This window comes from Dipteris shenzhenensis, chromosome 10 (genome assembly GCF_047967505.1).
Source record: "Dipteris shenzhenensis isolate YYH24624 ecotype China chromosome 10, Dip_SZ_1.0, whole genome shotgun sequence".
In the NCBI taxonomy this organism is placed as follows: domain Eukaryota; kingdom Viridiplantae; phylum Streptophyta; class Polypodiopsida; order Gleicheniales; family Dipteridaceae; genus Dipteris; species Dipteris shenzhenensis.
The window spans coordinates 26,451,089-26,523,177 of record NC_141605.1 but is presented as its reverse complement, the minus strand read 5'-3'; the positions used below and the strand labels follow the sequence as shown (position 1 = coordinate 26,523,177).

Sequence of the window (72,089 nt, the reverse complement as noted above, 5' to 3'; positions counted from 1 at the left end):
CTAATCCTGGGGGGAGATTTGCAAAATGGTTGTCAGAGCTTCAAGAGTTCTCTTTCTCTTTTGTCACTGAAAATACCACTAGGTCCACTATGGCAGATTTGCTCACAGGGCGGGAGGATCTAGGAGAAGAAAAGAAATGTAAGGAGAACATTAAAGATGAAAGGGATACACCACCAACAGCTTTTGTTTTGTATTTTGATGGGGCTTTTAGTCCTTCATGCCAACAAGGAGCCGGGGGGATAGTCTTGATGAATCCTGAAGGTCAAGAGGTATGGGCAAGAGGACAAGAGCTTCCAGGTATCACAACTAACAATGCAACTGAGTATAATGCTTTGATTCTTGGTTTGGAGGGTTGTCTTCAAAGTCAAGTTAAAGAATTGAAAGTAGGATGAGATTCTCAGCTTATTATAAAGCAAATGCAATGACATTACCAGACAAGAAGTCCTCATCTAAAGGAGCTTAATCAAAAGGCCATGGCACTATGTAGTCAGTTTGATTTTTGCAAGTTTGTTCATATAAACAGAAAAGAAAATCAAAGGGCAGATGAGTTAGCTACTCAAGCCATTGTAGTACAAGACCGGGGGGTGGTTTCTTGGGTAGACACTGGATGGCCAGAACTGCAAGATGTTTAGCAATATGTGGAAGAAGGCATGTTTCCTTGAGGGTTAACTCCACAACAGAAGCAAAGATTGGTTACTTTTGGCCATGCCTCCATAAGGATGTATGTGAATGTCACGAATGGAACCTATCAGCTTGAGGATATTGATGGCATGGTGATACCCGGATGCACCAATGAGTATCGCCTTAAATTCTTCTATGCTCGACCACCTTGAGGGCCAGCAGACCCTCTCTGTACTAGAGAGGATCTGCTGGGGGGGGAAAGATGTGACATGAAGTTGGGGGTAATAAACTTTCACGCACCTCTTCACTTCCTGCAGCATTCGAACTGACTGCCAAATATACTTATCATTGAGAATGAGACATTAGAAAGAAGCTTTTATGCCAAGATACCACACCATACTATCCTCCCTTAGATGAGAATGAAGATGGTAACATCCCAAGTGATGTTGTAGTCAAGCATAGGGAGAAGGAAAGGATCAACAGAGGCCATAATCTCAGCGAGCCGCCGGTCTCCACCAAAGAGAAGAGCAATACGTTATTGAAAGAAGATCTTGCGGCTCAACATGACATGAACTGATATATATCGAGGAGTTTGAAGGGGCTGATTAGGTCGGATGGGTAGATTCCGAGGAAACATTGCACCTCCTTCATAGACACCTTTATACTTAGCTCAAAACACTCTACAAACTGTCATTAGACACAGAAGCCTATAACTTTTAGTAGAGACATGATATCAAATATTCAAGTATACAAAGAGATGCGCCTTAAGATGGGCTTCGCGCTGATATAAGTTTCATTGAAAACAGACAGACGGTTGAAGAGATATGGACAGTTTACTGGAAGGGGGTAAAAACTGTCATGAAAACAGACTATCAAACACAGAGACTCATAACTTTTTGCAACAATATTTGATTCAAGATCTGATTATATAGAAACATGCGCCTTGAAGAGAGCTTCGCGCTGATATAAATTTTATTACAATCGGACTATCGAGCTGAAAGTTATGAGCAAAATACTAATAGGGGGTCAAACTGTCATGAAAACTACCCTCCACCCAGGCTAATTTCGCCTGAGCAGGATGCTCCCTTAAGACTCCACCTTCATCAACGATCCACCCCTCATAGATTTCGCCTAGAAGAGGGGAAGAAGTTTGTATAGTGGCTTGGGAAACAAATGGACCATGTGTGCACAGTGAGTAGCCGAATAGAAAGAACTTTTAAGGCTTTGAAAGAAAGAAAAGGGAAGAGACACTCAAGAGAGAGAGAACCTGAAGTGACCTTCATTACAAATAGAGTGAGAATCCACCTCAACACTATAAACACAAGGGAGAAGAAGAGGTTTCATACATACAAGAGGGAGCGGAAGCTCCAAGACTACTCATAGAGAGAGAATAAACTAGAGAGAGAAGGACTCAAGAGTCTACATAAGAGAATATCTGCAAGAGGGAGAGAAGGCTCATAGAAGAGGCTTGAGGAGACTAGAGCTACAGCAACATGAGGCCTAATGGTGGAAGAGATTGATGAACAAGGGAGAGGAGGGCTCCTTTTATAGAGATTTTGTTATCCTCCTTCACCCATTTACAATTGCTGCCTGTAGATTCCTTTCCCCATCAATCACATAAGCATGTATGTCACCATCCATGTCCTTTTTGGCTACTCTTGCCATATGTCCCATCAAAAGATGCTCAAGACTCTTAAAATATTGAGAAAGTCAAGAGTCTCTCCACATGGAGCCCATAGGGACCCTCTCTTTTCCACATGTCCACGTCCTCCTTATTCCACATAGGAGTTCTAAAAGGATTCCTCTTGACTTCACGTTCCTCCACATGCCTTCCACACTCTTGGCATGTGGCCTCTCTTATATTATTGGAACACATGGACATGAGCCTACCTCTTTATATGACTCACTCTTTCTATCTTCTAAAAAACTCATAATATCCCATACACAAATAACTCTCACCCCATACCAAGGTATTTATAATTCATACCTATGGTATTTACAATGAGCCATTCCACTCATCCTCTCAATCCCATACAATATCATAGAAAATAAAAATAAGTGAGAGCCGCTAGGCTATCACTTGATACTCCAACCCTTATCAAACATAGAGAAAAACAATATCAATGCCAAGTTAAAAATATCAATTTTTGGCGTCACAATACACTCATGCTGATTGGGCTGGTAGTATTTCTGATAGATGATCTACTAGTGGATATGTGTTCTCTTTTGGGAGTGCTGCACTCATTTGGAGCAGCAAGAAACAGCCTACAGTTGCCTTGTCGAGCAAGAGGCTTAGTACAGGGGTGCAGCAATGGCTGCATGTGAGGTAGCTTGGTTGCGTAAGCTACTTTATGATATGCATCAGTCTACAGATGGGCCAGTTGTCATTTATTGTGAGAACATGAGCAGTATACACTTGGCAAATAACCCAGTCTATCATGCTAGAACAAAGCACATTGAGGTGCATTATCACTATATGCGGGAGAAGGTTCTAGTAGGTTTTATTGATCTAGTTTATGTCAGCACAGAGGATCAGGTAACTGACATATTCACGAAGGCATTGGGTGCAGAGAAGCTGCGCAAGTTCAAAGACCTACTTGGTGTACATGAATTGGAATTGAGCTCGAGGGGGAGTGTTGAGATATCGAGCCCCACTTGTGATATGCCAGGGTGACCGTTGTGCATTTATGTCACCGACTTGTTAACTGCAGATGCGGTTGGTACACCGCCCATGAATAATAGCTGGATGATAGCTATCTTTATGTATTCTAGTTAGTGGCTCAGTTAGTATGCCACCTAGGTTAGTTGAGTTTGGTTTGAGACCCACGTATAGGTTCATCTATTCCTTTTGTACTAAGAGAGAGTTCTTTTGGCTTTCACAACTAAGAAGAGGAAAACTGTTTTCATCCTCCACCTTTGTGTGTATTCCCCCATTGTGTATGTGAAAAAGCTGCAAGTGAGACTCCTTACTTCTCTCTCACTCTCTTCACATGCTACAAGCTGTTCCTACAAAACTGTAATCGAAAAATCTCAAGTGCACATGGTTGCAGGCTTCTTTCCAGCATCTGGAAGCTTGTTTGAGAATTTCCCAAACTTTGGATACTAGTTGGGCACCTGATGGACAATTCAAAGCATTGTAGCAAGCTTGGATGAGTTATAAATGGTAGTTTTAAGCACAAACTAGCAGGCCAAAAATTTCTTCAAGCAATTTTTTGACAGTGCGGTACAGTAAAAGTGTTCTTTTTCAACATTGAAAGCTCAAAATTGAGCTCTATTAGGCTCTAAAATTTGTTTTCTATATATTCTAGCCCTCCACGGAGCTAGAAGTTCATTTGGGAACAAGCCATAGTCACTGCATTGCCATCTACAGTGGCTGGAATTTTGCAGGAAGCCTTGTTTTGTCATTTTGGAAGGTCACCTATAGCGTGTGGAAGCACCACAAATCTTGGATGTGAATACTACATCATTGGCTATCATATTTGGGAGCTAATGCAACTTTTGGAGCAACAAATGCAATTTTTTGACTTGTGCAAGCACTTTTGGGGCACTAAGTTGGATGCTTGGTAAGTGGCAAATGCATATATTTGATGCCTAAATGAATGCTCATATGTAGTGAGGCCAAGTACATGCAGTAAATGCATTTTAGGAGCACTTACAAGGCATTTTTTTATTCTCTGATATGCAATTACAGAAAGTGGTTTATGCTCTTGATGTAACAGTCAATGCATGGTTTATGCTCTATAAGTCACTTTCAGAAGATAATATTTCTCAAACTGTTAGGATTCACAGCATCTGAGTTGAACAGAGAAGTTGTAGACTATTTCCAGTAGAGAGTTGTGGTCTACAGCTTGTGACAACAGTACAAAGTGAGCAAGTGGCTATTTTCAACAGAAAATTTTGAAAAATCAGTAAGGATTTTGGACCTACTATAAACTAAGAAGTTGTAGAGTTTCCTAAAGCTACATTTCTTATGTTTATACTTTTTGCATCGGAGCTACCGTGCGAAAGCTATTGGCTGGTTTTGGGATGCCCTGAGGTCACTTATAGCAGAACATGTATTTGTGACAGTGACAGTGTGGCTGTTGTCATTGCAGTCGATATTTTTTGGGCTTGAGTTTGGTCCATTGGTGCAGTGTATCTTGGTTGTTCTGTCATTCATTCTGATGGCTTCGGCATCAGAGAATGCATTGTTTAACATTGAGAAGTTGGATGGCACACAAACTTCTCCTATTGGAAGAAGCAAATCTACAATGTTCTAGTGCAGAAGAAGCAAGTAAAGCCTATAAAACGCAAAGGCATAAAGCTAGAGGATTGGGAAGATGATGAAGAGTGGGAGGAATTGAATGAGCTTGCACGCTCCACGATCATGCTCACACTTTCAAAATCGGTGTATTTCAATGTGAAAAATACTGCAGGTGGTGCCTATGGTGTGTGGACAAAGTTGCATGATCTTTATGAGAAGCAGAGTGTTGCTTGTCAAGTGTATTAGCTGAAGAAACTCATAGATCTTCGCATGGAAGAAGGGACTTCAATGTCTAGCCATTTAAATGAGTTTAACACAATTTTCAGTCAACTTTCAGCTCAAAAAATTGCCTTTGATGACTCAGTTAAGGCAATGTTCTTATTGGTCACCCTTCCTGAAAGTTGGGACACTTTTAGGACTGCCATAAGCAATTCAGCCCATGCAGGAGGCCTGACAAGCAGTGATGTTGAGAGTAGCCTTCTCACTGAGGAGGTAAATAGAAAGAACAATGCTGGAACTAAAAGTTCAAGTGCTCTCAATGAGGGAGGTCATATTCTAGGGGGAAATACCACGACAGAAATACAAGCAAGTCTAGAAGCAAATCTAGAGGGAAATCCCATGCCAAAAAGGATTTTGAATGCTTCTATTGTGGGAAGAAAGGCCATTTCCAAAAGGATTGCTACAAATGGAAGAACGATAAAGGCAAAGGCAAAGCTAATGTGGAGCCCAAGAAGGAAGAGAAATCCATGGTTAATATAGAGGAAGTGAATGCCATAAGTAACAATAGTGATGAGGGTGACATTCTTTATGCCTCTATGTTTGAGCATGCTTTTCTTGTGACTAGTGATGATGCATTGTCATAGAATTGGATACTAGACTCAGGAGCATCTTTCCATGTCACTCCACATAGGGAGTGGTTTACCATTTATGATGCAGGAAGGAAAGGAACCATGAGACTTGGAAATGATTATCCATGTGACATTGTTGGAGTGGGAGATATCCACGTATCTCTTCCTAATGGTTCTACATTTGTACTCAAGAATGTTAGGCATGTTCCAAATCTGAAAAAGAGCTTGATAAGTATGGGACAGCTTGATGATGATGGCTATCATGTGTTTTTGGCAACAATACATGGAAAATTAGCAAAGGGTCACTTGTGATTGCTAGAGGTTCTAAGCATGGAAAGTTGTACTCAATGCATGTGTCAGGCATAAGAGATAATGCAATCAATGTGACCGAGCAGCCATCCGTCTCTTTGTGGCATCGTCGGTTGGGACACACGAGCGTGACAAGAATGAAGATACTTTCTGGTTTGCAGTATGTTCCCATGTTTAATTTTTCAGATTTTAGCATGTGTGAGCATTGCATGTATGGGAAGCAAACACGGTCTTCACATAAAAAATATTTGGGCAAGAAGAGGCTTGAACCATTGGAGTTGATTCACAGTGATGTGTGTGGACCTATGCCTACTATCTCATTGGGTGTTGCTTCTTACTTTGCTACTTTCATTGATGATGCTACACAGAAAGTGTGGGTCTATCCTCTTTGGAAGAAGAGTGATGTCTTGATGCATTTCAAACGTTCTTAGCATTTGCTAAAAATCAGTTGGGCAAGAAGCTCAAATGCTTGCGCACTGATAATGGAGGAGAGTATACCTCTCATGCATTTAAGAATTTTTGTGAGCTACGTGGCATCAAGTAGGAGTTGACTACTCCTGAGAATCCTTCTCAGAATGGGGTTGCTGAGAAGATGAATAGAACTATTCAAGAAAGGAATATAAGCATGCTTTCTAATGCCGGTCTATCTCATGGATTTTGGGCTGAGTCTATCAAGACAGCAGTACATTTTATCAATAGATCACCTAGCAAGGCACTAGATGGGAAAGTGCCAGAAGAGGTTTGGTCAGGCAAGCCACCATCTTATGGGCATCTTCGTGTAGTTGGCTGTGAAGCTTATGTTCATATCCCTAAGGAAAAATGCAGCAAGCTTGATCCAAAGTCAAGGAAATGCATTTTTCTTGGATATGGTGATTCAGGCGAGATGGGATACCGATTGTGGGATCCAGAGGCCAGGAAGATAGTACACGCAGCCATGATATTATCTTTAATGAGGACAAGATGCACAAGAAGCCAGAAAAGACTATTGAGATACGCAGAGTGGTGTTTCAAGAGGATGGACAACCATCATATGAGAGGATGCACAACCTATTCCACATGATGCAGGGCATGGATAGCCCATAGATCGTGAGGTGGGAGAGCCACATTTAGGTGGACAACCTTAGGTTATGCAGGAAAATTAGTTGGGACAGCAAGATGCTCATGGTGAGCAAGTGTTGAGACATTCCTCTAGAGTCTCACGACCTCCACAGACATATGCTTCATCTCTAGATTATGTCATGTTGACAGATTCTGGTGAGCCTTCATGCTTTGAGGATGCTATCCAGGAATGTCAAGCATAAGTGGGAGAAGGCTATGCATTCAGAGATGGATTCTTTGATGAAGAATGCCACTTGGGATTTGGTTTATTTGCCCAAAGGAAAGCATGCATTGCCATGCAAATGGTTTTACAAGCTGAAGATGTCTCTAGCAGATGCATTGCCTAGGTATTAGGCAAGGTTGGTAGCCAAGGGTTTTAAGCAAGAGAAGGGTATTGACTTTCATGAGATCTTTTCCCCAGTGGTGAAGATGACTACCCTTCGTATAGTGCTTGCATTGGTTCCCAGAGAGGACATGGAGCTTGTCCAAATGGATGTAAAAATAGCTTTTCTACATAGAGATCTTCATGAGAACATCTATATGCAGCAACCAGAGGGGTTTGTTGTGCAGGGCAAAGAACGGATGGTATGCAAGCTTCATAAAAGTCTTTATGGGCTGAAGTAGGCTCCTAGGGAGTGGTACCATAAGTTTGATGCATTTATACGATCCCAAGGGTACACACGGAGTGAGACAGATCATTGCCTCTACACGAAGAAGGCATCAGATGGCAGCCTTCTTATTTTGATTTTATATGTTGATGACATGCTTATTGCTGGGAAATCTACTTTGGATGTGGATGCCTTGAAGAAAAGGTTGCATGAGACCTTTGACATGAAGGATTTGGGTGATGCCAATCACATACTTGGCATGAGGATTGTTTGGGATAGGAACAAGAAACTCCTTCATTTGTCACAGAAAGAGTACACTATCAAGGTACTTGAGCATTTCAATATGGAGAGGGGGAAGTCCATAAGTACTCTGTTGCCTCCATATGTGAAACTCAACCAAGCGGACAACCCTAAGTCAGATGAGGAGTGGGCTGAAATGGCAAAGATACCTTATGCATCCGCAGTAGGAAGCTTGATGTGTGCCATGGTTGCTACACGTCTAGATATTGCTTTTGCAGTGGAAGCTGTTAGCAGGTATATGGCAAATCCTGGCAAGAAACATTGGGAGGCAGTGAAAGGTATCATGAGATACTTAAATGGTACAAAGAACATGTGCATTTTCTTTGGGAGGAAGGACACATCTGTTATTGGATATGCAGATGTTGATTTTGCAGGGAATGTAGACACCAGGAGGTCTACTACAGGATATGTTTTCTCATTTACTAGAGGTGCAGTTTCATGGGTCTCTCATTTGCAGCCATGTACGGCTTTGTCTACCACTAAGGCAAAGTATGTTGTAGCCACTGAGGCATGCAAGGAAGCTATATGGCTTACTCGTCTAGTGGGAGACTTGAGCATTGCAAGAGAGGTTTCAATTTTGCACTATGATAGTTAGAGTGCCATCCAATTGGCACGGAATCCTGTCTTCCATGCAAAGACAAAGCATATCAATGTGAAGTATCACTTCATCAGAGAGGTGATTGAGGACAAGCGCATCCAGCTTGTCAAGGTTCACATAGATGAGAACCCTATCGATCTTCTTACAAAGAGCCTTTCCTCATAGTGGTTTGCACATTTCAGAGTATTGATGGGTGTCAGATGACATTAGGATGCCCATCTTCTCCCTTAAAGGCGCATTGGCCTTTAAATGGGAGGTTGTCGGGGTAAAGGCCAATGGCCTAGTATATACCCCTTTGTACCATACATATATAATAAGAGCTTTACCTTGGTCTGGGTGAGTTAGCACCCACAATTTGGGTGTTCTCCCTTTCTTTGTTGCTCTCCGATAAGACCTCCTCTCCATCAATAAGGGCTATCTATGGTTTCATTTCTCACAAGTGTGTCCATTGGCAAGCTAGGATTTGATGTCTCCCAAAGCACAACTAAGGGTCTATTGCATGTTAATAAACTACTAAATACAAGTAGACTTAGATCCAACATGCAATATTTCCTTCAATTCCAAGTAACTTCTTCCACAAGCCACCCTTGCTTCATCCACAAGAAAATTCACTCACAAGATACCCTTGAAGCTTTAGCTTTAAGCCCCTTGCTTGGCCACTACTCCATCCACCCTGATGATGCCCAAGTACAAAACTCCATAGATTCCCCTCTTCCTTGCTTTATGGATGCCACTTCCTCACACTTTTCCTTGAAGTGCCACAACCCCATATGCTCTCCAAAACCTCTTCTTCATGGGTAGCCCATCTTTCACCATGTGAACTGCATATGCAACTCCTTTTGGATCTTCGCAAGTGCTTGGACGTGGACAAAATCCTCTCCTTCAATTTTACTCCTCTTTCTTGGGTGTTTCTCCTTCCATTACATGCATTGGGCATCTAGGATGTGTGAGTTTAGCTCTTGGAGATCTCTTGCACAAACATATCTTCTAGAGGTATGATTATTTCTTGAATTTTTCTTTGTCAATGTTTGGAAATAGAATTTAGAGGTTAGTTCAATTTTGCAATACCCTTGTTATGGGAATTGTTTCCTTGGGTTTCACTTACCTTGGAATGCAAGAACGTGATTATGATGAAGGAGAAGCTTTTGATCAAGATCATGTTTAGATCTTTATCATTCTTATGAAGAATGATGGAAACATGGCCCAAGTCCATGTGATGGGTATCTTGGATGGTTTGTATAGAGCTCAAATGTGGACGAATATCTCCTCCTTGATCTTGCCCCTACTTTTATGGGGTATTACATCCTTCTTCATCTCTTGGATGTAGGGGAAGAGTGATCATTGCTCTTGCACAAGCTCTTCCCCATGTTCTATGGGTTTTGTTGTGTTTGTCATGCAATTTGAGGCCTCATAGCTAGCATGGGTCTAGATGAAGTTGCTAATATGGCTAGGGATTATGAGAAATCCTAACCCTAGCTAGTAATAATATCACAAAACATATGATGATTGCTAGCTACCACTTATGAAGATATCAGACATGTTAGAAATGACAGGAAGATTGTCTTTAAGTTCAAGAAGAGGGGATTCTCAAGATCTCGAGTGGAGATCAAGAAGATTAGCAAAAGGACTTGTGACTACACTTTTTTATAAGTCTATTAAGAGCAACAAATCCCTTCCTATGTCATAAAAGGAACTATTAGCCCCCAATTGCTTAAGGAGGAAGAAAAAGTTATCTGTTTTGCCAGAAGAATAGTGCGTACATGCACGTGCACACACATGCACAAACACATGCACACATGAAGAATAGTGCATGCCCACATGCACATGCACACACACACACATACACCAGAGATGATTTTTTCAATTCAGTTTTGTTAAGAAGCTAAAATTTTATATTGCTATTGAAATTTCATATATCCTAATAAAAATAAATGTTTGAAACATTCACCAAGATTTGAAACTTTTATGCAAAATATTGAAAGATTCGCCAATATCTGTAGTTTAATTCAAAATTCAAACGAAAATATACTACATTCCATCTATATTGTGGAATTAAAAAAAGAGCTTGATAAACTTTTGCCAAGTTTTAATATTAATATATAAGCATAGCTTCGATAAAAACATCCATGACACACACACACACAAAAGTGTGCGTGCACACACACACACACACACACACACACACATAATAATTTTGATTAGTAAATGTATCCCTCACATAGACACTTATTTCTTTACACGCACATTCACACACACGCACACACACATGTATACTTCCCCAACTATGAATTATTCTTTTATGTACCTCCCTTGAAATCTCCCTTTTATGCTCTCTTTTTAGCCACCCAACACACCAAGCCCATTAATCATTTCATACCTCCTCTAATCCTTCTCAACCCATGTACTCATTCTCTCCTTACTCCATTTGTGTTAATTCACATCCTTTGAATAATTCTTCAACACGGATAATCCCTAGTCATTTTGTGATCCATCTTATTTTTTCCTAACTTTTATATCTATTTTGTAGAAGTGGTTTAGGCATTTACTATTGGCATCATGTTTTCATTTTGACACTTGTCATATAGATCCACTTTTATTAACTTATTATCAGTAGGTGGGGAGTAAGTTCCACATGGTGGGCTTACTCCCCACCATGTGGTCTTACCCTCTAGGTTGGGGTTTGGCCACACACACACACAACACACACTTTCTACATTCTTACACACACACACACACAATTTCATTACAAAAAATTTGGACTCAAAAAGGGCCCTGTAAGGGAGCCCTTGGGCTGGTGACATGGAAGAATAAGGTGAATAAAACCCAATAGAATATTGGCTGGTGGAGGGCAATAGAATATTGGAAGTGGCCTGACTTTTCTATTTCTTTATTCAATGGCCCAAACAATGAGGTGGAGCACCCACTTACTACTGCAACTCTCCCATCATGATTTTTAACTATAACCAAACTGAGAAACCTAGTTTCTCAACCAAACTTGTACCATTTGACCTGAAACCAAATCCTCCCATTCAACTACTACACTCCTTTCATTCTCTCTCATTCCTCTTGCTTCCCCCTCATTTCTAAGCACCATTTTGAATTTTTCTTTGCTCCATTCCTCTTTTCAAATTTCATGCTGGCTCTTGAGCAGGAAGCTTCTTTCTCTATTCTCCTCTCATGGGATGGACTCTCACGCTAAAATCTCATCACTTCTCTTCTCTACCTACATTTCCCTCTTATTTCACTCTCATTCTTTCAAAACGTTCAAGATTTTTGAATGAGATTCAACCTACCTTCTTCTTTCTTTATTTTGGGCACTTCTCCTTCAAATCTCGCCACTTGCTCTCTCATCTGAGATTCTCCCACGATCTAAAATCATTTCATTCAGGAAGAAAAGGCAATCAATGTTCTAAGTGAGCCATGAATGATGCAAGGTGTTTGAAGCTTAGAAGGAGCTATTGGATGAGATTCTTTGAGAAAGGATCAAAGAAGATTGACTTTCAGGCATTCTAGTTGTTGTTGATGCTTGAGAATCAATCTTTCTTTTGCCCATCTCTCAATACTAGTTACTTTCCCTGCTGCAATCTCTAAGGGTGCATGATTTCAAACCATTTGTGAAGGTTTGGGATCCATCCAGATAGCTTGTATGGAGGTTCGGGTGAGATAATGTTTGGAACATTGCAACACAGTGATTATGATGAGATTTGTTTGTTAATGATGTAACTTTGAAGAGACAATTAGTTTGTAGTTCATTTTGTGTAGTGTTGTTGTTTTGTTTTATTTCATGGTTTGAAAACATTTTGTTTTGTAAGAAATTCCATGAGAAATGAGTCTTTTTCACTCGTACTATCAATAGTTTTCTATTGAATATTGCGTGAAATAGATTTCGAGATGTTTGGGAGGATATAATTTGTTTTGAAGCAAGAACCATCAACTTCATCAATCTTGGAACACATTTGGGACCACTGAGAGTGATAAGTTTGGTCACATTTTTCTTTCAAAGAACCTTGCTCCAAGAATCAGATACTATTCATTCATGTAGTTTTAGAATGTTTTTAGTTTTCAACTCAAATCAGGGTCTATCTGAGTAACTTGCATGGAGATTTAGGTGAGAAAACCTTTAGAACAATGCAAGACAATGAAAATATGAGATTTTATGACACAACTTTGAAGAAGCAGTTAATTTGTAGTTTGTTTTGGTAATTTTGTTGTTTTCTTTTAATACATGATTTAAAGAGGACGAAAGATTTTTTTGTTTTAAAAGATACACTCTTACTATTGAGGGTTTTTACAAATGATGGTTTGAAATATATTTGGAGTTTCTTTGGAAGCATATAATTAGTATTGGAGAAAAATCCATCAATTTCAACATCTGGTATTAAAGAGGGACCGTTGAGGAAGACAAGTTTGATCACATTTTTTCTTCAAAGATCCCTATGAGGTATTGTTCATTCACATAGTTTAACAGTGTTTGATGATAAGTAAATGTTTCTTTGAATTTGTAGATTTCAATCGTTAGATTTTGCATGCAATTGGGGTTTTCATTTTTGCTTGGTTTGATACTTTTTTGAAACATGTCATGTTTGTATATTATTTATTGATGTCAATGTTATATTATATTAGGTGGAAAGTGCATGAAATCATGCAAGCCACTTGGAATTTAAAAAATGTGGATATCCATTTTCAAATAGATGCAGAGAATGCACCATTTTTAAAGAGGTATGAATCCTCCTTAGCAAGTGAAAGTGATTTAGTAGATCTTCGAAATCAAGGAAAAGCACATATAGATTTGTGGTTAGAAGGGAAAATATATCCAATAGATCCAAAAACTTGTCAGACTCCTCACTTCCATGGATTAACCAGCTTAATAAAGTTCCTATGTAAGGGTGAGAATGGTTTGTTAGGATATTGTCAAAGGTTGATTGGTCATGGAGGAAGTAGCCTTCACAACCAATATCAATGTTTGCCTAATGAAAGAGACAAAAGGATCGCAATGTTGGAGGCTTGGAATCAACATTTGGTATCATCTATGCAAGCTACAAGTGTTCAAATGTCTGCATATGATGGCATAGAGAAGAAAAATCAAGAATTACAAGTAAAGGTTCAAACATGAGATGCTCAATTGGGAGAGAGCACTGTAAATGCAATTCACTTCCAGATGCAAAACACAGCTCTGAAGGATGAGATCAAGAAGTTAGAAAGGGCGGGGTGTTGAGAGACCACACTTAGCATTATGTGATTACATGTGCATAGCACTAACACATATAGAGTGCTATAAAGGAAAGGGTTAGATGCCCTAATCCTAACCCTAAATGGGTTAGTATATATTCTACATTTTCAGCTAAATCTAGTGTATAGTTAGTCATTTGTGGTGTGCTCTCTAGCTATGTCCTCTCTCCTCATCTCCACTCTTTTCCTCTCCCCTCTTCATATTTTGTCATGGTAAAGAGCAGGGGGGGTTGTTTAGAGGCCATAAAGTTTGAGGAGGGTAATGGAGTTATGGAAGTATTAACACGAAGGTGTAATAGAGCACATAGTTAGTGAGACGGATGTAAAGGTGTGATAAGACAATAGGGTAGCAAGGTGCAGGAGTGTGGACGGTGGGGACAACAGTCTGAGACGAGCATGATGGGTAGTCGTAAGACAAAATATGACTAGGGCCTTCCGCTGAGGCATTGCGATTCTAGCCAAACCCACCTCCAAACTCAGAGACAGAGAGTGATAGCCTTCCCCCCTCTCCCCCCAATGATCCCCATCAAAGGGAGAAACTGCCAATCCGGAAGCCAGATAGGGAGCAAGAGGGATAGAGGAAGGCACAAGCGGAGGGACAGAGGAAGGCACGAGAAGATCCTTTTGTAGAGATGGATGACTCAGAGAGCACAGAGGAGGAGCATGAGGAAGAGGAACAACGAAGGACAGAGTAGAGGATCAAGGAGAGAATAGACAATCAGGGTCCACGCCAACGGGGTAGAGGTGCCCGAGCTCTAAGTGCAAGTCAAGGAGGCCCTCAACATCTAGGAAGAGGCCCTCCACATCAAGGGCAAAGAGGCCCTCCTCCAGTGAGGCAATACAGATTCAAGCGGGGGATGGTGGCACTTCAGGAGATCAAAAACTTTTAGAAGTAGACCAAAGCTACTCAATGAAAAGTACCTCCTTGAATACATGCAGGCTCCATCTTCCTTTCGTATGCATCCCACATTTGATGCGGTGTCCCGTTGCTACCGGTGGGATGCCAATCATCATGATCCAGATAATGCAAATGCTCCTCGCAATTGGCCGTTAATAAATAGAAACTCTAAAATCAAATGGACAAGCCAAGAAACAAACACTCATCAGAGCCTTGGACAGACATCTGTCAATTATGCAAAGCAGTTATGATAAAACACTCAAGGAAACTGCAAGATACAGTGAAGCCTTAGCAGTCCTGAAGGTGTCCCTCACCATTGATGACCATTTGCCCAACCTCACCTTCAATCCAAATCAACAGATAGATGCTCAAACAACAAGTCGCCTCTTTCAAAGGGCCATATCTCTTCAAGGGCGTTATGTGTGTTTGTTTGAAGAAATGGTTGACACTAGCTTCTTAAAAACTGAGCAAGCAATCTATAGTGTTCATAAATTACAAGGAAAAGATCGACAAGAATCTCGCTCCATCTATCACCACTGCCATATTTACCATACTCATTGGGTAAAGACAACTGCATCACAACATCATCTCCAGACCCAACCATAACCCAAGGATGGGTAATCAAATCGGTCCAGGGGAGTTGTTAACCCTGTGGCAACAAGGGCTAGAAGTGTAGTCTAGGACAACAACTATGAGAGCATTGTGTGTATAGAGTAGCGACAAAGCTCCGCTTGTAATATCTTGAGCCTGAAAGATAGTATTATAAATCTTAAAGGATGAGGATAGCCAAAATCCTCTCTAGAAAAGATCCAATCATACTTGCAAAATCAGGATCTAGAGAGAGAAAGACTAAAAGCCTACACTTTCAGAGGTCCCTCCACTTTATGTAGAGACCCAAAAGGTCCCCCCACTTTGTGTAGAGACCCAAAAAGTCCCCCCACTTTGTGTAGAGACCCAAAAGGTCCTCCCCAAAAGTGGAGGGACTCCTGTCCAAAAGGTCTCCTACAAAAGAGGTCCCACCACAGAGGTACCTACGGATTGTGTAGAGACCAACATGTATAAATATCTCTAATGGAATGAATCTCCGACTCTTTGGGGTTCAGTGTTCAAGCTCACTATTGTGTTCATGAGATTGATCTCCATTGCATCCATGCTCTCTTACACTATCGGGTTCTAGCATGCCCTTACCCTTGCACTCTCTACCCTTGAGCTCCCTCCTCCTCCTCCTTCCTCCCTCTTCCTCCCTCCTCCTCCTCCTCCTCGCTCATCCTTCTCCTCCATCTCCTCCTCCTCCCTCCTCCTCCTCCTCCCTCCTCCTCCCATCTCCTTCTCCTTCCTTCTCTTTCCTCCTTTTTCCTCTTCCTCCCTTCTCCTCCTCTTCCCTCCTCCTCCCTCCTCCTCCTCCTCCTTCCTCCCTCCCTTCTCCTCCCGCCTCCTCCTCCTCCCTTCTCCTCCTCCTCCCTCCTCCTCCTCTCCCTCCTCTCTTCCTCCTCCTCAACCTTTACCCCTCGAATCCGCGAAGGAGACTAGCTCTCCACTCCTCAACCTTGGACTCCTTCTAAACCCTGCAACCCCCTCTGAACCCTAGAACTCCTAGTTAACTCTCTCAACCCTGTCCCCCTTTCTAACCCTGAAATCCCCTTCTAAACCCTTGAACTTTCGTGGAGGCGAGAGCCTCCATCAATCGTTATAATCAAGCCCTCTTTCTCATTCATGCGCGCATGAGATTTACTTTCCATGCTTTAGCCTACACCTCTCACCGGAACACGACTTGAGGACCTATGCTACACTTGTGAACACCTATGCTACAACAAGCAACGATAGGACTATAGGTGACCAACACCCTCAGAACCTGCATTTGGGTAAAACAGAGACAACAGTGATAGCATTCTCTAACCTTGCAGTGTTCCATTTCCACCCCCGCTCTTTCCTTTGCATCCTCGCACTCTCCCTTCTCTCTTAGATCTGGTCTTCACCCATTAGCTCCAAACCTCATCCTACTTCCACAATCATTTGAGAGTGCTCTCAACAGAAGCAAGAAGGGAAGAAGGAGAGAGAGAAACAGAGAGCCACACAAGTTTGGTGGGTGCAGAACCACCCTAATCTTCTTTTTCATTCATTTATATGTGTGTTTGAGTATTGTACATAACCGGGGTTAAGGCACAGTGACCTTTAACCCCCACAACCTCCCACTTAAAGGACAATGTGCCTTTAAGAGAGAACAACTAGTGAGCATACTATCCAATGCCCATCAATACATGACAATACTCAAACCGCTGACTAGGTAGACTCTTCATCAGCATATCTGCAGGGTTATCATATGTATGAAACTTGACAAGCTCTATGCGCTTGTCCTCAAGTACCTCCCTGATGAAATGGTACCTGACCTCAATGTGTTTGGTCTTTGCATGAAAGACCGGATTCCGTGCTAGCTGAATAGCACTCATGGAATCACTATGCAATGTCGGTACACCTATATGAATCCCCAAATCTCCCACTAGCCGATCAAGCCATATAGCCTCCTTGCAACCCTCTGTGGCTGCAACATATTCAGCCTCTGTGGTAGACAAAGCAACGCACTTCTGTGCACGAGACATCCACAACACTGCACCACCTGCAAAGGTGAACACATAACCAGAAGTGGATCTCCTACTATCCACATGCCTTGCATAGTCTGAATCTGTGTACCCAAGTACACGCATGTCTCCTTTACCAAAGCAAATGCACATCTCCTTGGTACCCTTCATGTACCTCATGATGCACTTAACTGCCTCCCAATGCCTCTTTCCTGGATTAGCCATATACCGGCTAACAACTCCCACTGCAAATGCAATGTCTGGTCTAGTAGCTATCATAGCATACATAAGATTCCCAACTGCTGATGCATAAGGAACCTTGGCCATCATGGCCTCTTCCTCATCTGATTTGGGACTATCTGTATGACTCAGTTTCACACATAGAGGCAATGGAGTACTCACTGCCTTCCCCCCCTCCATATTGAAACGTTGCAATACTTTTGTAACATACTCTTTTTGTGAAAGCCAAAGGAGTTTCCTACTCCGATCACGCGTGATGCGCATACCAAGAATATGAACTGCAAATCCCAAATCCTTCATATCAAAGGCCTCATGCAACTTGGCCTTTAATGCATCTAGCTCATAAGTATTCTTGCTAGCCAATAGCATATCATCCACATATAGTGCCAAGATTATCAGGCTATTATCCTTAGCCCTTTTAGTATAGAGGCAGTGATCAATTTCACTCCTTCTAAAACCCTGGGACCGAATGAAAGCATCAAACTTCTGATACCATTCTCTAGGTGCTTGCTTAAGACCATAGAGACTCTTTTTCAGCTTGCAAACTAAATGCTCTTTGCCCTTTTCTTGAAAGCCTTCCGGCTACACCATGTAAATTTCCTCATGCAAATCCCCATGCAAGAAAGCTGTCTTGACATCCATTTGCATAAGCTCCATATCCTCTACTGCCACTAGTCCAAGCATGCATCTAAGTGTGGTCATCTTCACAACCGGAGAGAATATCTCATCAAAGTCCACACCCTTCTCTTGCTTGAACCCTTTAGCAACCAAACGGGCCTTGTACCTAGGCACATCATCACCTGTGACCTTCATCTTGTAGACCCATTTACATGGCAATGCTTTCTTTCCATGTGGCGAAGAAACCAAGTCCCAAGTCTTATTCTTCATAAGTGAACTCATCTCTGATTGCATAGCATACTCCCACTTGCGTTGATCCTCACGCATCATAGCCTCTCTATAGGAAGAAGGCTCCCCGCAATCAGTAAGCATCACATAGTCTACCCCTGGAACAAACCTATCAGGCGGTCTAGACACTCTAGATGATTTTCTCAAGGGCATTTCAGCTTGCTGTCCCACTTGCATATCAGCCACATTTGGCTCATCATTTCCACCAATAGATGATCCATCATCTACCCTTGATTGTATACCTGTGGGAGTACTTGGTGGTACCATTTCTTGCACATTTGGTGCATGGACAGCTTGCTGTCTATCAACATAGGCAGGTGGATTCACATCTTGGAAAGTGATTCTCCTCATTTCCACATCCCTCATGGGTGCCTTATGCATTTTTTTCTCATTGAAGGCCACATCATGGCTGCGTATGATCTTCTTTGCTTCTGGATCCCAGAGACGATAGCCCATCTCTCCACTTTCACCATAACCTAGAAAGATGCATTTCCTAGACTTAGGATCTAGCTTCTTTCGAAGCTCTTTTGGCACATGTGCTTATGCCTCACACCCAAATATACGCAAATGAGAGTAAGAGGGCTTCTTGCCACTCCATGCCTCTTCAGGAATACCACCATCCAAACTCTTGCTAGGTGATCTATTGATCACATGCACTGCAGTCTTCATTGCCTCAGCCCAAAAACCACCAGAAAGACTTGCATTGGAAAGCATGCATTGCAACCTTTCTTGAATGGTACGGTTCATCTTTTTTGCAACTGGATTTTGCTCTGGAGTACGAGGGGATATGAGCTCCCTCTTAATCCCACATGTATCACAGAAATGCTGAAAGTCATGAGAGAGATACTCTCCACCATTGTCAGTCCGTAGGCATTTAAGCATTCTACCTGACTGATTCTCAACCAAGGCCAGCCATTTCTTAAATATCTGGAACACATCACTCTTCCGAGCTATAGCATAAGCCCACACTTTCCTAGTTGCATCATCAATGAATGTCACATAGTATTCAGCCCCGCCTAATAACCGTATAGGCATGGGACCACATACATCTGAATGCACCAAATCAAGCATTTCAAACTCTTTCTTTCCCCTTCTTTTATGGGCTGATTTAGTCTGCTTCCCATAGAGACAGTGCTCACAAAATTCAAAATCAGAGAAACTCAAATGCGGTACATAACCCAAACGGCATAAGCAATTCATTCCATTCTAGCTCATGTGCCCCAACCTGCAATGCCACAAAGAAGTGCTTGGCTGCTCGGTTATTGCAACAACATGATCAAATACCCCTGATACATGTAAGGGATACAAAGTCCCACACTTGGCACCCCTAGCCAAAAGCATAGAGCCCTTTTGAATTTTCCAACTCTGAAAGCCAAAAGTGGTGTGAAAACCAGCATCATCTAGCTGACCCATTGAAATAAGACTCTTGGTCAGCTTAGGCACATGTCTCACATGTTTCAAAACAAATGCAGACCCATTTGCAAAAGAAAACTTTATGTCACCTGCTCCCACTATGTCACATGCATAGTCATTTCCAAGATGCACACAACCTGTCTTTCCACTATCATAAGTGCAGAACCACTATGGGGAGTAACATGGAATGAAGCACCAGAATCCAAAATCCAATCCTGGGAATATGCATCATCTGAAGTGGTAAGCAACTCTGCAGATAAAGTAGACATGAAGAGAACATCATTGTCACTATCATGTGTGACTGCATTGATCTCCTCGATCTTCACTTTTCCTTTGTCCTCCCTTGGACTCTCTTCCTTTTGATTTGCACCCCAATTTGCATTCTACTGTATTAGTCTTCTACATTTCCTTGTTGTAAGAAACATATTCCCATGTTCATTACAAAATGACTGTGACTAGAATTTCCTTTCCTCTTCCGCAGAAATTCCCTCAATTTTTGCTGGATTGATTGCCTTGGTCGTAATGCTTCTTGTGGCAATCTCTTTCATAGTGTCTAACTTATGACAGTAGCATAGCTGCACTGGATGTTTGACACATTGGTGGATGCATTCCCTTGTACCTAGAATCTTCCTCGGTTCGAATGATTTCCTCTTTGCTGATGAAAAAAGCATAACAGAGAGACGAAATCGAATACACAGAGATTTATAACTCTGAAAATCCTCCACCAAATCATGCAAGAACTGATAGGTAGGGGTTTTTGGACGTCCGGAACGCAATGGGACAGACGGTTTTGGAAACCGTGGTCTCAATCACTGGGTCCAACACACGGACTGAAAAACGTTTTTGGAAACAGAGCTGTTTGTAAACTCCACCGGAGTGCGAATGATGAGCAACATAGAAGTTTTAGGACCTCTTGAGTCCACCGGAACTGATAGATCTGCAAATGGTTGCTCCAAACTTGAGTTCCAACACTCGGGCAAAAAACGCAGGAACTGACACAGTGACTCAGAAATCCAATGAAATGATCCCAGATTCAGGAATGAAGGTGTTTCCAGTCTCCTGAAGTAATGTGGACACCAAAAGCAAGTAATAGTTGCCTCTACAAGTCAATACGGAGTCTCTGTCATCGAACGGAACAGGGAAAAGCTCAAAAAACGACTTTTTCTTTGAAAACTCTTAACAGGCTCTCAAAACCACTTCGCAAAGCCAAAGTGACTTTTCCAAAGGTTTCTCCAAGGTCTCTGCACACTCGGATGCAAGTAAAGTCACCCACAAAGCTTCCCACAGTGCTTCTCCTTCCTCCCACAAAGTTGTTGAGCTTCCAAGCATTCATGCATGCTCAGCTAGATCACCCGGGCTCTGATACCAGTTGAGAGTGCTCTCAACGGAAGCAAGAAGGGAAGAAGGAGAGAGAGAAACAGAGAGCCACACAAGTTTGGTGGGTGCAGAACCACCCTAATCTTCTTTTTCATTCATTTATATGTGTGTTTGAGTATTGTACATAACCGGGGTTAAGGCACAGTGACCTTTAACCCCCACATCATTCTCTCCCACTCCTAATCTAATATCTAAACTTCTAGATTAGGATAATATATCAATCATTCTCTCCCATTCCTTATCTAATCCATTCTTTAAACTTCTAGATTAAAACTATTAATACTTATCCCCTTGATATGTGAAGGGGATTAGAGCTCTCTTTTGTTAACTCTAACCTCTTTTTTGAATCCTCTAACCTTTTCCTAAACTATATCCTTCTCAATTCTTATCTCCTTGATCCATGAAGAAGACTAGCTCTCCCCTTTCTCAATCATGTCTCCTTTCTAAACCTTGCAATCATTTTTTGAACCATACAACCCATCCCACCCTTCAAAATCTTGATGGAGGTGAAAAATGTCCATCAATCTCCATGAACAATAGTTCTTCTTCACCTAACCTAATGCAAGATTTGTTTACAGTCTAGTTGATTCCTTGGTAGCTGGCTGTTTGAAAGAGAGAACTGGATTTATGTGAGTTTCTTTATTGCTATTATAGTGTTGGCCTAGGGCTTGGCCCATTGTATGGCCCCTTTTTTATAAATTTTCTTTCCTTAATATAAGTCGGCATCTTTTTTTTAAAATTAACAGAGTCTCTAACACTTCTTCATCATTTTAGATGGCAAGGCACTTTAGACATGACTAGAAGTTCTATGCAATAAAGCTATCAATGGAGGAGATAATTTGGCAAAGGGTATGGTAACTAGATACTACGGCTAGTGTCAGGATATTCACCCAACATAGCTAATCATAGGCCCTTCTTTCATTGGATACTTTGGTTAAGGGAGCATCCCTCAATCAAGAAGATTCAATGGGACCCAAGGGAGTGATTCTAGCCACCTTCCAGCATAGACAATGACCTTGGAAGTTTCTCCAAGCATGCTAGTCTACAGATGTAATCTTTTTTATAAGAAGAGCCGCAATTGTACGGTGGACCTTTTTTGGTATCTGACCATGGACCTTGACATGCTAGTCTATGACTCCAATGTGCTAAGTATAGAGATGGTATGCCTCCTTGAGCTCCGATGACAACTATGTGTAAACTTGAAACTTGCGCCTCCCGTCCCCCCCCCCCCCCCCCACCCCAACTTCTATTAATGGATTCTACTTTTCTTCTTTTCTATTGATAGCCCCTTTGCAAAATCTATCATGAAAAAAGGTGAATTCACTGAAGTGTAATGATACATTTCTAGTGGGTTTTGTAGGGGGAGGGGAGTCTTTTTGAAGGCCCTTATCTAAATGGACTTGTGGGTATAGGTGTGTTAGCATGAGGAATTATGAGAGTTGCATGAACATAAAAGGAATGGTATTGCCTAGAGGTCGACCTTGATAAGTACTTAAATTCATAATTATTAGCCATTGACTTTGGATAGCTTTATAATGGGGAGCCGCATGAAGATTCAAATTTGCTTATTGGATCATATTAAGAGAACATGTGGCCAAGTGTCAATATTGTTTTGAGTGCTACAAAGAGAGGAGTTGGGTTTTAGGGTCGAAAAAGGTGTCTTTATGAATGACCTTTAAAATAGCTATGGTGACCGAGTTATCCTTCCGAGGAATGAAACATCAAATCTAGATGTTTAAAGGGAGAATCCGATTACTTTAACTGTTGATGCGATAGCAAGGGCACTCAAAGAACATGAGCATTACGATCTTAGGATGGGTGTAGCTGAATTACCGAATTGGATGGGGCTCTACCCTTGTTCTAACTCTTGCAACCCTTGTCAACTAGCGTATCCACCCATAAGTAACCCTTGTTCCAACTCTGGCAGCACTTGTCAACTAGCGCATCCAGCTTGAGTTCTTTTAAAAAATTCATTGAGTTAAAAGTATTTTTGTCTTGTGAAGAAACCTGCCGTCTTGTAAAAGCTTGCCAACCATTTGAAACAAGTTTCAATTGTCATACGATCTTTTTTTTTGCAAAGAATTGCCATACGATCTTAAACCACAGCTATTCTTTGCCTTCCAATCTCAGACTTACCACTCAGCCATTGAACGTTCGAAACAATCGCTTTTCCACCCAGTTAATGAAACAATCCGCTAACAGTGTGCTCACAGGCTACCGATCAATGAACCACTTATGAATGGGTTGTTGTTGTTGCACTTTAAGCTACGTTGGTTGTAGCTGCGCTATGCATTAGTAGAAGCAAATCAACGCTACTAGATGTGTTGTTGTGTGCTAGCAACTTACGCCTTAAATTACAAGATGTGTTGTTGCTTGCTAGCATTTACGCCTTAAATTGCATGTGATAAGTTTGATCGCCTTGGTTGATGTGTTAGTTTGCTTGCTAGCATGTCTACCCGACACATTAGCACGACAATGAGCAACACCAGGATGATGAGCATCGACCTTCCCAACAATCGCATCTTGCAACCGAATCTAATACCAAAAGTAACGCTGAAATAATCAATATTTGATGAAACAACCCAAACAAACAAGGTGGCAAAACCACTATGGCCTTGCCATTAATGAAGCTTTTAATGAAAGCAAGAGAAGATGAGGCATTTCCGCCGCTCGCCATTTTGATTTGAGGGAAATGTCTCCCATGGGCATTTCATTTCCCTCCCATGGGCGATTACCAAAAGTGAAGGTCCTGGGACCAGCACTCATTGCGACAACAAGCTCTACTTCCAGCCGCCAACCCAGAAAAACGGGATTCCAGGCCTTCTTCCAGCACTGATCGCGACTTGATGGAATGGAAAATCTGAGGCTGGCAACCTGCGCTTCAGGATGCGACTTCCAAGAGGGAAGAGAGTACGATCTGACGGTGGCTGGAATTTATTCCCAGCCGCCCCAGGACCTTGACGACTGAGCTAACTTAACATTTTAAAGTCATTTAAAACACTAATAATCTCCTTTGTAAAAGACCAACCATCCCCCAGCAAACTTCTTCTAGACCTTGGGCTTACCCTCACCTCTAAATTTGGCATGTTGCCATCATAGATGCCACGCTTGTACAACGTGTTGGCTTTGTGAGCCAATTACCTTGCACCCTTCATCAAGAACTTACAACACAAGCTTCTACCATTAGTTCAATCCTCATAGGTGTAATAAAACTCGCCTAAGACTAGAACCAAACCATTCCATGGTCCATGAAGAAACAATGATTATAATCATTTTCGTAAATAAAAATTTTATCTATTTTTAATTTAATAATAATAACAATAACTTAATATAATACTAATTTTTAAGCTTTTAAAAAAAATAATGATAAATAACAATAAAAGGAGGTGGGAAAAAACCAAATTTAAGCATGTACTTAAGATGCCCTCCAAAAATACAACAAAACTAAAAAGGAAATGGGATTTGAAGCACCCCAATCATTCTATAGTCAAAGATCCTAAACATAACCAAAGCCAAAATTCTAAGGATATATGACTACAAGGATGGACTAGAGTTTCCTTAATACTTTCTTATATTATAGCCCTTTTGGAGAAGTAATAGGATCAAATTACTGAATGAGAGATAAAGGCACTCGTACTTACACAGACATGAGAAGAGCACAAGAACCTAAAGAATTGGGAAGTAATCAGTCCATGTTTATCCATATCATAGATATTTCAGTCAATAGGAGGCATTCATATGATACTCAACACAACATACTCAAGTTATTGTTTATCATAGATATCAAATTCTAAAACCCATAGAAGATTCAGTAACGCTAAGATCCAAGAAGGCACAATAGCTTCACAATTAAGTTCACAAAACTCTTGAGGATAACTTTTTCCATCAAAAGAATTTGGATTTTTGTATATAAATTTCCAAAGCTTGGAATGTCTGGGATAAATAAGTCATCAGGGAATATCCTAACCTATTAAAACTATGTTTATGAAGAACAATTAGGCAATTCGCACAAAAATGTATACTCTAATATAGCCAAAGCTTCATGGCACTTGATAAGCACCATTCTCTCCCCTTAGATGCATTCAACGATGCTCCCTCATCTAAGCTACTAAGAGTAGATGAGGAGAAGATGGTGGGTGGTGTAGAGGCACCAACATTAGCAAAACAGGATCCAAACTTTGAAATCATGGAAACCTCTCAAGTGCAAGATACTTATGCCGAAAAACATGCGATGGGAGTTGCAACAGCTGTGCACATGAAGTGACTCTCACTTACCTAGGACTAGACATCAAGTACCTTAATGAGCACTAGTGAGAAACTCTAAAAGATGAGAAAATGCTCAAAGCAAGAATAGACTTTAGTTTGGAAAAGATATGCAAAGAGTACAATAGATTGCGTGCATGTGGCCTTTTATGCTCTTCATGGATAAAGGTACCTATAGTAGAGGAATTTTACGAGTACCTTTCAAGGCAAAAATGTACACTTCGTGACTTAAACTGTATAGGGAAAGGCTTTTTCTAGGCTTTGGTTTTGGGAATAATGTTGAGCAAAGAGGGGTCTATCACGCTCGGTAGGGTGCAAAGGCAATTTGGTTTACTCAATCCCTTAGAGTGCCACATTTTCACCTGACAAATTTTACAGCCTGAATGCCCAGTTTCGATTCATTTCCCAAATTTCAATGAGCTTTTCCTTCATGAAATAGATTATTTTACTAGCGCTCTTGGCAAGGTTCTATATGTGCCACCAGTACAATCGCGAAGAGCAGCTCGCAAGGTCCGTTTTCTGTGGGACCATCGCATGGAGCCTCTCAATCAGCTCGAGCTCACTACTTTGAATGGTTGGGAAATAATAGTTGGGGTCAACTTTGGCCCACTTCTCGAAGCGTGTTACCATCATAGGAGTCAGGAAGCTTTGCATGAAATTGCACAATTTGCAATATGGACAAACAACAGAGCTCAACTCTCCAAGGGCCAGGGTTGGAGGTGAAAATTATGCAAACTAAGTAGTAAGGATGACACTTTTTCGGAAGGAAACTATCATAATGAAGACCATTGGGTGCCATTAATCATGGTCGATGATCCCAATAAGTCACTCATCATATCAACAATAGCTAACCCAACACTCAAGCTGCAACAACAGCGGGAACATTCTAAAAACATCAATAACAAAGATGTGTGCCAGACAAAACCCATTCGACAAGCTAAACAGTGAGGTGGACAAAACATTGCATCATAGTGCACACGTGGGAAGCTCATCACATGCTGCACCTCACCATGTGGAAGAGTATGATGCAATATTGAAGTAGCTTAAAGAGATTTCAGCACAACTTGCAAAGTGCCTTCACTAGTCCTTATTCTCCTTTACTAGAGCTGGTAGATGATGAAGAGTACCCTCCGGGTTTATAGTTCTCATAGCATGTAGCGCTTCAAAGTAATCAATTGGTACGTGACGTGTTTATGCCCCCTTTGGAAAAAACATATTGTTTCTAGTCTTGTCTTAAAAAATAAGTCAGATTGTTGTGCACTACAAGAACTCAAAAAAGGGCAGAATAATCTGGAGGGTCTATAGATTCTAGATTATTTGCTTTTATCGAATTGCCTTATGTGAGGTCACGGCAATACAACTATCCTCATCCTCACTAATTACGTCTACTGTTTGTGCTGACGGCTCTTTTCTAGCTATAGAAGTTAGTATGGATGGATTATAAATGTTGATTATTTTTGTCTACACTCCAAATTTGGCACATGAATGCATCAACTTGTGGGAGTGAATACAATCAAATTTTATAGGATGGAATGTTGTGCACATATGTGACTAGAATATGATGGTGAATGTCAAAGACAGGTCTAATGACTCTTCGGCTATGTCTATTGTTGACTCTTTAGCTTGGAAAAACTTTGCATCGGTAGCCTCTTTGGTAGATTGGTTGTTGATTGTGTGAGCCATGTGGAGTCATTCACTTGGCATAATAGGCACATACATGTTACATGGTGCACTACACATCTTGATCGGATATATTTTTCCAAGCATGCATGGTGGATAGACCTGAGGATTGAAGGGCGGGTCTTCATGTCTTCAATTTCATTGTATCATCTATTATCTTTTCTTGTACATCATAGGCAAGATCATCTTCTACACCTTTCAAGATGAATACTAGATTCTTTGGAAATCCAAGGTTTGACGCTGATGTCCAAGTAGCATGGAGGTTACTAGGTTGAAATTCTTCTCGGTGCCAATTTGTAGGTGGGAGGCTTGCCTGTTCCATGTCACTCAAGTGGCAAAGATGCACGATAGGAGGAGGTTAAATGGCTACAAGAACCTAGGGTTGCATATGTATGAGCCTCACTACTTTCCGCGATTCAATTATCTCCACTAGACAATACTCTTTCACCCCTACTTTTGAGCACATGACACTTTTAAAGAGCAATGGAGCATGACAAACTTGTAACAACAAAGGTCCAATCCACACTTTGGTGTCTCAACTATGGTGCTCAACCTTTCTCATTCTTTTTTAGGCATATAAAAGAAAAAAAAACTAAAGAACATATTGCTACCATTTATGATGAACGAGGCCTAGAAGTCAAAGTAAAAGCAAAGCAACCATAGCAAAAGCTTTTTGTAGGCCTCTTTCTAATATCATGGGTAGCTAGCCATAGCCTGTCGATGATTATGAGGTGCGGATGTCAAATTTCTTATTAGCTACATCTATTGTTATTACGCAGGAGGTACAGATGCTACTCCAATGACCTTTCACAAAGTCCAAACTATGGTTCGTAGTATTCATGATGGCTCATGACAATACACCTAGCCCTGACGAAATTTCAATAGGTTTTTATCAGCACTTTTGGGAGTTATGTGTCTCTAGTCTTACCAATCTTGTCAACCAATGTTTCTTGCAAGGCTCATTATCTCCATCATTGAATCTAGCTTAATCAAACTTATTCCAAACTCTATCAAGAGAATGTCTCTTGGTGACTGGTGTCCACTCACCATGCTCAACAAAGCTTATAAGATCATGGCCAAGGCCATGGCTCTCTAGGTGTTGTTCATATTAGTGCGAGTGCTCTATCAATGACAACAAGGTTTTCTATACAGGCACCAGGTCCATGAGGTAATTCTAAACTTATGTTTGCTATTGACTATGTCATTGCACAAAATCAAAAATCCTAGTGCTTAATTTAGACTTAAAAAAGGCATATGATCATGTGGCATGGGACTTTATGCTTAAGGTCATGCAGAGGCTAGGATTTGGGAAGGATTCTATCATAAGACTAGCACCATATTCTCTAATGTAGCATCCATCATTTCTCTCAGCAGTCAGTGTGATTCTTTTCCTCTATAGCGCTCAGTTCACCAGGTGTGTCCTTTGGCTCCACTCCTCTTTGCTATCATGACTGAGCTACTTCTAAGGCAGTTGGACTACTACATGAATCAAGTTCATTGAAGGGATTAACACATCCCGACAATATGATGTTCTTGTCCCAATTCTTAGCAGATGACAATACACTTATATCGGAGGTGGTGCCACACATTGATCGATTTTCGGATATCTTTTTGGAATTTTTTGCACTCTTAGACTCTTGAATAAATCACTCCAAAACATCAGTGATGATGTTGGATTGGGGGCCACCTCGATGGTAGATAGCCCACTATCAATTCACAGTAGTACCAGCTACCTACTATGGTAGTCCATTACCTAGGCTGCCCAATAAGATTCACTATCTCAATGAAGCAACGGCTTGAGTGGTGTTTATAAAAAGTTAGAGGAAACTTCCACAAGTGGAAGGAGGAAGGATTATCCCTACTAGGTACAGTAATAGTGCTCAAACATGTGCTGCTCGTCTATCCGCATTATTACCTTTTACGCAATTGGGCTATGCACGTGGATAGGATGGCACATTATTTTCTTTGGCAACATCTTTGGCACTGCTTTTCTTGGGATTTAGCTACTATGTCTCGTAGGCTGGGGGGGGTTGGCTTGGAAGCTTTGTAATAGCTTTTCAAGTTATAACATACTTTTCTTTTTAATAAAATAACTCACTTTGTCTTGCAAATTTTAAAAAAAGGCAAGTCTACAAGAATCAATCGTTGCATAAACTCAAACCATAAGATAGACGTTTGATAAGAAAATAGCACAAGAATCAATCGTTGCATAAGTAAAAAGGTAGAAGCTTGCTAAGAAGATAGCATCATTTTTTCGCATATGACCAAATTTTTTAGAAGAAAGTTTAACTAGCAAAGGACACCTTTAACATCTACAACTTTATGGATCTTTTCCTTTCTTTTATTCCATCCAATAAAAAGTCAAAGTGCATGGTTGATTTAAGGCTTTGCATACATCTTTTTCATATCGATAATGAAAACTTATGAAACAAGCTTTCTATTCATCACCTTAGATCTTCTATCGATCTTTGTGTAGGATGTAGCAAAATTAAATTTGCAAGCAAGATTGGAGTACACTTCTCTTGTACACTTTGGGAGAGGATTTACAAATTTTATGATTGGTATAACTCCCATTGAATCATTTATGATCCAACTCAAATCTACTAGAACATTAGCCTTGCCCAATAGGTTTTCCCAATGTTCATATGTTTTGGTAACAAGGCCTTGAAGAAATAACTCAACCACTTTGAGGCATTTATAGAATTCTTACAAGATGCTGCAATGAATCTAGGTCTCTTAGGGTTTTTACTTATGAAACTTCCAAGCTGCACAAAAATACGGAAGATTTGGGTTGCAAATGAGCCCATACAACTTACAAAAGTTTTAATATTTCAATATCATATCCTTTTGAGGTATTTCAAGACCATATGTCTTTACTATAGAGTTAACCTCTCCTAGTAGAGATTGCAAATAAATAATTTTGCAAGGAAAGACAAATTTATTTGAGCATTTTTCTACAGAAGAAAGCACAACTTTGGTTGGAGTTTATGCAAGGATTTCTCATCCTCTAAAGAGAGAGAGCTACCACTATCAAAGGTGTTAAGCAAGTAAACCTCTCTTAGTTTTGACACAACTAGATCAAGAACTATCAATTTTAATGTAATAAGAGACCTTGGGACCCTAACGTTTCTTCTACATTAAACATGCTTTCTCTATGTCTTTTAATAGGCATGGATCCTTGGATGAAGAAAGTCAAAATTTTGTGTTGTTTAAGAAAAGCTCCCTTAGAACAGCAATAGGAAGGCCATAAGTAGCAGTAGTATCGACATGTCCTAAAGCACTATTAATAAAAGGAGTAAAATGTTTATTAGTGCAATAACACAAGCTACTAAAGATGGCTAAATTTCCATGCAGTGTAAGGTTTCTCCCAATATCTGCATATTAAAGATCTTTTGCGCTAAAGTTTTCAAGTATTTCCAAGCAATCACAAAATAATTCCAACTTCTCTCTCACTAAGTGAGAAAGAGCACTCACCAACTTCAAGTACATATCTTGTCAAGATTATGAGAAGTAAATACAATTATCATGAGCTCTTTTCTTAAAATAGGAGCACTTTGAAGACCAAGAAATTGAGACTTTAGAAACATCTCTAACAATACTTTCAATGGATGCAATATTGATTTCTTAAATAAAGATCTTGACAAGAGAAGTTTTCTAAAGCATATAGAATTTTGAAATGAACCTTGATATTATATCTTTCAAACCCCTGAGAAGAAGATTTACCCAAAAACATAAATTGATTCAAGAACTATAACTATAATCTCCATAGGCAAAAATTCTTGAGTTTGAGGAGTAAGGATAATCAAAGAACCATGATGCATGAGTCTAGAAGTAGATGCAACGTTTCTAATATTAACATTTGGGAAAAGGGGAGAAGTAAGAAGAATCACTTTTGGCTTCCACATTCATGACAAGTGGAGAAACATTCTTACTCTTTGGACAAGTTCTCCAAACCATAGGATTCTTTTGACTAGCCTTTTTACTATTGTGATGAGCTGACTTCCCTTCCAAATTGAAACCTCTAGGAAAGAAGGTATTAAATGTCATCATCCAAAAACTTATTGGCGCTTAGCTATCTTGAAAAAATCTTTCGAGGTAGCAAATTTTCCTTCTTTATGCTCTATAGGAAAACAAAAAAGGATTCAAAACCAAAATTTTCATTGTGGCATATAAGGGTTTCAAATCTTTCAATCAAAGAATGATTTTTATTAACAAGCCCTTGAAAATGGAATAAAGTAGTATGATAAGTCTGGCTTACTATTGTGACTATTGTTTATAACATAGAATACTTGGGTGCTATCAATAGGACTAAGAGTTGAGGGCTACAAAGATGCTTGATGTCTTAATTTATTAAGGATCCTTATATCGGTATTTATATAATGTGTACTAACCAATATTGGTCTAAAATTAGAATCACTTGATAGAACATTCCCCAAGATCATGAAACTTATTTAAGGTCAATCTAGTTAAGAAATCAAATCTATCTTTATACAGGCTTCCAACATATCTAGAAGAAAAACAATGGGTAGAAGAGTCAAAAGAGAATACCTCACGAGAGTCAATAATTGTAGAAGCCATGTTTATTTTCAATAATAAACATGATGGTGTTTAAGACCAGCCGTGCTTGAGGAAATGACCTAAGTAAGAAAATTTTGGTATCGCGACCACATCCTCACCCTTTTTAGGAAGTTTTTGTCGAGTATTGGGGCCCTAAAGCGGTTGTTCAATATAGTTGAGAGATCATATAGCATGTAGCATACTTCTTGGAACTACTTGTTGGAATTCCTACATAGTTCTCCCTCACACCAAGAACCTTTCAAGAAATTGCACAAGAGTCCTTGGTCCAAGAAGGACCCAATAATATGAAAAGAAGAACAATAAGAGAAACAAAGAACAAAAAAGAAGGAAAGGATGAGGAGGTAAATCAGAAAAGCTTAGCAATCCAAGAAACATACCACACAACTAGATAATGAATTGAAGCAGAATGGGGAAAGCATCACCTAATTAAATAAGAAAGAACGATAAGAGAACAAAAAAGGGCAAAATTCGTTGAAGAAGAAACAAAGATGATGAGAAAGACTAGCACACTCAGTCAGCACATGCAAGGAATCACATACATATTTGATAAGGTAGCTACCGACACATACACACCCTCAAAACGAAACACAACAGATGGCCATCACTTGGATGAAATTTCTTATAGAACTTGCATGTCTACTAAGGTGAATAAAAATATACCGACATAAGAAACTTGCATGTTTGCTAAGGTAAAAACAAATATACTAGCATAAGACTAGAATATAACTAATCTTTCAAATTATTTTTTTGAAATAAACTAAGCAAAAGAACAAAGGGAAGAAAGGAGTTTGTAAGTGACTTTAAACAAAATTAAGAGTAAACAAGAAAAATAAAAATAAAAATAACTTAGTAAGCAAAGCTACAGGTATGTTCTTATTAGTACCCAGGCATAAGCTACCATCTAGGTTTCAAAAGGTACAAAAACCCCAGTGCTTACTAAGATTTAAAACCCCAACCTAGAAAGAAAAAACTTTGATAGCAAGGAAGATAACAAAGCAAAAACTAAGAAAAAGAAATGTGTGCCTGCACGCGCACGCGCACGCGCGCGTGCGCGTGTGTGTGTGTGTGTGTGTGTGTGTGTGAAAGAGAGAGAGAGAGAGAGAGAACAAAGTTTATATCAAAAACAAAAGAGACACGAATGCTAACACTAGGAGACATAGATAAATGAACAAGTATATGAAAACAAATGGCAAACACAAGGAAACAATTCTTATCATTATTTTCTTAATTTATTAATTAACATATTAAAAATAATAAATAATAATAAAAGAGGGTGGGGGGGAAACCAAAAGTACATAGGTATATAAGAGCACATGACTTGAAAGTATTTCCGTTTGTACACTTCTTAAAACAATTCTCATATTCAAACCATCCATCGAATATCTTGCAATTCCTTTAACCACTACAATCATATCCAAAATTTTAATCAACTGAGATGATAGATCAATACATTCCTAATCTCACCGAGAACACAAACTAGTTAAGTAACTGTTTCTTCACATTGCTTTTCTAAAACAATCACAAAGTTAAGATGTCATTTTTTTAAAAGCTTGGTTTGGCACATCCTAAATGTAGAGTTAAACGCAAAGTGAAGTAAGACCTAGTACTCAAATGGACTTTATCACACAAGAGAAGAATTTGCTTACCATGGCCACAAAAGAGTATATATCCTTGAATTTGAAACGTTTCAAAATGTCTTGATTTAGATTCAATGAAATGTGGTGCTACGCCCCAACATTTAAAAACCTCCTTTTCTCATTTGATGTTGATTGTTTGAAAATGATTTGCTCCTAGGTGCATACAAGACCACAAGTTGAGGTCCTTGCTTCCTAGTGCACACATTGGTCGAGGTGTAAAGGGGCTACTTGCTTGTGGGTGCACAATGTACATAGGCCAAATTTGTCCAGTCGAGATTGTACATACTATGCTAGTTGCTAGCATCAACTCACATAGTGACATATGGCATTGCTGCATAGGCTACACAATTACAACATTCATGATTGGTCACTATATATGTTATGTTGTTATATGACACTATTATATGACTATTGGCACATTGCATGATTAGTCACTGCACAACATTTGAACTTTGCACAAGATTGTATGGTGTTGCAATCTGCTTTACAGCGCTACAGCCTATTCACTGGAGCATCTTGCTAGCCCGCTTTTAGAGTAGGTCATTTTTTACTCATTTTACAAATTACTAAACACCAAGTGGAGGTAAGGCATATTGAACTTCTGAACTTCGGGCACAAAGAAAGTGAAATGCAAGCATTTTGTGTGTACGAGACTACAAGGGTATTGAACCTTGTGTGAGGGATCAATTTCTTGGGATATCTAAAAAAGTCGTGAATTCATGTCTTGCAGATCTTGAGATGACTTAGTTCTTTCCTTAGGTGGGGATCTAGACTCCACAGGCAGTGTGGAAGAGTGCTAGCAACAACTGACATATTAGTAATACACCTTAGGATGGATCATATGGAGCTGAATTCTGGATCCTTGGCTTGACTCTTGACAATGAATTATGAATCATGATGGGTCTGAAATATGATGGGTCTGAAATATGAGATCTAGACTGTTGTGAAGATATTGATTATGAGTTCTGAATTCTAAAATTTGAATTTGAAATCAATGTAGCATAGATGCAATTAAGGGAATTAGGAAGACAAGGCGGGCATGGTTTCATAAACTATTTATGCCATTGCTCGAATTCGCCATCTACTTTGAAGAAGAGACGATTAGAGGGATGTCTACTTACCTTGAGTGAGGCCAAATGGACCCCATTATGCAAAGCAAACTTGAGGATGAGCTTCGCATGTTTTAGAGCGCCAATGCAGAGTTTGGCACATCATGAGAAGGCACATTGAAGCCTGTTACAAGAGAAGTATGGGAGGGTAGCACCTAATCGAGGGCTATTGCCATGAGAATCCTCTCGCAAGATTATATATTTGGAGCATGCTCTCCTCAATTCACACCAAGAAACAACATAGGCTTTCACTTATGCACTGAGGGAGATTGTTAGATGCGCATGCAAATCTAGAGCTTCTTTGTCGGATGAGAAGAGCACATGGTCCAAAAAGTGCTGAACCTGTGTACAAGGAGCCCGACTCCTAAGTCTTCACTCTCTATTTTCTCATAATATATTTACTTTGTCTTTCTAAATTGCAATATAAAACATGCTCCTGCCACACCCTAGACTAGTAGGTTCAAATTTCAAAATATTTATGCATATGCTCGCACTATGTAGGTTGTAGAACAAGGTGCATCCAGTGCATCAAGACGATGGTGTTTTAAGTCTCCTTGCCAATGAGTGATCCATTGCTCGTCAAGGATGCATCACTTTAGCGCAAACTGCACAACAGCCTTTACCTCTGCAGGTTTCTCATGCACAGGGACAGCTTCAGGCTGCTTTTATCATTATCCTCTCCCTCCCTCTCACTCTCTATACTGAAGCTGCTTTTATCATTATCCTCTCCCTCTCTCTCACTCTATAATCCCCTTTCCTTCATGCCCCTCCCCCTTCCCCTTCCTCTCCCATTTCCCTTCCTTCTCCCTTTCCCCCTTCGAAACAGAAGCATTGGATTCTATAATAGAAAATTTCACATCAAGCGTGTGATTTCTTACTGTTTGGCAAAGTCAACTGGGTAAGAGGCCTTCAGCAATGCAAAGAATGTGAAGTATCATTTCACTCGATGGGATTGAGCTTGTGGAAAGGTGACATAGTAGTGGATTTGTCTTGCCCCTCTACTTTAACCATAAATGGCCTTTGTCCACATCTTCAATAGTAAGGTAGCCAGGCTAGTAATTGGAAGCTGGCATCCCAAATGCAGAGAAGCACGAGACAAAGTGCCACCACTTAACTTGTTAAAGATAAGAATTCTCTTAGGATAAGCAGGCTCCCTCAATGCCATGCCATTCGTGGTAGCAAGGAATTAACTTTTATTAGAGTTTGTTATATTATTATTATTTCATTACTACCTTATACGGCAATTTGGGCCAGAATGTAATCGAAGGGCCAGGGGGTGCCCAGGGAAGAGCAGTGGGGAACCTCAGCAAAAGTCAATCCTTGAATTTCTGTTATCGTTGTATAAATTCGGGTTATCATTGCATAGAGATAACATCTTTGCAGAGAGAAATTGGTATGGTCTGTGTTGAGAAGTCTAAAAAGCGGTGGCAAGTTCATTGATACGTAACGCGAGGGCAAATTCATGAGTCCTCGTATCAATTCAATTTTCAACTGTATAAGTGAAGATGCCTCAGGTGGTAGTGTAACCAGGGGCAGAACTATTCTGCATTCGCAATTGACACTCTGCTTTGAATTGTGCATTGAGGAAGCATACACAAGTAAAGTGCCATGGAATAGAAACCCTACCGTTCGTGCGTCACCAAATTGTTCCACTTGAGCCCTACCAGTATACTTGCATCACAAAGTTGACTAAGACAGATTCCTTCAATGTGGTGGAAGGTGCAGGAATGTGCTATCACAAGAAAAGAAGTGCACAAAAAGGACTTTTGACTCTACTGTTGCAATGTTCCAGACCTGCATATGTAGGGCATATCTAGGCTTCTAATATGGACAGCAACATTACGTTACAAATGCATTTTCAAAAATAAATTGGCTAGGCTGCCCTTGCTTTCTTGCAGTACAGAAGACGATCGGGGTTGCTTGTCCTAGATTCAGACAACACGTGAGCACTCTTCGATGCCATTTCATGGTCTGGAACTTCACATGACCTAAAAGCAAAAATTAGAATCCCATAATCATCCCTCTTTAGATTATTTTAAAGCTTTCCTCACCACCATTAGCACAATCCATTAGCATACACTTAAAAGAAAGAATCATGAATCATTACCGGTCGCCATTACTTGCACAACTCATAAACTTTGGCAGCATCGCACTTAGCATAGACAATGGAAACTCACAGCTGTCTTAGATCGCAAGAACAGATCTATTTTCTACAGCAAGAACTTAGAGAGGTCAGCTTCGACTGACTTCTTTGGAAAGGAAAGTCTTTGACATGGAAAACAACGGAAAATAGAAAATAATCTAGGAGGTAATGCAAAAATGCAACGCAGCGGCACCTCGACCACAGCTTGTAAACAAAGTTCAAGATATGATTACCACCCAGCTCATGTCTATGAAATAGGAAATTACAGCAGCAGTGGACATCAAAATAGACACATGGGACCTATACGGGAAGGTAAAAGAACAGGAATCCAAGGCTATCAATACCCGGGTTATACGCCTAGGAGGGCTAGCTGAGGGATAGTCACTTGGAGATGGGAGCATTAAAGAAAAGATTCATCATATCAAGCATACAATCCCCCAGATTGAGTGGGATTCTGAAAACAGTTCCAGTGATTTCAAAAACCTTGCCTGCGATAAACTCGCAGCTTGTCAAGGGCTCTGCCTTCTGAGAGCTTCACTGTTAGCGTTCCATTCACTTAAACACATATAATTCAGAAACATAGGTCCACACATATGCATCACAAATGTCATATTTACTTTCAATATGGCACCCCAAACCATATATTCTGCTTCAGCCACTGTCTTGACCAGGATTTGTGGGCTCTGAAAGATCTGCAACATATCATCTCTCAAGAACATCTTTACCTCACTTGAAGTCTTTGGATCAAAACACATGAACAATTTAACCCAAGTGGCACAGTCAATTATCTGTACCAAGAGAAAACCATGTTTATAAAATTGGCATGACCTCCCAATTCAAATGCACGCTCAAGGAAATAAATCTGCCAGAGGCAATTTGAAAAAGTATCAATGAGACATCCTTTATAATGTTCGCGGATTCATGATTTCAGAAAGTTCTGGCTGCCCTGAGAGCGAGTACATAGAGCAGAGGGGCAGGGAGACGAGAGGGAGACAAGAGGAAGGGTCGAGGAAGAGAGAGGGAGGAAGGGGCGCGGGGCCTGAGTCGAGGGAGAGGTGAGGGAGTGGAAGGGGGGCTGAGTCGGGAGAAGGGGGGGCTGAGTCAAGGGAAGGAGATGTAGGAAGGGGGGTGCTGAGTCGGGGGGGGGGGGGGAGAAGGGGGTGGTGAGCGCAGGGAGAGGCGAGTGGAGGGAGAACGAGAAAGGGGGGTAGCAATTAGCTTAGGTTAATTTAGATTAATACGGGGTGATTAGCTTAGATTAATTTAGGTGATAGGGGGGCGATTCAGAGAGGTTAATTAATTAAATAGGAGAGGTGAAATATGAGGGGGAAGGGGGGCAGAGGTTAAGTGATAGGAATTTTGTACAGAAAATTAGGAGCCGATTGCAAGCACTATGTTTGTAGATGTGAATTTACAAAGTGAGTAGAGTGAGTACAGTGAACAGTATTAAGTCACCACAACCAGATAACTATAAATTATCACGGAAAGTCCAAAGATTTTGTGGGAACAAGAATAGCGATAAATTTAATTGCAAAAAAATGATATTTTCGTACAATACATACATATCTCCATGACCCTTCTATCATGCTCTGCGCTCGTATTAAGGAGCTGAGCTGGGGATCTCTTATTTTATACTTTGGTACAGTTCTGGCCCTTGATTTAAGGCAGGAGTGACAATATACAAACCATCAATAAACTAATGGTTGTTGAATGGATCTCTGTCTCAGACCAAAATGAGCATGCATTAAGGCCTTTAGATTAGATCGATATAGCAGATAAGAGCCTAGAGGTCTTGTGCAGAGATTGATGACTATAAGAGACTCAAATCTGGAATACATAATCTTTTCCCAAGTCAGTAAGGTTTATATCCCTTCAGCATGTCTTCATGGTCTCCTCCATGCCTGTAATATGATTTATACCATTTTACAAATAGTTGCAGGCCTGTCTCCAAGTCTGTCGTTGGATTGTACCTTCAGACAACAATGCCAACCCAAAAACAGATACAGGTTTTAAAAATCCATGTGGGATAGAGGAATGCAGATTTTGTATGTGAAATGCCCAAAAGAGCAAAGCAAATTGACCTACCCAAGAGCAATCTGAGCTTTTGTGACATTGGCGTGTGTAAACATAACATCTCCTGTGGCCGGCATTGGTATGACACTGGAAGAGAAATTAAATCAGTTACACTACGTAACATGTTTAACTGCATAGACTACTCAGATTACCATAACATGTAAAGCATTTGGCCTTACTGTCGCTTTCCTTTCTTTTTCAGTATTCTGATTGTTTAACTGCATAGACTACTGAGATTACATAGCATGTAAAGCATTTGGCCTTACTGTCGCTTTGCTTTCTTTTTCAGATGCTTCTCCAGAATACTGACAAAAGCACCAACTTTTACTGGTTGGGTATTGCCGAGGTTAAATATACGAAATTGTGCCTTCTTCCTCTTCTTTCCCTCAACGCCTGTGCTAGGAAGGGCAGTATCCAAAGAAGCAATGCAACCTTTGACTATGTCATCAATGAACGTAAAATCCCTCGCCAATTCTTCACCATGAGGACCTTGAAAAATCTTAATGGGCTGCACATATTGAGATGACATGTCAAGCGCAGCAGGAGTATGTCATTGAAGCCTAGGATGGTAGGATCTCATTGTACAGAAGAATGCGAAACTACAATAAGTTATCCTAAAGAGATAGACCTGGCCCTCCATGATGTTCCTTGTGAAGGAGAAGTATGCCATGTCTGGACGTCCCCAAGGACCATACACTGTGAAAAACCTAAGACAGATGTAAAATTCATCGTCTTAAACTCTGCTTTAATTCAAAACTCACACACCACTTTCCACTTGGAAAATGTTTGGCAAGGACACAGCAATCAATAAGCTTTTCTGTTCCATCAAGAGTTGAGAAAGGTTGTAGATAACCTAGTGAAATAAACAGACAGACATGTCTAACCTCAGTGCTGTAATTGAAAGTCCATATATATGATTGTACGTGTGAGCCAAAACTTCATCTGCTTTCTGCACAAGATACGTCCATCCATATTCACCCTCTCAAAGCATACTCCCTTTACATCATAACGAAAAAATCATGACCGCTTCCAAAATCTAACTATTTCGGTCAATTCACCTTGGTGGCTGCATACAAGCTTGCAGGATGATCCGTTCTATCATCTTCAGAAAAAGGCACCTACAAAGACAAGCCAGACGCCCAATAAAACATCCTGGGTAGAGATTCATGTGTGTCGAAGAACCTCACAAGCATTATTCATTGGTACCTTCGAGTTCAAGCCATAAACGCTGCTTGATGAGGCATATACGATAACTGGCTGTGGATTGCTGTTCTGCAGAAATATGAATGAGATGGTCAGTCACATTTCGCCCTACGCAAAGCCTGCTCCGAAGCAGAGGTAAATTGGAACGGAAGGGCCTGAAATGTGATGGATGCTAACCTTGCACTGTTCTAGCAAAGTCACAAACCCACCGACATTGCTATGCACATACGCTAGTGGGTTTTTCACGGCATATCGAACTCCAGCCTGCAAATAAGCAGCACAACGTTAGCCAGGTCCAAAGCACTCGCCCTTGCTGTTGAGTACATGGAGTGTAGGGATTTGCACCTGTGCCGCTAAGTGAAGCACGTGGGTGAAACGAACGATGCCGAACAGCTTTGCAAGAAGCAGTTGATCGTTGAGATCCCCTTCTACAATGAATCTATAGAGAAGAAAAATCCGCGCATATCAAAACACAATCTGATCCGGGAGACCGATTCCACAAAAAGTCCTCGATAAACAGCATCAGACACTCACATGCCAGCCTTATGCAAATTCGCAGCGCGAGCTCTCTTTAACGCAACTGGGTAGTAATCATTGAAATTGTCAAGCCCTACCACTCCATCGCCACGCCTCTTCAAAGCGAGGGAAACATGCGAACCAACGAAACCAGCTGCTCCGGTCACAAGCACCGTTAGCCCGCCACCCTCCTAAACATCAAAAGGAAGTCCTCGTTCAGATAATCCGATTCTACTTCGTCGGATTAACAGAGCTATGGACCGTTGGAGGCCACAACGCAAATGCGCGTTTACCTTCCTGGCAGCAGATTTCAACACGGCCTTCTTCCAAGCTGCAGAGTAGCAGCCGAAATGCAGGCCCGAATATGCCGGGAGACCTTGAAAGAAACACCCCCAAGCTCTGCGATACCGCGAAAGCAGTCAGCCCAGTTGAATGTGAACTCGAAAATTACCCTGATTCCTGTCTAGCCAATCTTCAACACAGAGAAACAACGCCGAGATGACTCACATGATGACAAGGAAGGAGACGATGCAGAGAGCCTTGAGCCAGCCGGTATTGCGCAAAGCTGCACGGCTGGCATAGTAAGAGTAATTGTTGGCCCGGACCTTGTGATTTCCATCAGCTTCAAGCAGCTTGATGAGGTGCGGAGGGAGGACGGGAGAGACCTTGGAAGCCATAGCAGCGTCCTCGAAGAGAACACGGCAAACCAAGATGAAATGGGGACTTACAAACGCAAAAACATCTCAGGGAGAGGATGCCTTAAATATTGGAGGATAGAATGCGACGAGATGAAAGGGAGGAAGGGGAGCATGCGAGGAGGTTTGGGGGAGGAATGGGACCATTTCGCTGCGGAGATCGCGTCAATTCGTGCAAATTTTGGCTCGTTTTGGAGCTAAGGAAGGGGAGAAGACGATTGAGGGGATAAGAGAAGAAGATCGAGCTACAATGTGGAAGGAAAAGGCAGCAAATGGCTATGGCGGAGGAGCTCCATCGAGCTCTGGCTATGGCGGAAAACAGAGCTCCAAAAAGCTCCTACATGAAGAAGACGACCAAGGATAATCCCTATTACCTTAATTAACCTTTCTTACTCACCTAATCTTATCCTTAACCTTAATCTCTCTTACCTTTGATTAACCTTTGCTTACTAATAACACCCCCCTTAATCCCTTTACTCAACCTAGCTTGCTCACCCAACTCCCCCTTAGCCTCTAACCTTGCTTAATTAACCTAACCCCTCCCCTTTTGCCTTTTCTCCACCCACGCTCCTCACTTCCCATGTGATTGAGTCCCCTTTCTCTTAATAGCCCTCCCAACCCCATTACAAACACTTCCCCCACACTACCTCGGCTTACGCGCACAGCCACCTAGTGTCTCTACATTCGCTTGTCTCCCTTCCTTTTGCAGCATAGCATGTTCCTCCCCGCCATTAGTTCTCCATGTGCCTCCCTCATCATGTGCCACCAGTCACAAAGATGCCCTTGCAAAAACAACACTTTGCTTTTCTTTCAAATGGTACCTTGCCTTCAAAGGCGCGATCGAGGTGATATTGCAACTAACATTGAAATGGAGTGGGATAGTACAAGCAAGGCTCGATACCGTATTCAAAGGCCAGGCAAAAATTTCACTAAGACAGCCTAATAGTAAGTACTAAATGAAAAGGAATTAACAAAAGTAAGCACTATAGACAAACCATGTGAACACACAGATTCTGAAAAACACAAATTTGACTAGGACATCTTGATAGTACTATATAAATGGACTTAACAAAAGTAAGCACTATAAAAGATCCACCAATATCCTAAACTTAATTTAAAATTGCTTATCAAGAAAATGGTGAGTTAACCATGGATTGTGAAAAACCATAATGAACAACAAACAAGAACGGATGAATTACTTCAGTTTATTTAATATTTAGCCCATCATGTTCCATACCACCACCAATTTTTGTGCACATCCAAATACTCATTCCCCCAATCAAAAGAGCACGCATAGCAAGTTGGTAGGATATCATTATCTACTAATAATCTCTACAAGGACGAGCACAGATAAGCCTTCAAATTTTGATGGATCGAGTAGTAAGAAAACATCTGGACTCCTCTCAAAATAAGAAATCTAGAATAAAGACATGAGTAGCTTTTTACACAATTGAGGAAGACCCCATTCATAAAAGCTATAAAGAAATAAAAAGATGAATAAAAAGGAAACATAGAAGAGGAAAGAAAACCTAGAAAAGGTACCTTGCAAACACCGAAAGGACAAAGGACAAAGAGTGTTCTAGAGAGAACTTCTAGCGAACTTTGCATCCAAAAGAATCCAAAGGTGGGAGTAAATTATGCATTGATGGCTATATGTTAAACTTATAAGGCATTTTCATGTATGTCTTAAGAGCTTATAGAAAGCAACAACTATATTTATGGCTTGGTAAATTATCTTATTAATGTGTCCATGCAATCATGTAATTGAGCTTCCCAAGATTTTACATGCTTATTTTAAGGCTTTTAAAAAGCATAGTGCTTCTAGGTTTAGTACTTAGCAAAACAAAATCCTATCAATTGGCAACAAAAACTGTTGTATAGGATTTTTGAAACTATAACCAAATTCCACGGGGCATCCTTGTGCTTAAGCTTATTGGTATAAGACTTGTAACATTCTTGCATTGTTCACTAATTGGTATGACTTTAGAGGAACTAATGGGAAACTTTAGGTTGGCATACTTTTTGGGTAAAGGTACCCATCTCTATGATGGCTAATTAGCATAAAGTGGATGCTCTTTCCATGGTTATTTTAGAATTTTCATTAGGAAAAAGGGAGCTCATTTTGGGGCCTTTTGGCCAAAATGAAAAATAGCTCTCAACCAATGGCAAGAGGGCCAATGTTACATTGAGAAAATTAGAAAAACGAGAAAATTTTTTGGAAATGTCAGAACAAGAAATATTAACTATCACTTAACAGGATTCTAAGTCTAACAACGGATTATTAAAAAAGATCATGGACTAAAATGTGGTTTCCCCCCAAACTAGTCTTCTCTCTCTCTCTCTCTCTCTCTCTCTCTCTCTCTCTCTCTCTCTCTCTCTCTCTCTCTTCTTATCGCTTGCTTTTGCATCGATTGGCATGTTGACTCATGCTTTCTAAAATCTGTGCTCCACTTGTATTTCTATGCCTTTATCCATTGTTGTATTTAGATGTTATAACTCTTCATTAGATTATCTCTTGGTATTTTCTAGTATCAGTGCAAAATCACAAACTGAATATCCTCATACAAAATGCTTTGTTGATCAAGCTATTGAGAACCAAGGTTTGTTTTTAAATGTTTTTGTTGAGTTTACAAATGCTCCAAACACATTGCCTTCTTTCGATTTTTAAGATGCTTTAGTTTTAGGTCAGATTATCTTTAACAGACTAAGAAGGAGCTCATTGTTGAGAACAACTTGATACGCTATAAAAATCCATGTGTCTCCTAACTTTACGTTGGATCTCTTTTAATGAATAAGAAGAGAACTGAAATCACGTGTAACAGTTGATCATAGTGCCGATGATTAGGATATAGCTTTTGCTCTTTGTATTGTCCATTTGTTTCGTTGAACTTTTAGGTCATCAGGGCTGAGATTGTGCTATTGCTATATTGCTTTAAATTTTCAAGTATTTCAACATAAACTCCTTTAAGTTTTCAATGGCTTGTTACCGAACTTGTAAACAACATTATGTCGACCAACGTTGTCAACCAAAAGTGGCAAGGATGAAGATATAAATGTGAGCGCTTTGCTTCGCCGACCTGTTTCTTCTAATTCTTCTATAGAAATTGCCAACAAAATCATTGTTGAAGGTCATTGGCAAACATTGAATATATCAAAAGGAAGTTGGGTGCTAATGCAACCCGATAGGAGAAGGAAAAGACAATCCGGTAATGGACTTTTAACATCTTAGAAGGGTAGAGTGAGAGATTTTACAACGATGGATGAGAAAAAAGCAAAATTTGAAATCTTGATTCAGCATGTGTACATGCATAAAGTGCTTGTCTTGGTGGATAGTCCAAAGTATCTTCCACAGCATAAACCAAATTGTAAGTGACTTCTTTGAGAGTTTGTATAACATCATCCAATATTTTTTTCCTTTTATTTGTGTCACTCCTTTTACAATTTATGGATGTGATAATTTGATATATGAATCTATAGGGGAATTGCAATATGCAGGTAGATCTGCAATATAGCTTGCCCATTCAGGTATCTTTTTCTATGATCATTATTACAAATTACTGGACAAGCTCAACACACATGGTTTGTCAAAAAAATTAGACCTCTTAGCATGGAACACCATTGATTGGCCAATTCCTAACGGTAATGTGACAGAGAGCTATAAAGCCAAATTGTTTATAGAAATACAAGGTTCCTTATGGCCAGGAATTGCAACTAGAATATGCAGAATAAATATTTGCATGCCAATCACAGTCTTTGTTGAGCTATCCAATCATTTGCCAATACAAGTTTGTAAAACAATGCTCCATTATAAGGCTAATCGCACAGAGAATATGCCGAACTTTTGGATGCTTGTTTGCTACAACTTGAGGAGAAGTTATGCTCTATGGATTTGTAATGGTGACCTAGCCAACTAGACAAGTGAGTTGCCAATTAAATGGATTGGTTGAGGGGTGGTGTGTCATTACTAGGGTGCCCCTGATAGCCATTGATAGTGGTTTGATTTGTTCATAGAGAAGCTGCTAAGCTTCAACCCTAACAAGGTACTAGGTTAGGATGGAATGCATGGCCTATAGTCTTTCAACAACATGTCCTTTTAGCTACTACAATTTATGTTTGAAACTTCAGGACTTCTTGTTCAATGGAGCTAGAGAAAATGTTTCCTTCGGTTGTGGAGATGGGGGAGTGTATGTTTCACTCTATGTCAAATGAAGTTCTAATTACTCCAAAGATGGGTGGGAGTCAAAGTATCCTAAATTGGAGAGCTCGCATGATAGCCCTAAATTTGATGTTTGAGGCCACCGTGAGTGGAAATGTCGAAGTGGTTTATTAACATTGGGGTGGGGAAGGGTATGGGGTTTGGAAATAGTCATTTTGATATGATAAATTCATTCTCTCTTCCTAATGAAGATTAGGGGTTCTAATCTATTGGCCACGCTAATGATAGCCTGGAAGACATGCTTTGGTGTGGAAGTTAGGCATGGCCACCTAAGAGGGGATGCGATTGAGGGTATATAATGCCATTGATTGTGATAGACCTAGTAAGAGCTAAAGCATTCCATAGAAATGGGTCAGGAATTGGGAGCACTTTGGGACCATGCTAATTGGTTTTTATCGCAGATCAAGATTCATGCTAAATAACAAGGAGGCAGTGGAAGCTATTTGAGGGTGTGTGCAATGGTGTGAATGAAGATAGTATACAAGGGCCTCTTGGAGAATAAATCAATATTTGGACGGTTTAAATAGGAAATGGTTTATGAGGAGAAGTAGATGGTGGTGGAGAGAGAAATTTTTTGGCTATCTGGTGGGGTTGTTAGTAAGGTCAAGGAGAGGTGCTCATATGTAACGAGGATGAGGAACATCTCTTTTGGAAGTGTCAAGCTATCCATGCAATTTAGATGAGTTGAGAAGGGGATCAAGAGTGTTGGTATCATATATGGATTGAATCTGAAAGTACTTTTTTTTTGGGTGTGGTAATAGAAAAATTAATGACATAAAAATAGGTAATACAAAAGAGAGACTAGATAGTTTACAGTAGCAGCAACTAGGTAATACAAAAGAGAGACTAGACAATTTATAGCAGCTAGGACATAGTACAACTCAATACCTTAGCAGTAGCTAGAAAGACTTCCGAAGGCTTAACCATGAAGCAACCCCAAAAAAGGTGAAAGTGGGATTCCATCTGTACTTTGCAAAAAGGAAAAAAGGGTGAGATGTCCCACCATTTGCCCAAGTGATCCTTTGTGGAGTTTTTTTTTTAGACAAAAAAAGTTTTATATTATAAACACTTCATAAGATATACATTCATGATCACAAAATTTCAATTATAATAGTAGATCTGCACAACCCGAAACATCCAGCTGATAATCATTAACAAGATCAGTCTAAGTCAGTCTCATAGTAGATGGATCCCTTGAAGTGGCATTCTTGGTTGAAGATCTTGACGTGCTCTTGTTCATGGCTCTTGATCTCTGCGAAGAAAAGTTCGAGGTCATTGTCATAGATTCGGGATGCCTCTGCTAACCATTCCGAAAACAGATATTCTGCCTTAGTAAGATTCGCATTAGATTGAAATTCATTCCTAGAAATCCAAACAAACCACAATGCATGTGCCTGCAAGAGTGCCCATCGTGTGTGCTTGACTTTAGATGCATCTCCAAGAAGAATTACTTTTTGGTCAACTAGCTCGCCTAACTGTAACTGCACTTTTTTCCAAACTTTCCTAGCTGAAGGGCATGCCACGAATATGTGAAAACATCTTCTTGAGATCCCGGATAGCAACGACACTTGCCATCACCTTTTCCAATCCTCAACCCCCTTGCATTTGTCCAAACTGCCTTAAGCATGACGAGCCAGTGACATCTTCTCCGGAATGGCTTTTGACCAAATGTAGCTGAATCTCCACTTCCAGCAAAGCGCGGAGTCGGAGGTGTTCCAACAGGAATTTATAATGGGGATCATGTCTTCATTATAATCTTAGGAGCTAAACTCTAAGGCATAGTTAACTACTGAGCCCCCCTTCCACTATGTGTCTCCTTCCCAAAGTGCTAGTCTAGTGGTATCTTGATTGGTAACTTTGAATTCCCTCGTGATTTCAAGCATAGTCTTCCATCTGGATTGGTCCCTTTGCCACAGCTGATCCCAAGATTGGAGGCCCTTGTTGAAAAGGAAGTAGGCTCTAAGAAAATCACTGTTGCTAAGTAAAGCATCTCTTTGTATTACGGAAGCCCATATGGAGTCCAGCCTCATAAAAGAGCCTTTCCCGGAGAAACACAATTGGGCTTTGATTGATTTGAGTGCCTTCCAAAGAGATTTCCATAAGTCACTTCCCTTCGTTGAGCAGGGTTCAAGACAAAAAAAAACAGACAAGATTGGGTATTTTTTCCACCCCTTAGCTCTGATAGGTCGAATATGCTTGAAGTTCTGTGCTAGCAATGTAGCCCAATCAAGTTCAGGGCTTAGGAGGACTTTGAGAATCCACGTAGCAACCAACTTCACAGCCACCTGTTTGATGTCTACTACCCCTAGTCCTCCTTCACTCTTGGGTTGGGTGCAAAAGTTCCTTCCCCTCTCCTCTCAGACGCCACCGACAATGGCCCCCCCCCCAAAAAAAATACTTTTTTAAAATTTTTAATTTTTTATTTAAAAAACCCTAACCTAACCTAACCATGCCACTAACTCTAGTTAGGTTAGTGTTAATCTAGGTTAGTTAGGTTCACTATTGGTTAGTTACTTACAATTAGGTTAGTGTTAACCTAGCCTGGGTTAGATTGAACTGAGATTAACTATAGGTTAGTTAGACTTATAGTTAGGTTAGTATAACTGAGTTGGTTAGGTTAGCTTAACTTATGTTCAGCTAGTAGACTAACTCTAGTTAGTAAAAGGAGTTAAGTTAGTTAAGGTAACTGTCCAATTATAGTAATTGGATAGTTAGGGCAGTTAGGTTAGTAGGGCTAGTTTGACTAACTGGCATTAACCTAGTTCAAACACCTCAATTGGATTTAAAGTCCATTCACACAAACCTTAAGACCCAGGACCCCCCCTAAAAAAAGACAAATTTACCCCTTCCAAGATTTCACACACGAGAACACGCTACGGGGCATTTTTCCAATCCATTGCACACCATTTCGGCATCCCTAGCACTCGCTCATTTGAGCCCCCGTGTGGGCATCGTTTCACACTAATTCACTCATATCTTTATGCCGTGACCTCCAATTGATGATCCGTCTGCACCAGCACGTTTCCCTACACATGTCGGACAATCTTAGGCACATTATTAACATGACGGTCCCTACAATACTAACACCACTCTAACCATCCAAACAAAACTACATCAACACCCGCACTTGCGAAGCAGAGACACCCTTTGCAACTCTCACCCAATCTGCATGCAGCTACACTCCGGCCAATGCCTTCGACTCCAATGCTCGCCAAATCCACATACAACTCCGCTCCAACCACTGCCTCCGACAATCCTCTACCCCAATTCCCCCCCTAAAATTCAAGAAATCCCTTTGACTCCACCACGCCACAACATGGGTGGACACCGTTGCGAAGACGATGATGGGGATATTGACCTTGATGCGGAGGCTAACAATTTCTTTAATTGTAGGAATAATAAAAATCAAGGCAGGTGCCCCCTAGGAAATAAGAACTTCCCAAATATAATGGTAGGGGAGATCCAGCCCGTTTCCTCCAACATTTTGACGCCACATGCCGAGCAGGTGGAGATCAATCCCATGAAACCAAGGTGGCCTGGTTTCCCATGGCCTTAATTGATGAAGTGTCTTAATGGTACCTAGACCTTCTAGTGGAAGAGTGAGCCACATGGGACCTATTTCAAATAGAATTCAAAAGGCGCTTTCAAATGGAGAGGCTACAAGATGATCCTGCTCTCCAACTAAGCAAGATCGAACAAGGTCGTCGAGAAGATGTACGCACGTACCTGGGCAAGATGAAAAGATTAATTGCCAAATGTGACCCACGCCCCGATGCAAAGTACCTCACGGCCTAGTTCATTGGCAGGATTAAGAAAGAAAATTAGAAAGGATATGAAAAAGACTAGCAAGCTATGAAACATTCAGTGCTACTCATGTGGCAGCCATTGACATCGAGGATGGCATGACCGTCTCTGACACTAGCAGTATGATGGCAGATCCAGTGCACGAGATAAGCACTCTGAAAAGGAAAAATCCAAGTCCACTGTCGAAACATTAAATGAAGTTTGCCTAGAGGCCATGACCATGAAGCTGAAAGAAGACATGATGCAGGCCATGGAACAAAAGCTTCACTTGTCTCAGCCGCCACCTCAAACTTATCCACGGTGAGAAAATGTCTGGTGTCCACACTGCATGGCCAATCATACAGCAAATGGGATGCGTCAATTTTACGAGCAAAAACCTATGAGCAGGTTTATCCGAGCGTGTTTTTCAAGAGATTTTTAAAAATGTTTTTCTTCAGGAAACATGGTTTTTACACTTTTATTTTCACTAGAACTAGATCCCTTTATCATAAAAATATACAGACTAGTCACTCATTCATTTTTACACAACATAATTTTCTTATTTAGAGACATCCCTTTGTACCCCTGTTATTACCTTAAAAAAGTGTTGATTCCTTTAAGAAACATTCCTCATAATCACTCTCAATGTAATAATACTATGCATATATAATTACTTATTAACACATTTATATCATATGGCAATATCTTTTTAGTGTTTTTATAGCATATTTATGGACATGTTTCTAAAGAAGTTTAAATTACTATAAATAAGTATTAACTTGGGCTTATATATCACTCTCATAAAATACATGTAATATTTAATACTATATATGAAAGATTTTCCAAAATATAACTCCATAGATGTGCTCAAATGGGGTGTTCCGATCAATTTGAGTGGTTGAATGACTATATTTGGACATTGGATATGAAAGTTATGTCACTTTTAAAAGTGCTGTCCAAGGTAGTTTCGCCAGCGAAACTACCTTGGGAGACTTGCTTCAAAGGGGTTTCGCTGGCGAAACTACCTGGATGGCTTGCTTCAATGAGTTTTCTTTGAAGAAACTCTTTCATGAAGATAGGTTGAGAGAGGGGTTTCAATGTCACCCCCTATTAAGTAAAAGTTGTCAGAAGGATCATAAGGGAATTTTCATAGAGGAGTCTACTCTACATGTGGGTTTCTTCAAAAGCCATCCCATTATGCTCTCACCATTCCTACAGATTCACCTAAAGATTTTTGTATAAAATAGGCATTGCTATAATACTTTGCATATTTCTAAGTGAAACTATGTTTTCTTCTGATCGATTTTTTCCATATTTATGCATAGTTGGAAGCTTTTTTTTTCCTTCGCTCGGACGCTCGGAAGATTTCGCTCAGAAAATGCTCGTCCCCCAGCAAATGAGTGCCCAGTCCTAAGAGCCAGGATCACTACACAAGCAAATCCACCACTAAGGTTGTGGTGTCATATCTGCATCATCGGCAGCCATGATGAAAGCAATTGCATCTTCAACATGCACAACAACCCGCCTCGACCTGAACAATACCAAGCGACACCCATGCTAGTGTATAGGAAATCGACACTTGCACAAGTGCCCCCAGCTCCAAGGCTAAATCCTGTTCCTGTTTGGACACAAGTCCTGCAACTACTTAGGAATTTGAATCCACGAGGATATCCAAGAGCACCAAATCCAACTCCTCAGGCAATTCCAATACATCAACTGCAAGCTGAGGAAGTAGACTCGCCATTTGAGTATGAAGCAGAGTACCCAATGTACTATGTAGAAGGTGCAGAGGGTCTAATACTAGTCCACAAATCAAGTTTGGCCCAATACATATCGAGCACCAATCAATTGCTACGGGTGTGGAGAAAATCACTGGATCGCAGAATGCCCTTATCGTGGTAGCCCCGCTACTTTCCAACCACTCTGTAGAGATTGTGGCATAGGACATGCTTGTACGGATTGTCCCATGAAAAATAAGGTCCCACAACAAACAGAGGTTAAGCTTGACATCCCAATTGGCATCATTGGGGTGGACCATCAAAGCTTGGGGCCGGCAACCATAATATCACAACTTGTGAATGTAATTACACGCCAATAGAAAGAGGCCACCAAGGACCCTAACATTCCAATCCAACCAAAGCGACTTCTTAAAAAGAAAGCACAAGTGCCTCCACCTTCACCAAGCAATGAGCAGCCAAGCTCATCCACATCAGCTCCCGAGCCTCAAATAAAAGAAGCTCCATACCCAAATGCAAAAGTGGAGAAGGCTCGTTTTCAGGCACTTCAACAATGGGTACAAAAGGAACAAGCTCAATCTGAGGCTGAGAAACAAACTCAAGACCCAATCCATGACTTTTCCCCACAAAGTATTGATACTATACTCGAGCCTATGTTCCAACAACAGACTCCACAACATAATGTACTTCCACATCAACTTGAAGGAGCCTCACACTCTAGCATGTTGAGTTGTCCTGTGTCAATCCCCATCGGAATCCTCCTATGGAATTGTCCAATCTCTAGGAGAGTTTCAAGGGATGGATTGAACTCACAAATCGCCCTCCACCTATGAACGACATCGAAGATATCCCTGTGCAGATGGGTGAGAGAGATGACATACACAACATTACTGTGCCTTTGATCCACAATAAAGTCCAAGCCATCGTGGATGGTGGAGCAGGTGTAAATGTCTTATCAAAGGAGCTCTATGATGAATGGGGTCTCCCACCAATGCAAAGGCCTAATTTCAACATACGCCTTGCCGATGATTCACAGGCTAAACCCTTGGGAATAGTGAATGGTGTGTCCATAAAGGTCGCAGGAGTCCGCTTTTCCGTTTAATTCACAACCTTGGATCTCCCCAAAAAATCCTATCAAATCTCACTAGGACGTCCTTGGTTATTACGGGAAGCATCAGTCCTCCATGACTGGGGGGGAACTGATAGACTGACAAACCAGAATTGCGACACCATAGTGAGGGTGAATGTGGGGACAGGAGCTATAAAACCAATTGTGCCTAGAGCATTAGATGACACATCTTCAATGATAATCTCACACAAATCAGATCCCCTGCAATAGCATGCCATAGCGGGTGATTCACAAAGCAATGTCAATAACTGGATAGAAACATTGGCAACCATTGACAACTACCATTCATTAGACGCATCTTCTCACAGATAGATGCTAAGGTGATACAGGTAGATTCTCCACTCACACATGAAGAACCAATCGATCTAGAGGTGCCATTCTTTATGACTGACCTCGAGTGGGATAATGAACCTGAAGAAGGTACCCATACCAATGATGACTCTGATTTTCCTTGGGACCTTGAAACTGAGGCTAAGAATGCTAAAATTGAAGATCAAATCTTTGAAAATGACCTAGCCATTCTTCATGCCCTAATGGCAGTCGAGCTCCCAAAAATTGAACCTCCAAAGTTGAATAACAATAGAAGATCCCGCAAGAAAGCTGCAGGAGGAAATCATAGAAAAGCCAAGGCTGAACATTTCAATGAATTTGAACAAGTCCAAGCAAGGATCGTCGAATTGTATCTTCCAAAGACAGCTCCCTAAAAATCAGAACCACCACCTCTTGAATGGTCCGCTAAGGGACTGGAAGGAGTATGTGTAGCAAATGAACCCTTACTTGGGAACACCTTACCAGTGGAAAAGTTACTCCATAGTTCCCAACATAAGAAGTTTCAAAAGTATAAGTTGCATGTGCATATGAAGATCGATCAAGAGAATTTTAAAAAAAAAACAAAAAAAGTCCCCAAGAGCCAAACAAATTGGTTAATGATACTATGCCACCCCGTACCCATAGCACATGTCAGGCTAGTTCAACACCATTAGAGGCTGATCTTCAAGAATTGCTATAGTACTTCAACAATCACAAGTGGCAGTGTCCCCATAGCAATGCCAAGGCCACTAGAAGAATCTGAAGTCCAAGCTGTGCTGCTAGAAACATTGGATAGAGTCTGATTCAACACAACCATAAATGGGAGTCTCGATTGAAGCGATACAACATCAACACGCAAGCCATCCTGGACAATAATGAAGTTTTGGAAACCCCAAGTCTTCAATAATTTGCACTAGATTGTTACACACGCACTCACTAGCATATGCACATTTTTGCACATATAGTTTGCACTAGATTGTTACACACACACACTCACTGGCATATGCACGGCTTTGCACATTTAGGAAGACCTAGTCAATTTCATATTAGGGATGATTGAGTCTTAGTTTCCATATTAAATCCCACAAATAAGCATATAGTTAGTCCCGACCTATTTGACACATCACATGCACTCACATGATTTTGCATAGGCACATAATAGATTGCATCTCAAAGCATGCAATGAATTCACAACAAGCAGGACAAGAAGCTATGCCAAAACTCAAGATGAATTGGCAAAAGAGTTTATAGCCTCAACAACGAGACCCCCACCAAACATCACAGCCGTCTCCTAATTGCAAAAATATTAGACTTGCATACAAACTTATCTACTACAAGCTCAATGATACGGGTGCAATCACATCCAACATGTATGCAAGATAGCAAGAAATGCCAGCCTCAACGAGGAGACCCCCGCCAAACCTCTTCCCAAGAAGATTTGATGGAAGAATCCACAGCCTCAGCAACAAGATTCCCTCTGAAATTCACATCCATCTATTCCTCCTCAAGAGGAGATAAGCTTCCTGACTACATACCACAAATTGTATGGTGCAAAAGCATTATAGAGGAACGACTCGCATGCCACAAGCTCAACAGCCATTGGGTTTACACACATGGCATCCCAACTCCAAAATCAAAATAAGCCATAACCCAAGGACGAGTAATCAAATGGATCCGGAGTATGTTGTCTTTGTGCCAACATGGACTTAGGTAGTACAAAATGTGTGTGTAGAGTAGCGGCAAAGCTCCGCTTGTACTTGCATAAGGCTAGGAATAATCCCTCTTAGAAATCCAACTTGCATGTTCTACATGCAAGTTCTACATATGATTCCTACATGCAACATGCGAGTTCTACATGCAACTCCTACATGCGAGTTCTACCTGCAACTCCTACATGCAAGTTCTACATGCAACTCCTACATACATGTTCTACATGCAATTCCTACATGCGAGTTCTACATGTAACTCCTACGTGCAAGTTCTACATGTGAGTTCTACATACAAATCCTACATGCAACATGCAACTCCTACATGCAACTTGCAACTCCTACATGCAACTTCTATATGCAAGTTCTACATGTAGAGAGAGAATGTCTTACAATTCCTACATGCAGAGAGAGAAGCTCTCCAACTTGTATATATACCCCATAATGGAATGAAGCTCACACTCTTTGAGGCATTGTGTTGAGTTCTACTTTGGTATTCCAAGCAATTGTCTCAAATGTCCATGCTTCCTTGCACTCCATGTCCAAAAGCATGTCCTAACCTTGCAACTCCTCCTCCCCTCTCCCCCAACCTTGCAACCCATCCTCTCCCTCTCCTCCCTTTTCCTGCTCCTCCTCCCTCCTCCTCCCTCCTCCTCCCTCCTCCTCCTCCCTGTGAAGATTGTGGGAGAGAGGGAAGGAGTCTCACTTGCGGCTTTCTTACATGCACAAATGGGGGAATACACACAAAGGTGGAGGCTGAAAACAGTTTTCCTCTTCTTAGTTGTGAAAGCCAAAAGAACTCTAGTACAAAGAAAATAGAAGAACCCTATATGTGGGTCTCAAACCAAACTCAACTAACTAAGGTGGCATACTAACTGAGCCACAAACTAGAGTAGATAAGGATAGCTGTCATCCAGCTATTATTCGTGGGTGGTGTACCAACCGCATCTCCAGCTAACAAGTCGGTGACATAAATGCACAACAGTCACCCTGGCATATCGCGAGTGGAGCTCGATATCTCAACACTCCCCCTCGAGCTCAATCCCAATTCCTGCACACCAAGCAGGTCTCTGAACTTGCGCAGCTTCTCTGCGCCCAATGCTTTCGTGAATATGTCAGCTACCTGATCCTCTGTGCTGACATAAACTAGATCAATAAGACCTAGTAAGACCTTCTCCCGCACATAGTGATAATGCACCTCAATGTGCTTTGTTCTGGCATGAAAGACTGGGTTCTTTGCCAAGTGTATACTGCTCATGTTGTCACAATAAATGACAACTGGCCCATCTGTAGACTGATGCATATCATAGAGTAGCTTATGCATCCAAGCTACCTCACATGCAGCCATTGCTGCACCCCTGTACTCAGCCTCTGTGCTCGACAAGGCAACTGTAGGCTGTTTCTTGCTGCTCCAAGTGACTGCAGCACTCCCAAAAGAGAACACATATCCACTGGTAGATCGTCTATCAAAAATACTACCAGCCCAATCAGCATCAGTGTATCCATGCAATTGTATCTGAACCCCAGCCTCATAAAATAGCCCATACTGCAATGTGGACTTCACATACCTGAGTATGCGTCTAGCTGCATCCAAATGCGGTTTCCTTGGAGCCTGCATAAATTGACTTACCAACCCAACAGCATAGCTCAAATTTGGCCTGGTAATAGTCATGTAAATCAAACTTCCTACTATGCGTCTGTACATAGTAGGGTCTTCTAGAAGCTCACCTGCATCTGCGCTCAGCTTCACATTCTACTCCAAAGGAACTGAAATAGGCTTACAGCCTGTCATCCCATATTTCGACAGCATGTCCAGTCCATACTGCCTCTGCAAGAGCTATATCCCACTTGGTGATCTAATCACCTCAATGCCCAAGAAATAACGCAGCTCTCCCAAATCCTTCATCTCAAACTTCTGCCTCAATAGCATTTTCACATGAAGGATATCTTCATCACTATCACCTGTGATGATCAAATCATCAACATAAATGACCAGCAGCATAATCCCTTTCTCTGTTTTTCTCACATAGAGTGAGAAATCTGCCTTGGAAATCTGAAAGCCAATAGTGACAAGAAACTGTCCTATCTTATCAGACCATGCTCTAGGTGCTTGCTTCAAGCCATACAAGGCTTTCTTCAACCTGCAAACAAAGTCGGGATGAGTAGCATGAACATAACCTGCTGGCTGCTCCATAAAGACCTCTTCTTGCAAATCACCATGCAAGAAGGCATTCTTTACATCCATCTGATGTAAAGACCATCCCTTTAATGCAGCCATAGCAATGGCTACTCTTACGGTTGCCATCCTTGCAACCGGGCTGAAAGTTTCTTCATAATCAATGCCATATGTCTATGCATACCCCTTGACAACTAATCTTGCCTTTTATCTATTCACAGAACCATCTGCATTGTGCTTGATCTTATAAACCCACTTACAGCCAATTGCATTCTTGTCTTTAGGCAAAGGCACCAATTCCCATGTAGCATTTGCATCCAAGGCATCCATTTCTTCATCCATGGCTTTCTCCCATTTTTCATTTCCCATGGCTTGCTCAAAAGAAGTGGGTTCTGGTTCCTGTATCACTTTGACCATATAGGCATAGTGAATGGCTATAAATCCATCATATTTCAACCTATCCATAGGATACCTTACCCTGGTAGACCTGCGCAAAATAGGCTCACTTCCAGGTGCTCTCAAAACATCCCTGGTCTTCCTTACTCCAGGTATAACAACAGAAGGAATACCCAACTCATCATCAATGCTCTGTTCTGAGCCACTGGATTCACCATCCACACAAGAGTGACCTGCATTCATATCAAACATGGGCTGATCTACCTTCTCTTTTCCTTTTCGTGATACCTGCGTACCACTCTCTGCATTGCTTTGAGGAGATTCTCCTGATCTCAATCTGCCTGTCCATGGCGAAGTATGTGAACCACTGGTAGAGGACACTCCAGGTCCACTGATATTTTGTGATTGCTGCTGTGCATTCTGTGCAGCATTACCATTTTGTGCATCTACATCAATCATCACATTTACTAGTTTATACCAGCTGCTCATCTCATCAAAAACAACATCTCTGCTCACTGTGAACTTACGTGTAGAAGGGTTATAGCATCTATACCCTTTCTGCTGCAGAGAATAACCAATAAAGACGCACTTCTCAGCTTTTGGATCCAACTTGGACCTCAACTCATCTGGCACATGGGCATAGGCAATGCAACCAAAAATCTTCAAATGAGAAATATCTGGTTTCCTACCAGTATACATCTCCTCTGGCGTCATGCCATGCATTGCTGCAGTGGGAGTCCTGTTCATTATATAAACTGCTGTAGCAACTGCTTCAGCCCAATAATGATCTGGTAGATCTTTTTCATTTAGCATAGCTCGAGATACCTCTCCAATATGCCTGTTTTTCCTTTCTGCAATTCCATTTTGCTGTGGGGTATGACTGCATGAATATTGCTGCTTTATACCATGCTCCTGCAAGAACCTTGCAAACTCATTTGAGAGGTACTCTCCCCCTCCATCTGACCTTAGGCATTTTATTTGCAGGCCTGTTTCTTTTTCCACCATAGCTTTGAAAGCTTTGAAGTGCCCAAACACTTCACTTTTCTTTTTCATAAAATACACCCACAGTTTTCTGCTGAAGTCATCAATAAATGTGACAAAATAGTGACAGCCTCCAATAGATGCAGCTTTTGTAGTCCACACATCAGAGTGGATTAATTCCAATGGCTTTTTACTCTCTTGAACATGCCTAGGAAAAGGTTTCCTTGCCTGTTTTCCAAATTGACAGGCTTCACAAACCTTGTGCATTTCTGCAACCTTGAATTTAGGCAATCCTGCAACAATATTTTGGGCTTGCATTGATTTAAGTCGCTGTATATTAACATGACCAATGCGTTTGTGCCAGATATCAATATCTGCAACTACACCGGTCCCATGTGCAAACATTGCTGCACTCAATTCAGGCATGTCCGCATCCAACGTAAACATCCTGCCCTTCTTCTTTCCTTTTGCTATCAAGCGACCATTATTTTTCATATCCTCAACAAAGCATCCATGAGGATTAAATCTGACCTGCAAGCCCTGCTCAACCATCTGACCAACAGAAACCAGGTTCTTGGTGATGTTCAGGACATGAAATACATCAGACAAGTATTTCTTTTTCCCATCCTGCATAGACAAAGGAATTTTGCCAATCTGCACAATAGGATGTGCAGTATCATCACCAGTCTCCACAAATCCTGGTTTTTCCATTTTCCTTGCATCTTGCATCCATTCTGCATGACCTGTCATGTGGTTTGATGCACTTGAGTCAACATACCACACATCATTTCGTTCTTCTGCACTTGTCACAGAATTGGTCATATGCTGCACCATAAATAGATGCTCATTTCTGTCATCACCCTGCCTACTAGAAGATGCATAATTGCCTTGCTGCAATTTTCCACTCATAATGTCATTCTGCTTTTTATAGTAGTCCTTAGCCATATGACCCATTTTGCCACAATAGTAGCATTCAACATTGCTGTTTGCATTTTGGCCTCTCTGCCATCCACCACGGCCTCTTTGGCTCCCCCTGCCTCTAGAGTTACCACGTCCTCCTGCATAGGACTGGTTTTCTTGCGTTTGCTGCATATTCTGATTTCTACCACGGCCTGCAGATCGGCCTCCTCTACCTCTGCCTCTACCTCTACCAGCATTTGAGTAGAAGATAGTTTCTTTTGAAGTTCCTGCTGAAGAAGATGCACCCCCATTTCTCTGCTCTTCAGAAATTAGAAGAGCAATCAGCTCCTCAAAATCTGGAAATTTTTCACGGACGGCGGCAATGGATGTCCGGAATTGTGCATAATCCTTTCCTAGACCATTCAAGGTCACAGAAACCAAATCGTCATCATCCACTGGCGACCCAATGGAAGCAAGTGCATCCGCAATTTTCTTCACCTTCATGTGGTAGTCATTGATGCTCATGTTTTCTCTCTGCACATTGTGCAACTCCTGTTTGAGTTGCATTTTCCTGGCTTGCGTATTTGTGCTATACATTTTTGCCAAAGTATCCCATGCCTCCTTTGGCGTTTTTGCATCCTGAATATGCACAATCATGGAGTCCAAAATACTGATAGACAGCCAGTACATAACTTTCCTGGCTCTCTCATGCCATCCTTTGAATGCCTGCATTTCCTGTTGACTGGGAACATTAGGAAGAATAGGTTCTTCTTCATTTCCCGTAATGAACTCCCAATAGCCTTTTCCCATCAAGAAATTCGTCATTCTAAACTTCCATGCCTGGAAGTTGTTCTTGTCAAGCTTTTCAGTGACAATCTATGAAAGAGAATCAGATGCCATTACAGAACACTGTAAAATATTCTGTCACTGCAAAAAACACAGCTTTTGCCTCACACGGGCAGAACTGCAAAACTGACGAAAGTGGTATTTCACCACACAGTCACTTCCTAGTGACGATTTTGCATCAACAGGCAACAAGCATGAATCTGCAACTCCCAATATCTATGCACAAAGGCATACGATGCAATTTCTACGGTAACTTTTCACCGACCCGCAGAACAGTGGTCGCACAACAAAAACAGGGCCTTTTTCTGAGTGCCTGCGGAGAACTTCCGTCTCCAAAACGGGCCCCGAAATGACCTCGAATCAGAAAAATAACGTCACTGAAGGCTTTGCCCTCGCCTGCAGCATATACTGCGCTCTCGCCACACCGCGAAGGGCGTCTCAATCTGAGACAGTGCACTCTTGCACTTCTGGCTGTGCTACCTGCAGAGATTTGCTCCCAAACTCGAAATAGGAAAGCAACACTGGTCCTCTTACCAGGACACCACGAACTTGGCTTGCTTTCTTGAGCTCCTTACCATGAACAAGGCTCTGATACCATGTGAAGATTGTGGGAGAGAGGGAAGGAGTCTCACTTGCGGCTTTCTCACATGCACAAATGGGGGAATACACACAAAGGTGGAGGCTGAAAACAGTTTTCCTCTTCTTAGTTGTGAAAGCCAAAAGAACTCTAGTACAAAGAAAATAGAAGAACCCTATATGTGGGTCTCAAACCAAACTCAACTAATTAAGGTGGCATACTAACTGAGCCACAAACTAGAGTAGATAAGGATAGCTGTCATCCAGCTATTATTCGTGGGCGGTGTACCAACCGCATCTCCAGCTAACAAGTCGGTGACATAAATGCACAACAGTCACCCTGGCATATCGCGAGTGGAGCTCGATATCTCAACACTCCCTTCTCCTCCTCCTCCTCCCTTCTCCTCCTCCTCCTCCCTCCTCTCTCTTCTTTCCCCCATGCTCTTACACCTTCTTCCTCTCCCACTCCTATGCTCCCCCTAAATCCTTAGTTCCTCAACCCTTAGCCTCCATGATCTACGAGGGAGATGAGTTCTCCACCATGTACTCTACCCTGAACCTTGGATCCTCCTTCCAACCCTTGAACCTCTTCTAAACTCTAGAACCTCTTCTAACCTTTGAACCTCTTCTAAACTCTGGAAACTCCTTCTAAACCCTGAACCTCCCTCTAACCCTTGAACTCCTCCTAAACCCTGCAACCTACAATGAAGGTGAAAAGCCTTCATTACCTCAATCATGATGATACACGTTCCTTTTACACATGCATGCACTATGTTTGCTTACCACACTTAAGCCTATGGCTCTCACCGGAATATGACTTGAGGTCCTAAGCTACACGTATACTACAAATGACAATCCCGATATATTTGTAGGTGACAAAAAGCCTCGGAACCCTGCATACTAAGAAAACCCTGCTCTTCCTACGGAAGCCGTGGGAAAGAGCAAACAATCATCTTTGTGGGAGTTCTTGGGGGACAACGAACCATCTTCTTGGGATGGCTTTGGAGCTGTGGTTTGGGTCCCATGCTTCGCTTCTTGTACTCCTGCTTGTCTGGGAGCTGCCAAAAGGTTTTTTCTTTCTCTGAAGGGGGCTAAGACGAAGCCCCCTCTACTTTGTTGTAGAGCCCCTGCATACGAGGAGCTGGGTGCTGTAGGTTTTCTAGAGTGGCCAGGAATTGGTGCTCCAGAGTTGAAAGCACCACGGCCTATTGACTTTCCCAGCCTACTTCCTCCGTGGCCTAAGAAGGTAAAGGTGTTTCCTCATTCGATGTCTCCTCTTTGGGTTCCTTCTTGGGAACCAACAGGAGAAGCCTAGATTTCTCTGCTTTTGTCTCCGACATTCTGCTGAGGTGGAGCAAGAAAGTTGTCGACTAGTGGAGGGAAGGATGTGAGATCAATGAAGTCAAGACCAAAGTATTCTCTTCCAAAAGAAGGTCAAAGAGGCGTAGCTACCATCACATCATGCATGTGAAACAAGGGATTTTCTATGAGTGTTATATGTGGCAAACTGAGAGTTGAGTGAGACAAAAGGGTCAGAGGAAGGGATCCATACTTAGGTCTGAGAGGAAGCAGAGGGAGCCTATATTGCGAAGGACACAGGTCACTCTTGTTGTCTCCATCAACTGTCCCCCATCTTCGTGGGTAATTTAGTAGTTAATAGCCTCCATATGAATAAATTTAACCTCATGGATGGTATAAGGCTCCAAACTCATTGCAATCTATGTGCCCAAACCATGATGGAGTCAAGAGGAGCCTTGGTCGTCCATGCCAATTCAGTTGCACAAGGGATATCGCTCTCTTTTGATCCCAAATAGAATCCCAAGAGGATATACGCTTTTGTTGCAATATTAGGGAAATTTTGGGTTTGATCTATACTGGTGCTACATTGTTTTGGAAGGCCAGTGATTAGTCTAGATATTCAAACCCAAGGATGGGTCTCCATGAACGTGTTTGGAACCCTACTAGATGTAGTACTTGATCACCTTTTCTCATATGGGGATGAATTTATTATCTCTGACTATTGTATATTCAACTTGAATTTGGACAAAATAATCTCCTGCCATTGAAGACCTCCTTGAGAAAAACCAAGTACCCCAACCTGTTCGATCCAATAACGTGATAACGTGCCAACATTGCCCATGGTTGAGCACTGTGCAGTTTGAGAAGCCACTTAGCACATAAACTATTAGTCATCTTTGATGGAGATGAATGCATGATCAGAGACAAATCCATAGGATACCATCTAGTAGGAAAAGCAGTTAAGGAAGGATGCTTATTCGGAATGCTAGCATCAGTACCATATTTGCATTCCACATCAACTCAATCGCAACAACAGATGCCACTTTCTGCAATATGGCACAAGAGATATGGACATGTCAATTTCAAAAGCTTGATAGAGCTCAAAAACCAGAATATGGAAATTGGAATTCCAAAACTACAGTTTTGTGGAAAAGTTTGTGAAGCATGCTACTTCGATAAACAAAAGCGAACCAACTTTGGCAGAAGTACCTCTCAAGAACGAGGTACTCTTGATACAGATGTATGGGGTTATGCACAAACCCACAACATCAATGGTTCACTTTACTATTTGACTTTCATCGATGACTACAATAGATATTGTCAAGAGTCTCCCCACATGGAGCCCATAGGGACCCTCTCTTTTCCATATGTCCACATCCTCCTTATTCCACATAGGAATTCTAGAAGAATTCCTCTTGACTCCACACTCCTCCACATACCTTCCACATGCTTGGCATGTGATCTCTCTTATATTATTGAACACATGGACATGAGCCCACCTCTTTATATGACTCTCTTCCTATTTTCTAAAAACCCCATAATATCCCATACACAAATAACTCTCACCCCATACCAAGGTATTTATCATTCATACACATGGTATTTACAATAATCAATTCCACTCATCCTCTCAATCCCATAAACATCTTAGAAAATAGAAATAAGTGAGAGCCACTAGGCTATCACTTGATACTCAAACTCTTATCAAACATAGAGGAAACAATACCAATGCCAAATAAAAAATATCAATTTTTGGCATCACTACACTGACAAGCTCTTGGTTTGTTGACTCAGAGGAAGGACATTCCCATTAAAGGGGTGTGATGGAACGTAATGCGTAGTTCTTCTTCGATTCCATAGAATCATCATCTTGAGGGAAGGCCTACTTCATGATCTTCATCTTGAGGGAAAGTTTTGAGAAACCATCTCAACAACATGTGTCCAATATTGTGCAAAGCACTAACACATAGAGTGCTTTAAAGGAAAGGGTTAGATGAGGGGATTCTCATCTCCCTGCACTCCGGGTTTGGACCTATGTTAGAGTTGGTGCATTATATGGAATTTGGGTATCCTTGTTTTCAAATTCAAAGATTGTATATAGACTATACTGTGATGCTATAATGGTTGTTCTCAAGGTCAATTTAAGGAATTAGCCAAGGTACGAGGTGGCAAGTATGGAGAAGTTATAGGCGAGTACTTATATAATTGAGTATAGGCCTCTAAGGTGCTTTTTTCGTTCTATTAGCTTGCCATTGTAGGCCTTGGTCGATGCACCTTATTTTTCTTGGAAATGTTTTTGTAATATTGATCTTTTCACTTAGGCAATGAAATAAAATTTAATGTCCCTCCTTCCCCTTTGGAACCCCAAAAAAGGGACATCCAAAGAGTTAAACTAATTGTTGATGTGTATTAATATGAGTATCACAAACACACACACACACTTAACGTGCACGCACAAAAATGCACATTCACGTGTGCATTTTTTTATAAGGTGACTATTTCTATAATTTCATTATACAAGAATAAGCACCTAATAAATGAGGTACTTCTCATCACAACTAAAAACATTGAAAAAAGAAATCCAAAGTAGATTGGTCTAGTCGCTACTAAAGGTATGGACCATCGTCATCATATAAGAATTGATGTAATGAATAATAGAAGAAAGAGTACTTGTCACCCATTGTTTGCTGTCTAAAAGCCACATTGATTAGGTGTAATTCATATTGTCAGAAGAAAATAAGAGAATATCTATGTGAAAAAATAAGCCTTAACTTTCAATCTTTTGTTGTATATACTAAAGATCCAGAAGTGTCTAGAGAAAAATATACAAGGAAATTGAGCAATTCAACACCTCAATAAGCGATCCAGGAATCCTTACTAGATGTGTAATGCCATAGTAAATGAAAAATAGTCTCCTTTAAAGTTGAGCATCAAGCACATGTAGTAGTTGCACTTTTTCTTTTGTCAAAGACCATGAGATTCTGTGAGTGAATGGGAACAAGCATGTCCTCAATGAGATTCACAACATTGAGAATTCTAGAAAAGCATCTCCATAGGAATACTCTTTGTTTGATGGGTAACTTACAATTCCATATCAATTGCAAGTTCCAATTCCACCATTTTGTTGATAAATTTATTTGCTACAAACTATTAGCATGCTCTGAGAACTTGGGGGAGAGATAATCAATCTATGTACATTCTTTAACATAAAATTGAGTTAAAGGGAGTTTAAAAGATGCATGGGACTCTTCCTTGCATAATATCCAATCTTCAAATCTACCCTATTATGGGTCTTGCAAGAGATTTGGAAAGTGTTGCATTTGAATTTTGATTAGCTACCAAATAGGTCTAAATGATATCTAATCTCTATCTTCTTTGAGCTTGTGGGAAGTAGAAAATTTATCCCTCAAATGATGTCACATCTTGAATCATACGTATTCCTATTGTACATAAGAAATATACTTTTCTAGGAGAATTAATAACCAAAACATAGCAAACTAGCAATCAATCTACCTATGTAAGGACATCTTGGAGTCTTAACTTGCACATGCCCAAATAATATATCCAAATAATGCAAGTCTCATTTGCTAAAAGGAGATATTCTAAAATTTGCGCATCAATCTACTACCATAGGTGCACACGGCTGATTATAATCCAAGAAGGTAGATATGATTGTGGCTTTTACTTGATAGTGCATACTAATTACATCCAATCAGCCATGCATTAATTACATCCAATCAACCATGCATTTTAAGTGAGCAAGGTCTTGCATGTTGTAAAATTCTCATTAATTTTTTGTGATGATTTGTCATCCACATTACATCCATGGTCTTGGATAAAAACTATTAACATGCTTTCTTGACATATCCAGAAAGGTAGTAAATGTATATGTATTCCATAAGGGGATTGAATAAGACATGGAATGACCATATAGACAATTTACAATAGTCTATCTTTGCATGCACTTTCTACATAACCCATTTTGTGGCATCTCTATGTGGCTCTTTCCATACCAATGGGTAACCCAAATGTTTGACTATTTTAATGGATGGAATAATTTGTGCCATAGAATATGGTCCTAGTCTACAACATTCAAGGGTAGAGATTTTGATTTACCAAAATTCAAATATAAGTCTATAGCATGATCAAAAACCTCGTGTTTGGAGATAATGATGAGTAGGAAGAATCATCAACATAATCTGTGTGGAGCTAAAACATGATCATGTGTTAGTTGGAGTCCATGTAGCTATCCTTTGGTAGGTAGTAGTGAGTGTATCCATGTATACTAGTAAGATATGAATCACTATGGCATAAAAAGAAGCACTTGAAGGGAAGCCTTGTCTGAACTATCTCCCTAATTATTTACATAGAATACATTGTGCCATGGTATCTTTGTACAACCAATAGATAATCATTTACATAGAAAACATTGTGCCATGCTATATTTGTACAACCAATAGATCACATCTCACTTTTTTCTCCAAACCCAAGTTTTGTCATTGCAGACGCATTACACTAAAATTCAAGTGAGCTATATCAAATGCTTTAGCCACATCTACTTGTAATAACAATACATCCTGGTTAGTGTATTTTTCATACTTGATTCCCACATATTTATTACATATATTGTTAAATATTCAGCTTTTGGGAACAAAAACAAAGCCAAATATTGACATTGATTTTTAATTCATTCATGTGCCAAATGCAAAACCTTTGAATAACTATTTGGGTGCTATGAGCAATCATCTTCATGATTAGCTTATTGCCCAATGGCATCTATGTGGCAAGTCTCCAAAGGGTCTCTAATTAGAGACAATTTGGCACATTTGCTTATTGGGCAAGCAACTTAATCAAACCCTCTTGTGAAGAGGATGGCATCATGCCCCATGACCATGCTTGATTGATCATTAGCAAAAGGGGTTGTTCAAGCCATTCCTAGAACTATAGGAAAAATTACACAGTTAAACCATGCCATCTTGGGGATTTCAATTTTCCCATTGCCAAATTCCATTTTCATGAAGGGTTGTTCAAGATCCTATGCCTCTTGTAGATTTAAAATTTTCCCATTGGAGAGAGTAGCTAGAACATGCATGAGAAACAACCTTTGTCACAATTGATCAGGTGTAACCAATCAAGTGATGCAAAAGCTTTTTGAAAATAGAGAGAGTAACTAGCATATGCATGAGAAACAACCTCTCTTGAAATTGATCAAGTGCAACCAATCAAGTGATGAAAAAGATTCTTGAAAACAAATGACATATTAGCATTTTATATAATTTGCGCCATTCCCCATTTGGTATTTGAATCTACAAAATGCAATTCTTTTGCCTTGAAATATGCAGGGTCTTAAGGAAAGTTTTTGTGGGATAGCCTAGTCAAGTAAATGTTGAGTCTTGATTGAACATGCCACTTTTGTATCTTCCTTTGATAAATTTTATCTACCTCATGTTGTCATATTGCATATGAGTTTTGCTGTGGAGGGGATAACAGGATAGCATGGCTTAGATCCTCTAGAGGTTGCAATGCTAAGCTACGAGTGTATATATTTTCCACCTTTTCTCTCCTATGTACCTTTCATAATCCATTATAATAGCTTGCATATAAATGGACCAAGTGACATCTATACTTAATTTCTACCTACCCTTCCCAGTAATATAACGCACCATAGAGAAGTAATCCTTATTAACTAGACAAAACCTCCTGCATATCATCCATGGGAGTGTCCAAATAAAGACCCATCCAAATATGTGCAAGATTTGATAGACTCAAAGTGTAATCTTGCCATATACAACATGCAATTTGCTCCATGTGTTCAACATTTATGGAATGCCAATTGTCTAATCTGGCCATGTAATCAATAAAAGTGTCATGATGAAATGTGTAACCTTTTTTGGCTCAACATTAATTTGTCCATATGTCCTTTATATGCAATTGGTGCATTGCATTTTGCCCATCTGGCCTTTTCCATATGGTAGGATATGAGAATTGCCTCTATATAACAAGCATTTTCCATCCATGGATATTGTACAAGTTGCTTCCAAATAATCTCTCTTTTAGCAAAGTAGAGGTAGCATTAATGGGATACAAATTATAGACTTGTGTAGTTAGTGTTCATGATACAATAGCCAAATGACCTTCCAAATCGTTGTAGCATAGTACTAGTTGTAAAAATCATGTCAGCACATAGACTCTACAAAATGTCCTATAAAATCAATAATAGTTATTATATCCCTGGGAAAAAGGAGTTTGCTCTATAAAGACATGTTGATTATGTTCTTGAAAACTCTCTGAAAAAGAAACAGTCACACACAGAGAGTCATAGATTTTTTGTCTGAAATTTAATAAAATAATTGAAGAAATAGGATGATGCTCTTTGAAGAGAGCTTCGTGTTGATATAAGTTCCGTCCAAATTTGATGACGGATCAAAACGTTATGAGCAAAATACTGACAGGGGGTCAAACTATCATGAAAAACAACTCCTACTGGTGCCGACTTGGGAGAATACTACCTCCATGCTTAGACTTCATCAACGATCCAAGTCCCATAGAGATCGCCTAGGAGGGAAGGAAGAGCTCCCTTTGTGACTTGGGAAATAGATAAACCATGTATGTGCAATGAGTGGCTGAATAGACAACACTTTTGAGCACTTTGGAAGAGAAAACAATGGAAAAAGGAAAGAGACTCAAGAGAGAAAACCTAAAGTGACCTTCATTACCAATAGAGTGAGACTCCACTCCAATGCAACTCAAAATACTACAAACACAAGGGAGAAGAAGAGGTTTCATGCTTACAAGAGGGAGCAAAAACTCCAAGACTAGTTACTCATAGAGAGAGAATGAACTAGAGAGAGATGGACTCAATAGTCTACATAAGAGAATATCTACAAGAGGGAGAGAAGGCTCATGGAAGAGGCTTGAGGAGACTAGAGCTACAGCACCATGAGGCCTAATGGTGGAAGAGATGATGAACAAGGGAGAGGAGGGCTCCTTTTATAGAGATTTTGTCACCCTCCTTCACCCATTTACAATTGATGCCTGTAGATTCCTTTTCCCATCAATCACATAAGCCCATATGTCACCATCCATGTCCTTTTTGGCTACTTTTGTCATGTGTCCCATCAAAAGATGCTCAAGACTCTTAAAATATTGGGAAAGTTAAGAGTCTCCCCACATGGAGCCCATAGGGACCCTCTCTTTTCCATATGTCCACATCCTCCTGGTATCAGAGCCCAGGTGATCTAGCTAAGCGTGCGTGAATGCTTGAAGCTCAGTAGCTCTGTGGGAGGAAGGAGAAGCTTTGTGGGAAGCTTTGTGGGTGACTTTACTTGCATCCGAGTGTGCAGAGACCTTGGAGGAACCTTTGGAAAAGTCACTTTGGCTTTGTGAAGTGGTTTTGAGAGCCTGTTAAGAGCTTTCAAAGAAAAAGTCGTTTTTTTTAGCTTTTTCCTGTTCCGTTCGATGACAGAGACTCCATATTGACTTATAGAGGCAACTATTGCTTGCTTTTGGTGTCCACATTACTTCAGGAGCTTGGAAACACCTTCATTCTTGAATCTGGGATCATTTCATTGGATTTCTGACGCACTGTGTCAATTCCTGCGTTTTTTGCCTGGGTGTTGGAACTCAAGTTTGGAGCAACCATTTGCAGATCTATCAGTTCTGGTGGACTCAGGAGGTCCTAAAACTTCTATGTTGCTCATCATTCGCACTCCGGTGGAGTTTACAAACAGCTCTGTTTCAAAAAACGTTTTTCAGTCCGTGTGTTGGACCCAGTGATTGAGACCACGGTTTCCAAAACCGTATGCCCCATTGTGTTCTGGACGCCCAAAAACCCCTACCTATCAGTTCTTGCGTGATTCGGTGGAGGATTTTCAGAGTTATAAATCTCTGTGTATTCGATTTCGTCTCTCTGTTATGCATTTTTCATTCTAAGGTTTTGAAACCTTAGATTTATGCCACATGGCAGTGGATAAGTGTTGACTCCCATTTCTCACTCATCGGTTGGGATTTTGGAGTTCTGGCAGAAGAGAGATATTTGCAGATTTTCTTGCTGAGTCCGATTATGCAATGGCACCCATGTTTTGAAGCATCTCAGGTTCTTTTTTCAGTAGCGCTCATTACCGTGGGACTATGATTTCTTGAGCATACCTTATGCAGATCACTCTGGTTGCAGTTCGAGCAGTGTACGCTCATTCGTGGTCTGCATTGGGTTGCAGTGGATGATTTATAGGCCATTTGGATGCATTGCGGTCCTTATTGGATGCGCTGATAGGCCCAAATTGCCTTGTGGGATGTTATTTTTATGGACGCTTTGCACATGGATGCTATTTTAAGCTGAGGGACAGCTTTGACACATTGCAGGTGATGCACTGATAGTGCTATGCTCTCTTGGATGAGATATTATTGATGCATATGCCAGTGGACGGTGTTTATGCTTGAGTCATTTGGCACTTATTGGCATTTTCTTTTGGGCCAGATTTGCTCATATGGATGCATAGTATATGCACATGAGTCAGATGCATCTTTTGATGCTTTGAGCTTTGAATTTTGGTGATATTTCACTCTATTGTGGCATACACATTTGGGTGCACCTAGTATTTGGTGTCATTCTCTCTTGCAGGCACTAGCATTTGGGATTTTGTTTCATTTGCATCATGGCATCCTCTTCCACGTCTGAAAAGGAGTTTTTCAGCATTAAAAAGTTTGATGGGACAAACTTTTCTTTGTGGAAAGAACAAATAAGGGATGTGCTTATTCAAAAGAAGCAGATTAAACCCTTGGCAGGGATTGAAGCTAAGCCTGCAAATATGTATGAGGATGATTGGAATGAGTTGGATGCATTAGCAAAGTCTACTATTAGACTTCACCTTGCAGAGTCAGTTTATTTCACAGTAGTAAATGAGCAGACTACGGAAGATTTGTGGAAGAAACTGTGTGCCACTTATGAGAAGGAAACTGCCTCTAATAAAGTTTACCTCATGAAGAGGTTGTTTGAGCTGCAGATGAAGGAAGGGTCTCCATTGCTTCTCACTTGAATGAATTCAATATTATTTTCAGCCAGCTTCAGGCTCAGAAGATGAATTTTGAGTGGAGACTAAGGCAATATTTCTCTTATGTTCATTGCCATCCTCATGGGATACCTTCCGTACAGCTGTCAGTAACTCTGCACCTGGTGGAGTACGAATGACTATGCATGTGACATAGTGGGAGCAGGTGACATAAAGTTTTCTTTTGCAAATGGGTCTGCATTTGTTTTGAAACATGTGAGACATGTGCCTAAGTTGACCAAGAGTCTTATTTCAGTGGGTCAGCTAGATGATGCTGGTTTTCACACCACTTTTGGCTTTCAAAGTTGGAAAATTCAAAAGGGCTCTATGCTTTTGGCTAGGGGTGCCAAGTGTGGGACTTTGTATCCCTTGCATGTATCAGGGGTATTTGATCATGTTGTTGCAATAACCGAGCAGCCAAGCACTTCTTTGTGGCATTGCAGGTTGGGGCACATGAGCCAGAATGGAATGAAACTCTTATGCCGTTTGGGTTATGTACCGCATTTGAGTTTCTCTGATTTTGAATTCTGTGAGCATTGTCTCTATGGGAAGCAGACTAAATCAGCCCATAAAAGAAGGGGAAAGAAAGAGTTTGAAATGCTTGATTTGGTGCATTCAAACATATGTGGTCCCATGCCTACACGGTCATTAGGCGGGGCTGAATACTATGTGACATTCATTGATGATGCAACTAGGAAAGTGTGGGCTTATGCTATAGCTCGGAAGAGTGATGTGTTCCAGGTATTTCAGAAATGGCTGGCCTTGGTTGAGAATCAGTCAGGTAGAACGCTTAAATGCCTACGGACTGACAATGGTGGAGAGTATCTCTCTCATGACTTTCAGCATTTCTGTGATACTCGTGGGATTAAGAGGGAGCTTACATCCCCTCGTACTCCAGAGCAAAATCCAGTTGCAGAAAAGATGAACCGTACCATTCAAGAAAGGTTGCAATGCATGCTTTCCAATGCAAGTCTTTCTGATGGTTTTTGGGCTGAGGCAATGAAGACTGCAGTGCATGTGATCAATAGATCACCTAGTAAGAGTTTGGATGGTGGTATTCCTGAAGAGGCATGGAGTGGAAAGAAGCCCTCTTACTCTCATTTGCGTATATTTGGGTGTGAGGCATATGCACATGTGCCAAAAGAGCTTCGAAAGAAGCTAGATCCTAAGTCTAGGAAATGCATCTTTCTGGGTTATGGTGAAAGTGGAGAGATGGGCTATCGTCTCTGGGATCCAGAAGCAAAGAAGATCATACGCAGCCATGATGTGGTCTTCAATGAGAAGAAGATGCATAAGGCACCCATGAGGGATGTGGAAATGAGGAGAATCACTTTCCAGGATGTGAATCCACCTGCATATATTGATAGACAGCAAGTTGTCCATGAGCCAAATGTGCAAGAAATGGTGCCACCAAGTACTCCCACCGGTATACAATCAAGGGTAGATGATGGATCATCTATTGGTGGAAATGATGAGCCAAATGTGGCTGATATGCAAGTGGGACAGCAAGCTGAAATGCCCTTGAGAAGATCATCTAGAGTGTCTAGACCGCCTGATAGGTTTGTTCCAGGGGTAGACTATGTGATGCTTACTGATTGCGGGGAGCCTTCTTGCTATAGAGAGGCTATGATGCGTGAGGATCAACGCAAGTGGGAGTATGCTATGCAATCAGAGATGAGTTCACTTATGAAGAATAAGACTTGGGACTTGGTTTCTTTGCCACATGGAAAGAAAGCATTGCCATGTAAATGGGTCTACAAAATGAAGGTCACAGGTGATGATGTGCCTAGGTACAAGGCCCGATTGGTTGCTAAAGGGTTCAAGCAAG

At 40.8% G+C, this 72,089-nt stretch overlaps 1 protein-coding gene across 1 annotated transcript; it reads right to left on the bottom strand.

Moving 5' to 3' along the window:
• Positions 1 to 38,180: 38,180 nt before the first annotated feature.
• On the bottom strand, positions 38,181 to 41,475 carry LOC147897620 (UDP-glucuronate 4-epimerase 1-like). The gene is made up of 12 exons (XM_087380941.1): positions 40,974 to 41,475; positions 40,760 to 40,865; positions 40,485 to 40,657; positions 40,296 to 40,389; positions 40,128 to 40,214; positions 39,954 to 40,019; positions 39,806 to 39,865; positions 39,632 to 39,696; positions 39,376 to 39,454; positions 39,014 to 39,255; positions 38,760 to 38,834; positions 38,181 to 38,644 (listed from the first exon to the last, which is right to left on the bottom strand). The coding sequence occupies exons 1-12, from the start codon at positions 41,141 to 41,143 to the stop codon at positions 38,527 to 38,529; spliced, it is 1,335 nt and encodes a 444-aa protein (XP_087237067.1). The 5' UTR covers positions 41,144 to 41,475; the 3' UTR covers positions 38,181 to 38,526.
• Between the last annotated feature and the right edge of the window lie 30,614 nt (positions 41,476 to 72,089).

Excerpts from the sequence above, each read along its gene's own strand:
- LOC147897620 (XM_087380941.1), bottom strand. The coding sequence starts at position 41,143 with ATGGCTTCCAAGGTCTCTCCCGTCCTCCCTCCGCACCTCATCAAGCTG. Across the intron at positions 40,215-40,295 it reads TGCTTCACTTAGCGGCACAG|GCTGGAGTTCGATATGCCGT; the intron begins GTGCAAATCCCT and ends GCTTATTTGCAG. Across the intron at positions 40,020-40,127 it reads CTTTGCTAGAACAGTGCAAG|AACAGCAATCCACAGCCAGT; the intron begins GTTAGCATCCAT and ends ATATTTCTGCAG.